Source organism: Prionailurus bengalensis, chromosome A2 (genome assembly GCF_016509475.1).
Source record: "Prionailurus bengalensis isolate Pbe53 chromosome A2, Fcat_Pben_1.1_paternal_pri, whole genome shotgun sequence".
Lineage (NCBI taxonomy): Eukaryota > Metazoa > Chordata > Mammalia > Carnivora > Felidae > Prionailurus > Prionailurus bengalensis.
Genome location: NC_057348.1, coordinates 109,638,831 through 109,710,919, shown reverse-complemented (window position 1 = coordinate 109,710,919; position 72,089 = coordinate 109,638,831).

Genomic DNA, 72,089 nt, shown 5'->3' with positions numbered 1-72,089 from the left:
TGTAAAAGACATCATAAATTCAGAATTCACCACTTTCACACCTCTTGTGCCTTCTACCAGTTGAAGGATATAGAACTGAGTGTGGATTAAAAGGATATGGATTTGGGGCAGAAAGTATCTTCAGAGAAAGCTGTGCTGTGAGCCATACTCCCTTAGAGGCAGAGCGTCTGCTCCCCTTCATCAAACCTGATAGTGAGGAGACTTCCCAGGGCAATTACAAAACTTGATATGTGACTCCTACATTGGGGATTGCTTCCTTCTCCTTCTCCTTCTCCTCCTCCTCCTCCTTCTCCTCTTCCTCCTCCTCCTCCTCCTCCTCCTCCTTCTTCTTGTAAATTTATTTATTTTGAAAGAGAGAGAGAGTGAGCAGGGAAGAAACAGAGAGAGAGGGAGAGAGAGAGGATCCCAGGTAGTGCAGAGCCTGGTGCTGGGCTAGAACACACAAACTGTGAGATCATGACCTGATCTGAAACTAAGAGTTGGATTCTTAACCAACTGAGCCACCCAGGCACTCCTACGTTGGGGCTTTCTGTGGTCTGGCTCCCACCAAGTATATTTAGAGGGCAAAACCGTGCCAGCTGCTTTGTTGGTAAAGGAGCAAGTAGAAGAAGCAATGTTGGGATTTTCCTGTACTTCTATAATTTTCTGGGGCAAGGGATTTAAGTGTTTAAGGGTTTTAAGTATTCTCCATAGACCCAGTATTGTGCCACAGAAGGGATTCTCCAAAAACAAAAACAAAAATAAAGGCCATGCTCCTGAGACTCCCAATTTGTAGCATTTGTTTATTGCTGTGGTATAAATATCACCATTATGACCAATTTCAAGCTATCCGCATGGCATCATTGAACATGGAGTTGGAAGGAAATGAATACAATCTGCTCTTGTAAACCTATAGGAGACAGTTTACATACCCACTAAAGAGAGAGAGAGGTGGCTGAGGAATCCCAACCTCAGTAAAATAGAGAATCCACAACCCTTTGGAATAAAGGTATACCCTTCCAGAGCAAAGAAACTATAGGTGAAGCAGCTAATCAGAGACTCTTTGGAAACTCCATCAGAATGCTCTTTGAGAGAGTCAGCTTTAAAAACTTACAGGTCCAGATGGTGTAAAGCTTGATAGCAACAGGGTCATATAATCTTACCTGTTCTCTTTCCTTACCACCAACCACCAGAAGGAGCAAAAACAGGCCAGTGAGCTGGGGAAAGTAGGCCCAAGGTGGACGGAGGATGGAGGATGGAAGACATATTGCTAAATCCAGTTCAAAATTTTGATTACTGTCTTGGACTAGACATTCTAATTACTAAGTTAAATTTTTGTTTGTGTTAAAGTGACCATAGGACTACTTATCATCTAAGAGTGAGCCCCTGAATTTTCCATCTTACTGAACAAAGTTTAAAGGGTTATTGTAGGAATAAAAGCATATTGATTTTTCCATTAATTCGTGAATTATGCTAGTTCAGCATACTAGCTACACACATGCCTTCTACTTCCACTTTCTAGATCAAGATTTAACCTTTAGGTCAAATTTCATGTCATACTGAATACTCCCTGATTTAACTATCAATATGTGTTTTGTAGCATGTTGTATAGTAAATCTTTTATATGCTCTTATGAGCTCTTGAGTTTAAAATTTCTGAATGAATGTTACCCTCTAATCTTAATATTATTTCTTCTTCTTTGTAACTTTCCCTTCTCTAGTAAAACCTTCTAACACTCAATTCCTGGTAAAAGAACGGAATTAAATTTATTTTCCATTATTATTATTTTTTGGTTACTAAAGCAAAAATTGTTGAAAATCCACATCGAAAAGAAACAGTATAAGTTGCTTTTTATTTCAAATTGGGCCCTTAACAGGAGGCATATTGCAGAGAAAAATAAGACTATTTAAAAATTCTCTTTTTGTGTTCTTGAAATTGGCATGTTTGCAATGGACATGGGTACTGAAAATATAATTTAGAAATTAATACTTTTTAGGTTTTTAAATTTCAATATTTCATTTGAATAATATCTTGCTTCATCCTGTCCTCCAAATGAACAAGGAAGTTTTAGGTCCATAATGCTGGGAAGTAAGGTCTGTCGTAAAAAGACATTTTGTGGTATATCCTAAACATATTTAGCAATATTTAGTATTAGAGATTTAACATTTTTTTTTTACTAAATTTGTATTTATTTTAAATATTATGATATGAAATGTTAGAATTTCTTAAAGATCTGACAGGTCGATTAGCCTTCACTATAGCACTAAGAGTAGTGCTCTGTGCCTTGCCTTCCATTCGTAGTCCGTGCTCTACAATGTTGAATATTCTCTTAGCTTTTCCATAAATATAATAGAATGAATGTATATGTTACATATAATTTATAATAGATATAATTTTATATATACATATATGTAATGGCTGTCCTCAGAATTCTTAGAGAACTAGAAATGTTACTTTGATAGCTCTTTGAGTAGGATGTTAGATCTCAAGAACTTTGTTCAGGGAAAATTGCACCAAGGTTCAGGGAAAAACGCAATCAATAACTTTACTGAAGAGACACCAAGAAAGAATTTGTGACTTCAGAGAAGGAAAGAGGAGATGAGAGAACATATACAATGAAGGATGGAGAGAAACAACATGATGAAGATAGAGATTACATCAAGTGAAAAGTCATCGCGATCCCTGGTGGAGATATGATCAAAGAGAATTTTAATGTAGATGACACTTACTATTTAATTTCCAGTTGATTATGTGGCTGAAATATAAATCCTTTCCTCCTTTCTATTTCAGAAATCATTTAGCAGCCTACTGTGCCTTCAAATTCTTATCGTGTTGGATTATTTACTTTTGTTTTGCAAAAATCGAAGAAGATGTACTTGAAGTTTGGGTTGGGGCCAAAGAGAAATAGCAAGGGTAAGAGCAGAATTCTGGATCTACAAAATGAAGACCTCCATCCTCTCTTCCCAGGGCTTATTAAAGTTTTTTGAGAAGATGAAGAGGATCATTTATTGCCAAAATACATGGACTTGTTTGGAGTGAAGTGGTAAGTCAACTTAAAGGGCATTGTGAAGCAGACATTTGGGTTACAGAAAAATCTTCTAGAATTGCCTGTTTATGTTTTGCTTTGTGTTTTGACATTTCTTTCCTTTGAAGAAGACATCTAACAGACTTGTAAATTCCATGAATACATCACAACAACCTTTTTTTAAAAAACCATTCTTGAAGTCAAAGCATTAGGAATTTTTCTTGGGAGAAGCTTGGCTCAGATATCTTGAGTCATCAATTCAAATGAGAAAATCTTTGAGTAGGAAATTAATGGCAATAAGTAATTACAAACCAGATTCCCATGTTAGCAACATGACACAGTGCCTACATCTGGATCTTTATTGTACAAAAACAATATCTTCACACACACAGATTAGGAATTGATGAACTGGAAAATTCTAGCACTATTATGCAAGTCTTAACAAAGTTAAGTTGTTCTGAAATATTAAAATAAATTAGGCACCATGAAGGAAAAAAGACAAGTTTTTTTCTTGTAAGATACACAGTATTTTAAGGCTAAAAAATGAACTTCCCTCAAAAGTTTTTTTTTTCCTTTTATATATATTTGTATTTTCACTTTGACATAGTCAATGTCATGCAGTAGAAATGGGAAGGAATAAGTTGGCTAGAAATAAGGTATGGGTAATTGCATCTCTCAGGTGTTTAGTGACCATATTTGTGAAGGAATAATAATTTGAATACTTATAGTATATAGTACAGTAAGGTATATATAGTAAAAGAAGTATAGTATAGTATAGCATAAGTAATTATAAAATAAGTATAGTATAGTAAAGAAAGAAATCTCAACTTAGAAAATTATAAACAATTTTCAAATCTACTGCACATGGAAAAAGATAATAATTGTCCTCCCAGAAAGAAACAGAGCAGTAAATTGGGGTTACCTTAAATCTGGGGTGGAGTTACCCTTGAACTATTTTAATTTGGTTTGTAAGAAATCAGACATAAGGAAACCACATGTGTTATATAAGGAAGTTTTAGGTAGGCCAAAGTTAACTACTGTTATATAATTCATTTATTTCTTATTCTGTTTTATTGTATTTTTATAATACTAAAACTGGAATCAACATTTTTCCTTTGAACAAGAGTTAGATTTTAATCATTAGTATAGTATTTAACTTAGGAATTTTTAAATAGAAAGATTAGGTATATTTCCTATCTCACCTTTAGAGTCCATTATTTTTAAGAAAATATTTTAAAATTCCTTTTTCAGTAATTGATACAATAAGTGAAATGAAAATTAGTAAGGATGTAGAAAAATTGACTGGCATTAACAGCCACCTAGACTTAATTAACATTTTTAAAGCATCCCACCAGACAACAGCAGAGTATGCATACTTTTCCACTGCCCATGTGTCACTTACCAAGATGTACTGTATTTTGGATTATAAAATATGTCCTAACATATATATAAAAAACATTGGAAAATATATGGAAGAGTTGAAATCATGCAGAATTTGTTCTCTGATTACAACAGTTAAATTAAAATAAAAAGCCAAAGGATAATCTGAAATATCTTCAAATACTTAGAAATTAAGCAATACTTTTCTTAAAAAACATAAGACCAATGGAAAAAAATCACTTGTATATTTAGACAATACTTGAAATAACATGAAACACAACACAACATATTGAAGTGTGAGATATAGCTAAAGCAGTGATTACAAGAAAATTTATAATTTTAAATGCTTATTAGAACTACAAGGAATTGTAAGTTAAAATCTCTATTCACCACCCACTTCTGCACTTTTAATAGTCTAAAAAGAGGAGACCTACCTAAAATTAGTAAAAGAAGGAAATAATAAAGAGAAAATCAGTTAATTTGAAGTCAGGAAAACAAGAGAAAGAGAAAAAGGGGAAAAATAATGAAACAAAGTATATTCTTTGAAGAGATCAAAAAGTAAAAATCTCTAGGATGTTGGATGAAGAAAAATGATAGTACATAAACTACTAAAATCAGAAACTTTAAACAAGACAATCACTATAGAGCCTACGTATATAAGAAAGAAAAGTGAGAGGAAGCCAGCACTATGTACTGTAACCAGACAAAGACATTCAAGAAGAAAAAAAAAAAGGCTAGTATTCTTTATGAACAGAGACACAAACACTCTTAAAACATCCAGCAATATATAAGTGGGATAACACTTCATGCCCATGTAGGATCTATGTCAGAAGTTCAAGATTGGTTTCACATTTGAAAAATCAATCAAAGCAGTTCACACAGTTAACAGAATAAAGATGAAAAGGCCCACAAGATCATCTCAATAGATGCAGAAAAGGCACCTGATAAAATTTAACACCTATTTGTTATAAAAACATACCTAAAACTAGTAACTAAAGGAAATTTTATCTACCTGATAAAGGTGCCTATGAAAAACTTATAGTTAACATCACTTTTAAAGATGAAAGACTAAATGCTTAACCTTCATGATCACAAAAAAGGCACACATGCCAACTCTGAACACTTCAAAATTTTCCTGAAGTTTTTATCCAATGTAATAAGGCAAAACAAAACAAAAAACCCTCAGATTGAAAAAAAGAAGTAAAATTTTTTATTTGCAAGTAATACCACCATCCATGTAGAAAACCCAATGCCATATACAAAAATGCTAAAACCAGTAAATAAGTTTAGCTACTTATCAACTGCAGTGAGAACTTACCAGAACTGTGATTTCAAAACAGAAATGTCAGAATTGAGTTTATTTGGATGTTGGTTATCTGAATGCTACTTTTCCTTCATTTGGGTATCTATTTTTGACTTCACCATATCCTATGCACACTCCACAATCGAATTAATTTTACCTCTATATAAAAGCTCAACAACCTGACTTATGCCCATGTATATACTGTTAGCTGACAAAACTATCTGGTAAATGAGTTGATGAATACATTTTGGATTTATAAAATGTATGCAATACTTCTAATCCTAGACCTGGTTGTTACTTCATATTTGTACATAGAGGGAGAATGAAAGGAGACATTATTCATTTAGGTAGAATTATTCTCTGATAGCGAACACTATTGTTTTCTTGTGTTTTGCAATGTAGAACAAGCATTGTTTTTAGTATAAGAATCACCATATTGGTATTATTTTTCACTAAGCACATTTGTACTTACTATTTTGGCCTGTGTCAGTGCTTGAAGTTAATAACACATTCAAAACACAAAACCTGGGAACATAGCATGATATTATCATAACCAAGAGAAAAATGTCTTAATTGCTTGGTTGCATCAATATTTGTTTATTTTTATCATAACTCAAATATAACATTTCAAAAAGACTAAACTCCAAACATCTGTGGACATTCCCAGCATCTATTTCTGAAAATAATCACTGTGCATCTATAGTTTATAACTATTGGCATAGAATCTGATTCTCCCAGTATTTATGTATTGTAATTCTGCCAAGCTGCCTCAGAGTACATGAATCCTCAGTATTTGAAGGGATAAAGAACTAAAGAAGAGAGTTAATGGTTAGGAATTGGTAGAAAGTTAAAAGCTTTCTTGTTGGAATGAGAGGAAGTATTTTAGAGCGTAGCAACAAAAAATGAGTTGGATTGGTGCTATGTCACTTATTTTCTTTTTTAAAGAACATTTATTTATTTTGAGAGAAAGAGAGAGAGAGAGAGAGAGACAGAGAGAGAGAGAGAGAGAGAAAGCATGCAAGTGCAAGCAGGAAAGGGAGAGAGAGAGACAGACAGACAGACAGACAGAGAGAGAGACAGAGAATCCCAAGCAGGCTCCCGACTTGGGGCTGGATCCCATGAACCATGGGATCATGACCTGAGCTGAAATCAAGAGTTGGATGCTTAACCAATTGAGCCACCCAGGCACCCTGGTGCTTTGTCATTTAATTGTTCCTATTCTATTGTAGAATATCCACATACTCATAAACATGAATCCAGCTTAAAGGTGAAGAATTGAGAGTATGGTAGCAGTTTATAAATATTCAGAGAGTATACATGTCATGAAAAGGCAGTCTTTAACATAAAACGTGAAAAAAATGTGGAACTGAAAGAAGAACCATAAATTTAAGGCAAATGAAAATGTAGTTCAAGTATTTAGAAGAGACGTTGTTCCGTGAATGATCATGTCTGTTAATTATTTTGATTTGACGTGCAAAATATATATGTTCCTAACATATTAAGGAATATGGTACTTCCCTTGTGTATATCCTAAGTCTCTTCTTACTCTTTAAATTGTAAAAAGCTCTGGCCCATTTAGAGGCATAACAGCAAAATGAAAGACATTTGAGCCTCACAAAGCTATGCTGAAGCAGATTAATTGGGTATCTAATTACAAAATATTCCGTATGAATAGAAAAAGCTTTTGGAAATACAGTTCTGGTGCTATTGCCAACAAAACACGGGGATGTTTATGGAAGAGGAGAGTAGCATTTTAAAATGCTTCATAACTAGATAAAACTCCCTATCATTTATCCTCTGAGATTGCTTATCTCAAAAAACAAAAAAAAAAAAAAAAAAAAAAAAAAAACCATGGAGCAAGCAAATGAGCCACCAAAATAAAAATTCTGCAAGGTCTTACATGTGTATACCTATATAAGCTCTTTTGTCCTTACCACAATTATGTCACACTAGAAATCACAGCAATAGCCAATGATGGTTACAAGCTCCATTAAAGATTCTACCCTGAGCAGTCAGATTAAAGAGGAAGCCCTCATCATTCAGTGTCAGTACAACCAGACCTGGATTTTGTAACTATATTTAACTATTTTTATTTTTCCCTGAACTTGAAGTTAAAATGAATTTAATATGCAAGAAACATTCCGTACATTACCTTAGAAAGAATGTGTATGTTCTTCAATTATTCAATATGAAGTGTTAGGTCTCTTTTTCCACATCATCTTATATCATTTCTTTCTTATGAAGTCATAAGTTTTGCAGTGTGTTTGAGATAGTATTAAATGTTGATCTTGCAAGTATAAGGAATCTAGAGAATTTTGAGTTAACATTTTAAATAATTTAATATTTTGGTGACAAATAATTACAAGTCACCTAATACTTCTAATGACAAATCTCTCTTATCATTAAAAACCTACAGATCAATCTTGTAACTGGAAGGTAAAAATCCAGTTTTTCTAAAGTAGGGGTACACAGACTACTGGTAGCAAATCCAATCTGGTCTTCCAGGTTGGTAATAAAATCCTACTGGAACATGGCCATGCCCATTAGTCTAGGTATTGTCTATGGCTGCTTGCGTGCAATGAGTAGCTGCAACAGAGAAAGTACTGTCTGTAAAGCTTAAAATGTCATGTCCCCTTTTACAGGAAAAAGAATTGCCAACTTCTGCTCGAAAATAACATTAGAGTGTTAGTTCTTTAAGTTATAAGCTAAGTGGGAAAGTGAACTTAAAGTAATCCTTAACATTTGATGTCTGGATTCCATTTATGCCGGACCCATTCTTCTGTTGGTTTTAAAATGCAAATTTTGCAGCTGCATTGACTTGGATCTTACTTACATTAAGCTCTCATAACTTATTACATCTTCAAATTCTGTTCTTGTAATCAAGGCTAAAGGTAGTTAAGTGAAAGCTGAAAGTAGTCTTATAAGGCTCTTGGCAGAGTTGTTATGGTTAAGAATAAAGTAACAGGGTTATCACACTTGAAACCTACTAGATCCTAATGTAAAGCATTGACGAGAGGGCAGAAACCTCTCAAGAAGTTATAACAGAATCCACTGAATATCTGAAGGTAGTTTGTTGAGAGCCCCTTGACCTATCACAGCAGTCCCAACCCTTAAAACCTAGGCTTTCTGGTTATGTTCCCAGACTTGGAAATGGCTTTAGCGAAGTTCAAATTGAGTGAGAAATAGTCACTTTAACTGTGGCCTAAGAAACATACCCAGGGTGACAGTAGGCAAAGACAAGTTCACTATTAAGCCTTCTGTGACCCATTTTTCTTGATTTAAGATATAAATGGGGTTTCTCTTAGTTACCATTCAAATTGTTATAATTCTAAGTCTCACTGATTAAATGTTTTGTTTTGTTTTGTTTTGTTTTGTTTTGTGTTTAGTTAATTCATAGTTACTCCTAGGAAAATGGCCCATAATAGAATAACCCTCTCAACCCCAATCATGTGTGTAGTTTGGGAAAATGCCATTAATAATTCTACTCAGATTTTTTGAAATCATGTTTATGTTGATGCCTAGCATGCACAAAATTTATCAGATTTTTGAGTTGATATCAAAATAATCTTCATACACTTTATAAGAGGAGTATGACTATTAGGACAGACAAAGAGCAAAGGAATAGGAATCAAAGTAGAAAATTCAGTTTTGAAATGAATGGAAGCTTGTTAATATCTTGCAGCACTTTCTGCAAGAAATTTTGTAGTGAAGTACATTGCCTAAGTACAGCAAGCTCTTGGGACTCTGTGATATGCAGGATTTTCATTTGCATAATTCATGATTTTATTTACCCTTTCAATGTCCCATTTGAATTAAAAAAAAAAAACTTCTATGTATACTTTTTACTATTGTATCTCGTGCACTTTTGAGAGTTCCTGTAATTTGGGGGGGGGGGGGAAGTGAGAAATAAATTTTTAAATGAAGTAAAAATCGTTTTGAAAACAGCTCTCCAGGGGTGACTGGGTGGTTTAGTTGGTTGAGCGTTTGACTCTTGATTTTGGCTCAGGTCATGGTCCCAGGATTGTGAGATCAAGCCCCACCTTGGGCTCCATGTTGATCCTGGAGCCTGCTTGGGATTCTCCTCTCTCTCTCTCTCTCTCTCTCTGTTCTCACTCTTGCCCCTGATTTCTTCTCCCCCAATTGTGCACTCTCTCCCTCTCTAAAATTAAAAATTAAAAATAAAGGCGCCAGGATGATTCAGTTGGTTAAGTGTCTGACTTCAACTCAGGTCATGATCTCGTGTTTAGGACCTGTGTAGGGTTCTGTGCAGACAGGTCAGAGCCTGGAGCCTGCTTCAGGTTTCGTGTCTGCCTCTGTCTCTGCCCCTCCCCTGCTCATGCTGTGTGTCTTTCTGTCTCTCAAAAAAACCAAAAAATAGCTATGCTACTTTGCCAGGTTTTTCACTCATAAAGCTGGAAAAGTAAAGAAACTCAAAACTAAGATATTGAAAGAATTAATTTTCTACTGGCAAATTGTTTTAGACAGGTTACTATGATAGGGTCTTTGCATTACAAATTCCTCTCTGTTATAGGAAATGGAAAATGCATTTGAGAATATTGGGCACTCATCATACACCAAAAACATAATAGATACCTTGCACTTATGTTCTCATTGAATTGTTCCAAGAACTCTACTATTATTTCAAATTTATAAGTGGAGAAATTGAAGCTTAAAGCAGTTAAGTAATATCATAAGAAGTTGAGGAATAGCATCCACTTTCCAAAGCTTTTAGATAGGTTGTAGCTGTTATTGGTAGCTATGGCTTAAATTACTTCACATTCACCCCAGCATTCAGAAGATTGAATTAAAAAAAATCATGATAAAGCCCACCCGAAAAATTCCTAGTGGGGGCATCCCTTGCTTCCTAAACCAACATCTTTTTATGGACATTATAATTATTTTACTTAAAAGTTTTGCATATAAATTTATGTCAGAACTACAGTTTTTATTACTAACAGGTTTTTAGTATAAAAATAATGTTTTTATCAAATGGTTTGGGAAGATTTCATTTTTTATGATCCACAGTGATCTAAATGACACTTGAATTGTGTATTTTTATATTTTTGAAGTATCAGTGGAACTAAATCATAAAACCAAGTGGTGCTGGTATCTTTTTAATAGAGGACTTTTACAAGTAGTGTAATATCTTTTTTATTTATTTTTCTTTTTTTAATGTTTATTTATTTTTGAGAGAGAGAGAGAGAGAGAGACAGAATGTGAGCAGGGGGAGGGGCAGAGAGAGAGGGACAGCATGTGAAGGAGGGTCCAGGCTCTGAGCTGTCAGCAAGGAGCCTGAGGCGGGGCTCGAACTCACGCGATCGTGACCTGAGCCACCCAGGCATCCCAGTAATATCTTCTTTAGTAATGATATATTCATACTTTCTACCTCATGGGTTCTATTTGGAAATTTATATTTTTAGGGAGATATATTGAAAATATTATAATATGACTAAGTAACTTTCATTCCAAGAATTTTCAGATCAGGAAACCTCTCTATATAGTTCATTGCAATAAACAACTTAAAGAATAAAAATCCAAAGTAAATAATTACGAGAGTAGCTGTCAGTTGTACCTTAGTACCTGTTCTACACATCTTCAATGATAACAAAAACGTCATTTCTAGCCAAGTATGTGGTTTCCTAGAATAAAGAATGCATTACTGATGTCCAACTTCTAGTTCCACCTGTAAGAAAGTTGCTATTCCACACTGACAGCAAGTAAAGACTGAAACACTAACAACTGTACTTGGATCCATAAGAGAGGGGAGGCCACAGGGCACACCATGGCCCCAGAAACTGGAGAGACAGGTGAGTTCAGGGTGCCGCCACTTACCTGAGCAGACTCACAAGCAGAAAGGGCTGCAGGAACCAGTGCTGAGCTGTAGTATAATTTCTAGAGGTTCAGTTTGGACAAATCTGAGAGTTAAAAATTCCAGGTGAACCCAGTAAAAAGCTCTCCCACCCCACCATGACCAATACTGTGAGATTAACTTTTAGGAGCTTCACCAGGTTCCCACCAAAATCCCCTTTTGCTTTTGTCAGGGTTGCGGGGAGAAAAGGAACCATTTTGAAATTGGTCAGAGCCCTCTGTTCTTAACAAGGACTGTACTCACAGGACACAAGTTAACCAGAGCCTAACTCATCTGGTGGAAGGGGAATATCCAACTCCAGCCCACTCTAGCCATCCTGAACCACTTAGGCAGGAGAAAAAAGCTAAGGCACACTTGTGAAGTTCATAGTCGGAAGGCTCAGGCTCACTGGGAGAGACCTAATCACAGGATTGTAGAACACTTCCCCTCCCCCACCATCTCATCACAGCATTTCTAAAAGCCTATTTACAGGAGTTCCTTTTACTCAGTACATCATGTCTGACTATCAAGAAAAAATTATCAGGCATTCCAAAAGGCAAACAAAAACAAAACACAAAACAACAGCAAAACAGTACACTATTAGAAGAGACAGAGCAAGCATCAGAACCAGGATGGAAGGTATGTTGAAATTATCAGGATATGAATTTAAAACAATTATGATGAATGTGCTAAGGGTTCTCCTGGATAGCTAGACAGCATGTGGGAACAGATGAACAATGTAAACAGAGATGGGAAGTGTAAGCAAAAAACAAAAAGAAATCCTAGAGCTAAAAACACACTAATCAAAGTGAAGAATGCATTTAATGAGTTTATTAGTAGACTGGACACAGCTGAGGAAAGAATCTCTGTATTTGGGGATATGTTAATAGAAAAGCAAAGAGAAGACTGAAAAACAGAACAGAATAGGTAAAAACCGTGGGACAATTACAAAAGGTGTAACGTATATGTAATGGGAATACCAGAGGAGAAAAAAGAGAGAAAGGATCAGAAGAAATATGTGAAATAATAATGACTAAGAATTTCCCTAAATCAATGCCAGGAACCAAGCCACAGGAAGCTCAGAGAACATCGGGCAGGATAAATGCCAAAAACTACACCTGGGCATATCATTGCAACCTACAGAAAATCAAAGAGAAAGAAAAATGCTGAAAGAAGCTAGAGAAAGAAAAAAAAACAGCTTATCTATGGAGGAACAAATATAAGAATAATAACCAACTTCTAAGAGATAAGAGAGAGCAAATAAGAAGAGAGTGAAGTATTTCAAGTGTTGAGAGAGGAAAAGAAAACAAAACAGAAATCCACCAAGGTAGAGAAAGAGTAATGGAAGTCCAAAACTCATATCTACATAAAGGGGATGAGCAACGGAGAAGAAATACATGGAGGTAAAATAAAAACTTTTGAGGTGCTTGGGTGGCTCAGTTGGTTAAGCATCCAACTCTTGGTTTTGGCTGAGGTCATGGTATCACAATTTTGTGAGTTCAATCCCGTGTTGGGATCTGTGCTCACAGCACAGAGCCTGGTTGGGATTCTCTCTCTCTCTCTCTCTCTCTCTCTCTCTCTCTCTCTCTCCCCCCCTCCCTCCCTCCTTCTCTCCCTCCCTCCCTCTCTCCCTCTTTCTCTCTCCCTCCCTCTCTGATTGCCCCTCCCCCACTTGCGCTGTTTCTCAGAATAAGTGAACTTAAAAAAATAAATAAATAGGGCACCTGGGTGGCTCAGTCAGTTAAGCGACCGACTTCGGCTCAGGTCGTGATCTCACAGTTCAGTTAGTGGGTTCCAGCCCTGCATGGGGCTCTGTGCTAATGTCTCGAAGCCTGGAACCTGCTTCAGATTCTGTGACTCCCTCTCTCTCTCTGCCCTTTCCCTGCTCATGCTCTGTCTCTCTTTCTCTCTCAAAAATAAATGAAAATTTAAAAAAATTAAAAATAAATAAGTAAATAAAAGCTTTTCTTTTTAATTGATCTAATAGATAAGTTTGTTCAAACTAATAATATCAGTATGCTTATGTATATATCTTTGGTGCATATGTATATTTATATGCTTATGTAGTCCTATATATAAGTGCAAGGAATGATAGCAATGACACAAAAAACAGACAGGAAGAATTAGGATTATTTTGTAATGATCAGGACTTATACTACCTGTGAAGTGGTAGGGTGCTATCTGAAAGTAGACTTGGGTTTGTTGTAAATATATATTACAAACTGCAGGGCCACCACTAAAAAAAAGTTAAAAAAGAAAAAATAATATGTTAACAAAAGAGAGAAAATGGAATCTTATAAAATACTTATTTAAAACCACAAAAGGCCTGGGCACCTGGGTGGCTCAGTCAGTTAAGCGTCCGACTTCAGCTCAGGCTTGCAGTTTGTGGGTTCCAGCCCCGCGGTGGGTTCTGTGCTGATAGCTCAAGAGCCTGGAGCCTGTTTTCAGATTCTGTGTCTCCCCCTCTGTCTGCCCCTCCCATGCTCATGCTCTTTGTCTCTCTGTCTCTCAATAAAAAACAAACATTAAAAAAATTAAAACCACAAATGGCAGGAAAAACAGAGTGGAAAGCTGTATTTCCCAGTCTCCCATGCATTTAGGCATGGCCATATGACATGACCAAGTTCTGACAAATGTAATGCAAGCAAAAGTAGTATATGCATCTTTTTACAAGGTTTATCGAAAGAAAACTTGCCCTTTCCTTTTTTTATCTTCGTCTTCGTGTTGGCTGGAATTAAAAATATGGTAGTCGACCTCGAGGCAGCCATGGCACCACATGTTGAGGTGGCAGAATAAATAATAGGAGAGCGAGTCCCAATGATTGTGGGTTTGTCATACCAGTTCTTGACTTACCACCTTTGTACAACACAGGAAAATAAACTTCTCTATGTTTTAAGCCACTGCTACTTTTGGTTATCTGCTCCTTGGAGCTGACCTTGACCCTATATAATACAAGGCAGAAAAAGAACTATAGTTCCCAGAATGAGACTATAGTTCAGCAACAGTTCTCAAAGTAGAGAAAGAATATAAATAATTTGAGTGAAATAAAGATCATTCATCAGAAACCAACAGCTAACATTTTTCTATATGGTAAAAATATATTTCAATTAAAGTCAGAGATTAGATAGTTTGACAGCTTTTGCCATTGTATTGATGGTCCTAACAAATGTAGTAAAACAAGGGAAAGTTAAGAATGTTTTCTTTATAGTAGCAATAAAAATATGGAGATGAAATGGTAAACATTTCACTCAAAATAGTAATGAAAACTATAAAAATATTTAGCACTAAATTTAACTAGAAAAATTCAGGGCCAGTTGTATAGAAATTTTTTAGGGGTGCCTGGGTGGCTCTGTTGTTTAAGCGTCTGACTTCGACTCAGGTCATGATATCATGGTCTGTGAGTTCAAGCCCCACATCGGGTTCTGTGCTGACAGCTCAGAGCCTGGAGCCTGCTTCGTATTCTGTGTCTCTTCCTCTCTCTGCCCCTCCCATGCTCATGCTCTGTCTCTCTCTGTCTCTCAATAATAAATGTTAAAAAAAAAGATTTTTTTAAAGGTCAGAAGAGTGTTAATCTTAGTTGAAGGCACAGTTATTCTTGGATGGGTTTGCTAATAACAAAAATATCAGTGTTATATTTATATGCTGTATAAATGTAATATAATTCCTAATAGAATCCAAACAGTTTTGTGTAATGGATTGCATAATGTGATTCTTAATAATTATGTGGAAAATTAATATCCAAGAATAGCATATAATATTTTGGAAAAATAAAATAATTATTAATGAGAGAGGAGTTGCCTTACCAGATATTAGGATACAGAATAGAACTACCTGTTGGCACCAAAACAGACACATAGACCAATGGAATAGAATAGAAACCCCAGAACTAGACCCACAAACGTATGGCCAACTCATCTTTGACAAAGCAGGAAAGAACATCCAATGGAAAAAAGACAGCCTCTTTAACAAATGGTGCTGGGAGAACTGGACAGCAACATGCAGAAGGTTGAAACTAGACCACTTTCTCACACCATTCACAAAAATAAACTCAAAATGGATAAAGGACCTAAATGTGAGACAGGAAACCATCAAAACCTTAGAGGAGAAAGCAGGAAAAGACCTCTCTGACCTCAGCCGTAGCAATCTCTTACTCGACACATCCCCAAAGGCAAGGGAATTAAAAGCAAAAGTGAATTCCTGGGACCTTATGAAGAGAAAAAGCTTCTGCACAGCAAAGGAAACAACCAACAAAACTAAAAGGCAACCAACGGAATGGGAAAAGATATTCGCAAATGACATATCGGACAAAGGGCTAGTATCCAAAATCTATAAAGAGCTCACCAAACTCCACACCCGAAAAACAAATAACCCAGTGAAGAAATGGGCAGAAAACATGAATAGACACTTCTCTAAAGAAGACATCCGGATGGCCAACAGGCACATGAAAAGATGTTCAGCGTCGCTCCTTATCAGGGAAATACAAATCAAAACCACACTCAGGTATCACCTCACGCCAGTCAGAGTGGCCAAAATGAACAAATCAGGAGACTATAGATGCTGGAGAGGATGTGGAGAAACGGGAACCCTCTTGCACTGTTGGTGGGAATGCAAACTGGTGCAGCCGCTCTGGAAAACAGTGTGGAGGTTCCTCAGAAAATTAAAAACAGACCTACCCTATGACCCAGCAATAGCATTGCTAGGAATTTATCCAAGGGATACAGGAGTACTGATGCATAGGGGCACTTGTACCCCAATGTTTATAGCAGCACTCTCAACAATAGCCAAATTATGGAAAGAGCCTAAATGTCCATCAACTGATGAATGGATAAAGAAATTGTGGTTTATATACACAATGGAATATTACGTGGCAATGAGAAAAAATGAAATATGGCCTTTTGTAGCAACATGGATGGAACTGGAGAGTGTGATGCTAAGTGAAATAAGCCATACAGAGAAGGACAGATACCATATGGTTTCACTCTTATGTGGATCCTGAGAAACTTAACAGGAACCCATGGGGGAGGGGAAGGAAAAAAAAAAAAAAAGAGGTTAGAATGGGAGAGAGCCAAAGCATAAGAGACTGTTAAAAACTGAGAACAAACTGAGGGTTGATGGGGGGTGGGAGGGAGGAGAGGGTGGGTGATGGGTATTGAGGAGGGCACCTTTTGTGATGAGCACTGGGTGTTGTATGGAAACCAATTTGTCAATAAATTTCATAAAAAGAAAAAAGAATAGAACTACCTGTGAAATTATTGTAGTTTTGACATACACGTAGAAGAGATTTTCTTCTTCCAGAGTCAAAAAGTGATCCCAATTATATGTAAAAAAATATATATATATTTTAATTCAGTGGGAAATATATGGTTTATTTATTAAGCTGTTCCCCACACTGACTATCCTCCTGAAATAATATAAAGTACCAGTCTTAATTTTCACCTATTTCATACCATGAGGGACTTGAGCTCATTTCTGTGAATATGCCAGCCCATATTTTCAAGCTTCATCCACATTCCCCACAAACAGCTAACCTTTGACTAACTCTCAGGCAAAGGGGTATATGCTCCTACAATTTTGTCTACCCTCAGAGGGATGAACTCAGGGAAGAGACCACCCACAGAGCGCATTTGGGCAGGAATTCTAGGATCCCAATACCTGCAGCACAGTCCAGAGCGGTGTGGCAGGGAGGCCTGAGACATGGACATAGAGAGGGCATTGCCCTTGGCCCTTTAGACTGCCTGTCCCATTAGGAGGCACATACTGGGGAGGGCCACCTCAGTGCTTTCCAAAGTGTGGACTAGGGCAGGGTACCTCTTGCCTAGATCTTAGCTCAGTGGCAACACCATATTTTTCCTTCTGCCACCATCACTGCAACAACCTCCCCATGAGCCAGGACCTAAGAGTAAAGATAACTAGGAGCAGAAATGCAGCTGACTTAAAATGGGAATATATCATAATCAAGAAATCACTGTTGTTTATATTTGGGGGTCATTTGTTATAGTGGCGTAACCCAGCCTTTCCTGAGGCATATGTATGTCTATGCATATGCACACGTGTATATATGTGTTTGTGAGCGTATATATAAACATAGAAGTTTTAAACTAGTTTGTTAACATGGGTTGCCGGTCAGGAATATATAGAGAGGTTGAGAGAATAGAATGAAATGGGAAAGGGTAAGATAAGCAAAATAAATAAATAAATAAATAAATAAATAAATAAATAAATAAAACAAATTATAAGAAAACATAAGACATGTTTAAAAAGCACACAAGATATAATGTCATTGATCTAAAATGACATATGTCCATGGGTATTTGTTCATAATGAGACAGATGAAAAGATGGGCATGAAATGTCAATGGTGATTATTTCAGGGTGGCAGCATATTGAGTGAGTTTTCACTTGCTTGCTTAGAACTTTGTCATTTGAATTCTCTATATGATCCTATCCTATTCTATTGAAGTATCAAGAGAAAAACAATGAAGCCATTCTCCTTATAGAAGAAAAAATACAGGTGCGTGGGTGGCTCATTTGGTTAAGTGTCCAGCCTTTGGTTTTGGCTCAGGTCATCATCTCACGGTTCGTGAATTCGAGCCCTGCATCAGGCTCCGTGCTAACAGTGCAGAGCCTGCTTGGGATCCTTGTCTCCCTCTCTCTCAGCCTCTCCCCCACTCCCTCTCTGTCTTTCTCAAAACAGATAAAATAAACTAAAAAAAAATTTTTTAAAGAAAAAAAAGTAATCTGGAAAATATGAGCCAATTTCTTTCCTTAACTTGAACTGCCTGACTTCCTTCTGGTTGCAACTCCTGTGGCCTTCTTTCTCCTGATAAACAGGGTTTTTTTTCCCCAGAATTTACCCAGAATCCAACAGTTTTATAGAGCAGAAATGATACAGTTTTCTCACAGTTTCTTTAAATGGATTGGCTAATTTGTGAGGGAAGACTACTGTAATTTGGTTTTCATGTGTACTGTCCACAGGGGTGTATCATCTTTATGCTGACGGGATATTTTTGGATTGTAGGCTGCTTGGGTTACTTCGCATAAAGGGTTCAGGATGGTAGTCAAACTCTCTTTTCGGACTTATTTCACAACCAAAAGATTTATCTTGGGTGGGAATTCAGGAATTAATTGTGGAGCTCTGGAAGAGACGTCATATAACCCTGAAGAGGGAAAAATATCTCTCAACATTCCTTGTTTAGGGCCTAGATTGACCTCCGAGATGCATCCTTTTAGCCAATATTTCTGTCTGCCATTTGTAAAAGCTGAGTAATATTTGAAAGAAAACAAGAATGATATCTTAGATGATAAAAATAACAAAGATAACATAATGAAATAAACCAGTAAGATAAAGTGGCATAAAATAAGCCCTATAAAATGGCAAGAATAAAAGTCAGGAATGAATAAAATATGACAAAAGTTAGATGGGACCATAAAAACTGGAAACTAAAAGATGAAAGAAAAGAAAACTTAGAGTTAAAAAGAAAATAATTTGTCACAGAAACAAATTAAACCCATAATATAGACTATATAAATTAGCTTGGAGAATATAATAACAATGGTTAGAATAGTACATGAGGACAGAACCTAGGGATTAATTGGGACACTTTGGGCGGAGGCTGCTTCAAACCGTTCCTGAGCTTCATGCTCCATTCTTCTTTTGAGGCTGGGATTGTGTTGGAGGGATTTCTGGGACTTGAGGCTCCCAGATGGATGATTTCAGGAGAGCAGAGCCCTGAGGTTTTGGCCGTGAAATTCCTTCTTGTATTCTCCCTATCATGACCCCACCTATCACATCCAATCAGGAGAAGGTAAGCCTGACAGCTCCCCAAACATGATTGACATAACCTTTGTTTTAATGCATACTCAAATATTTGCTTGTTTCTTTGAACTTAGTACTAGTTTCTTTGGGCAAGGGGAAAGAGTACAATGAATCCTCAATTCAACAAAAGCCCCTCAATTTTGCCACTAGCACTTGCTCCCATTTTCAACAGAGAATCACTCTACATATTAGATCCTCCCAATTTGTAAAGCAGGTTTAAATTACTTCTGTACCATTATCAACTCATATGACAAAGTTATGATGTTTATTTCACATATAGGAAGTTCTTTAAAATCTCATTTCTCTCCCAGTACCTGTATGATGCACGTGGCAAAGTCTGGTTTGGGTCCCATAAATCTATGAATAATTTTAAGGCTTGAAGTCAGCAGTTTGTTTTAGTTCTTGAAACAAATAAAAACAATCTTTTCTTAAGTGAAATTGATATTACTGAGAAAGGAACAATGGTCATGATTTTTCTTGCCTGGAATAGCTTGAGATCATTTTATTTGATCAGCCTGCAGTTATTATGTCATCAGCAAAATGATTTGAAATAAACACATGACCTTAAATAAAAGTTCACCTTGACTTAATTCCCACTTGATGAAATCTGTTATAGTAAACCTACATGTTGCATATAAGCAGTGCCGCGTGCATGTATTTCCTATAAACAGGCAACAGATGTTAAACATCAAATTGAAAGTGACATACAAGAACAAATAGTGGTTTAGAAAGATCTTGAAATTTGAAACTTGGGCAAATGTGATAAAGCCTGTTGTTCAGTAGGAGAAGGCCAGCAAGGAGGCCTTTTGTAGAGTAGGCATTCAACATGGTCTCTGATTCACTCATTTCTGAGTTAATAACCACCTTCCCTGAGGTAAGCGTTCAGCATTATAATCTATCATACCTCTTCAGGTGTACTTATTTATTCAAGAACAACAAACCAAACCTGGGATTGTCTTTAAGAACTAGCTCAAGTTAATATTTTAGTTCAACATTTTAAACCTTTGATGAGCTTATCTCAAAATAGTCCTTACTTATTTAAACAGGGTTGGAGGTCTTAGTTCTAAGGCAAGCCTATGTATTGGTGCGACATTTTGGAAGCTGAGGAAACAAAAGGCAAGGTGGTGCCACCATATAGACTCTGTGATAATGCTGCCTGGTAGAGCTCTGGAACTGCCCTGTAAGAGCTGCAGAACTCAGCGTGTAGTAAAGGGTCACTCATGCTGCCAGGGACATTGGCACCCTTCTGTGCCATGACTCACTTTGCTGAACCGGGTTAACATTGATTTCAGATGCTTCTGAATCAAGCATGCTTGAAAAACCACATGCATTCCTGATCCCTAAGCACTTTGGGGAATGGTATTGTTAAAATTTATTTTTGATACCCTTCCATTGAAAATTCTTGACACCATCATAGTTGTGCTGGCAGACTGACCATGAAGGTCCAGTTTACCGTTTTATAGGACATTATTGATCTCAGACAAAACAGTACACTTCCTACAGAAAGCATTCAGCTGTACAGCATACTCAAAACTGTTATTTGGATGCTGGGCACCTCATCATGCGTTCATTTCAGAGGCAGCACTTGGAAGAGTTTGGATAATTACTTGCAAAGTTTTACACAGCCTGAAGCAGAACAGACTCTGCCTCTGGGATTGGAAGTGTTACAGGTGTCACCTGTAACTTCCCTGTTTTTCTCAGTGAACCTGGGTTGTGTCCAGTGCTTAGAAAGATTTCATGCCGCCTCTGGTTTCCTGACTTGACTTTTGGCCCCCAAATTCTGATCATCTCTTGCATTTTACACAATATTTCTACAAAATTATAGTTAATATTGGCCTCCTCCCCCTTTGATCTCATCTCTATATTTTTGTGCCTGTGTACTGTTCTTGAAGAAAGTGCATTGTCTTATTTGACAGTCAGGCATTGGACAAGGCTAAGACCATGAGAAAATTGGTGAAAATGGTTCAATCCAATGTAAATTAATTCAAACCAGTTCTAACTTTAACAAGCCAGGTTCAAAAGGATTCAGATTAGGTTAGAGTAGTTAAAACATACCTTTTAAGCAACTATCATATTTGGAATTGGAGATCCAATCCCTGTTTATCTAGTTTCAGTTCTGGTCGGTAGCCTGTTTAATATGGAATAGGAATAAATTTGAAGAGGAATGTTTTCTTCTTTTGGCACCATAAGGTCTTGTAGTTGTGAAAGAATTATTTACTCCCATATTTATCATATTTATATCATCAATCTATTTTGAGCCTAAGATAGTAATTTTATTTCAAGAAATTCCAGGTGGAGAAGAAGACCAAAGCAGGAGGCATCACAATCCCAGACTTTAGCCTCTACTACAAAGCTGTCATCATCAAGACAGCATGGTATTGGCACCAAAACAGACACATAGACCAATGGAATAGAATAGAAACCCCAGAACTAGACCCACAAACGTATGGCCAACTCATCTTTGACAAAGCAGGAAAGAACATCCAATGGAAAAAAGACAGCCTCTTTAACAAATGGTGCTGGGAGAACTGGACAGCAACATGCAGAAGGTTGAAACTAGACCACTTTCTCACACCATTCACAAAAATAAACTCAAAATGGATAAAGGACCTAAATGTGAGACAGGAAACCATCAAAACCTTAGAGGAGAAAGCAGGAAAAGACCTCTCTGACCTCAGCCGTAGCAATCTCTTACTCGACACATCCCCAAAGGCAAGGGAATTAAAAGCAAAAGTGAATTCCTGGGACCTTATGAAGAGAAAAAGCTTCTGCACAGCAAAGGAAACAACCAACAAAACTAAAAGGCAACCAACGGAATGGGAAAAGATATTCGCAAATGACATATCGGACAAAGGGCTAGTATCCAAAATCTATAAAGAGCTCACCAAACTCCACACCCGAAAAACAAATAACCCAGTGAAGAAATGGGCAGAAAACATGAATAGACACTTCTCTAAAGAAGACATCCGGATGGCCAACAGGCACATGAAAAGATGTTCAGCGTCGCTCCTTATCAGGGAAATACAAATCAAAACCACACTCAGGTATCACCTCACGCCAGTCAGAGTGGCCAAAATGAACAAATCAGGAGACTATAGATGCTGGAGAGGATGTGGAGAAACGGGAACCCTCTTGCACTGTTGGTGGGAATGCAAACTGGTGCAGCCGCTCTGGAAAACAGTGTGGAGGTTCCTCAGAAAATTAAAAATAGACCTACCCTATGACCCAGCAATAGCACTGCTAGGAATTTATCCAAGGGATACAGGAGCACTGATGCATAGGGCCACTTGTACCCCAATGTTCATAGCACTCTCAACAATAGCCAAATTATGGAAAGAGCCTAAATGTCCATCAACTGATGAATGGATAAAGAAATTGTGGTTTATATACACAATGGAATATTACGTGGCAATGAGAAAAAATGAAATATGGCCTTTTGTAGCAACGTGGATGGAACTGGAGAGTGTGATGCTAAGTGAAATAAGCCATACAGAGAAAGACAGATACCATATGGTTTCACTCTTATGTGGATCCTGAGAAACTTAACAGGAACCCATGGGGGAGGGGAAGGAAAAAAAAAAAGAGGTTAGAATGGGAGAGAGCCAAAGCATAAGAGACTGTTAAAAACTGAGAACAAACTGAGGGTTGGGGGGGGGGTGGGAGGGAGGAGAGGGTGGGTGATGGGTATTGAGGAGGGCACCTTTTGGGATGAGCACTGGGTGTTGTATGGAAACCAATTTGTCAATAAATTTCAGAAAAAAAAAAAAAGAAATTCCAGGTGGAATAATTTTATCACTCAAATACGAAGAGGTTACCTGAAGTCTTAGCAAAATGTAGAGTAGAATATACATAACTCTTTCATCATCATTTCTTTGAATTTCTCAGTTTAAAGGCAAAATCATCCATGTCGGAGAATATGAAGACAGAATAACTTCAAAATCCAATATTATTAAGGGAAATGGGAAAAGAAAAGAGAATGTGGAAACTATGCGAAGTATTTCCATTTGAAATGAAGTTCTTAAACTTCCAAGCTTTTCCCTACACTTCTCAAAATATCAACAGCAAAAAAATATATATTTTTAGGCATCAAGTTATTCCAAAGTCTAAAGAAAGGAGTCTTTTTCTATTTAAAGTCTATAAAAGTATGGTGCAAAAGTTATTTTCCTTTCAAGCAGTGTTCATATCCAGGTTTTGTGTTTTTTTTAAACCTACCTAAACATCTTTTCATGCACCATGTTTTTTCAATCAGTTTTTGGCAACATATCTTAAATTTAGAATTGAAACTGTTCCATTGAAGGCTCCCAGAAAAGAGAAAATGAAAAATTAAGTGCTGATTTCAGGCTTATTGAAGTCTCTGCCTAAATCTGCTTTTGAGAATTAATAGTGCCAAAGTTATTTCATTTGTGACTTATTTACCATTTGGCCGAAATGCAAGAATAGAAATCATTATCTTATCACATCTTTGCCTCCAGGGCCAGTAATTTCCCTTCAGTGAGTGCCTCCTGAGACAATAATTTTTTATACAAAAGAGATGTTTATATTAGAAAGCAGATATTCTCTTTGTCTCTACTGGAGATGTCTCTTCACACTTAATGAATGGGTGACACTTAAACTTTGTGCTGTCCTTTGTGAAAAGCTTAGTACTTTTGGTACTTCTTATACACCACGCAAAACAATCAAGTTATTGTGTAACTCTTTGCCATTAATATGTGGCCTAAGTAGTGAAAATATATGGTATCACCATATGAATCTAAGTGATTTGAGGGCACTTGCCTTGGGAAGGGGGAGAAAACTATACATTATTGAATTGAAACATTAAGAGATGGAAAATGATCTTTAAGATCATTCAGTCCAAACTTATTTTAGTTAGAGTCAACAACATTAAAATCTAGATAGGTCTGGCTTGTGCTCCAAATCCCACAGATTGTTTAAGGCAAAATCAAGCCCAGCTTTCAGAGTCCTGTTCTGGAAATGAATAAAATAAATGTCCACAGTGTACTTTCAAGCAAAAAAGGAATCTCTGAAGTTGTTCAGTTGCCCACAAGCACTGCCAGTCAAGCTGTATATTGTGAACATTATGATTTAGTTAGAAAAAAAAGAAAACACTTCTGTTTTCATTTGAAGTTGGGCCACAAATACTCAAACACGCGGTTGGCAAAAAGCTAAATTTCCATCCAAGAATTGTGTTTTGTTTAGCTGATTTTTCCCATCTGATCCAATGGCCAACCCAGCAAATTCTGAACTTAATTTAAGGGCCATACTGGATAGCCCTAGATGACAGTGATGATAGTTACTGCAGGTGATTTAAGAAGTTTATTACAATTCTTTGTGTTGAGTTTCATTCTTGGGATATGGCTAAAGCAGTAGTTTTCAACCTTGAGTGAACACTTGAATCACCAAAGGGTGATTTGAAAATATGAATGTCTTGGTTCCAATCACAGAAATTTTTATTTGATTGGCTGTAGATACAAGATGAGCATCAGATTCTATTTTGAAAGCTCTCTGGGTGATTCTAATGTAGAACTAAGAACCACTGGGTAAGAAAATGGGGTGACTGACAATGTAACTGATTGGAGGCCCTTGGAAGTCTCAGCCATTTTTCCAGTCCTCTTAAGAATCTCTTGTGTCTCCAAACTGATGTGGTGGGCTACTGTGTTAGGGGTCTCAAAAGTATGGAGTGATCCCATTTCATCTTTTGACCTTTAATAACTCTGTTCCTGAGGAGTTCCTATTTGGATTCTAGTATTTTCCTGTCCTAACATAGCCACGGTGTGGGGGAAATGAAGTGCACTGCGATGTAGGGTCAGAATCCCTCATGTTCTGCTACCTGGCCATTAGCAGGGACACAATATTGATATTTTACAAGCATTCACCTTCAACAAAGCAGTGCTGTGACACCTCCTTTTTAAATTTCTTTTAGACCTTGAACACAGTTCAATATTGTTTTACATATTATTATTATTTTGCACGATTAAGGTACTTAATTACATGAGTGACAAAAAGAAAAATGGGTAATGTGACAACATGAAAGTACCTCCCACCTCCCAAAATTATTTAAGGGGATTGTTAAATTTTTCCCCACTCTGAAACTAACTGGAGAGTAATATTTCTGTTATATTTGTAAAATATACCCCTCTGGACTACTCTAATTTTATATGGAGCTAACCTCCATGTAGTGAGTAAATATATCCTTAACGTTAAAGCTCTCTGGATAAAGTGACCCATGTGAGATGGGGCCCAGTGTATGTCAAAAGCTATCTCTGGGACTTTCAAGTTGGGGTTGTACTGAAATCATGCTTTTGTTTTTTTGTTTTTGTTTTATTTTGGCTCATAACATTTTATATTAATGTCACTTCTTTACTGTTTGTCTGTCTCCAAATCTCTGTTGCTATCTCAGCTTTGATTTCCAAAATTATTATACATGTCACATGAACTGGTTTTCAATCAGCATCTCAAAAATATCTTCCAAATTGGGGGAAAAACTAACATTGTTGTGGTGTTGAACATAGAACATCTCAACAATGAAGTTGCTATGCACATAATTATATTTATATTGATGATAAGGTAATCACCTTAATCACCTTCGCAGGTTCTTACAAACCAATGACCTTTTTCTAAAACTATTTTGTATTATTTTACTTGTCTGATATGAAATTCATTTGACTATACAAATCTACTTATACATAGAATTTAAACTACTATGGATTACCATAATATAAAGGGTCGTGAAAAAGTGCCTTATAGCAAAACCATATGTATGCCAATATGTAATGCAGAGCCACTACTTCACTAAAAAATAGACACAGCCTCACACACTTTCCAAAGGCATCAGAGTGACTGGTCTCACCTCCTTGAGAGGTGCAGCCTACAACACATCCTTCCTACTCTAATGTCCAACCCTGACTCTCCAAAATTCTCCATCTTTTAGTTTTCAAACCATCTTACTTCCCACCACTATGTTCAGTTCTTTTCTTTGCACAGAAGCAATAGATTTCTTGCTCCAGCTGCTCCTTCCAGTGCTGATAGACAGCCAGAGTAGTTTCTTTCTCACGCTGGAGTTTGATACCCTAACAGTCTTTTAGAGAAAAAGCCATCAAAAAAAGTTTAAGTTCTTAGCTTTCCCTGGTCTGGCTTAGTGTGATGGAGCTGGGAATCTTGGTTTCTACGTGCAAGTTCCCATTTCCTTTGCTAGGTTTCTGATTTGACAGCTCTGGATGTAGCAGACCTAGGCAGCCAAGTTTCTTAAAATTTGAACAATCTGACTTCTCTCACAGAAAACAAGCTGACCTGCTATACATTGAAAGAGAATACATTTGAGACCCATGTGAATCACTGTTTTTCCAAACTATTTATTCATTATATATTTAAAGGTCACCAGTACACATCAGTGTTTCAACTTTCTGGGAATTTATTCACTGCTGGTAACTTAAATGAGGCTGCCCTGTTTTTCATTACTGGTTGGTATTTTTAAGTCCATGAGTTCTGAAATTCTAACTTAGAAGCAGAACAGAATAACTTGGTTTCAGCATTCTGAATCATGGCAAGGAGGTTGCATATTCCCAAGATGACCATAGGAACTGGATTTGATGTTATCCCCTTTAGTAACACACATTATCTTAAACAAGAGCTTCATATTTTTGCCACATTGGGCAAAATCTAATGGGTGTAAGATGCAGTTAAAACATCGCCAAGTTTCTGTTTGAGCAGGATAAAATGATCTCTCTCAGTAATTTATTTTTATTCTCTCTTTAGAAACACTGTTATTTGATGGAAGAATAAACAGTTATTAATAGTTTTTTCCATATGGTAGGATCATGTGTGGTTTCTATTTGTTTGATTAGTCTTTGCCAGATTTTAAAGCTTGTCACTATAAACAAGATTATTTTTAATAATTAAAAAGAAATCCGCCACATATTATCACAATTATAATCAATATTGTTAAATTTCTTTTCAAATGAATGTTTTATCATCAGTTGTTCTGGGCAAGGGTCGGAGGAGGAAATTTGCTGAGTCTTGTGCCTCTTACACTTGAATATGTATAGAAATCACCGAGGATGTTATTAAAATGTAGATTCAGATTCAGTAAGTCTGAAATCCTGCATTCACCTTAGAGAGTCCTCGGTGGGGGTGCCTTGGTGGCTCAGTCAGTTGAGCGTCCAACTTTGGTTCAGGTTATGATCTCCCCCTTTGTTCATGAGTTCTAGCCCTGCATCAGGCTCTCTGCTGTGTCAGCACGGAGCCCTCTTTGGGTCCCCTGTCCCCCTATTTCTCTGTCCATCCCTCGCTCGTGTGCTCTTTCTCTCTCAAAAATAAAACACACGCACACATTTAAAACAAACAAAAAACGTCCTTGGTGATGCTGATGTCGATGCTTCTGGTCTGGTAACCACACTTTGAATGAAAGTTCTGACCAGTGGTTTCAAACTTTAGCTCACATGAGAACTACCCAAAGCTGTTGTTAAAAGAGCAGATTTCTGGGCACCTGGGTGGCTCAGTTGGTTAAGCATCTGACTCTTGATCTCAGCTCAGGTCTTAATCTCAGGGTGGTGCTCCTAGCACTGGGCTCTGTGCTGGGCATGAAGCCTCTTAAAAGAGAGAGAGAGAGAGAGAGAGAGAGAGAGAGAGAGAGAGGCGGGGGGAGAGAGAGAAAAGGGAAAACAAGGGCAGATTGTTGTTCATCCCCACCCCACTGTTTCTGATTCAACAGGTCTGGTGTTGGTCTCGAGGACTCGTATTTCTAAGCAAGTTCCTCGGTGATGTGGATGCTGCTTCAGGAATTTAATGATCACTGCTCCAGGGTCCTGTTAATCCAAATCTGGTTCCCAGACCACATACGCCTCAGCATCCCTGGGGAGCTTGTTAGAAATCTTAGGCCCCAGAATCTTAGGCCCCACCTCAGACCTGGTGAGTGAAAACCCATATTTTTATAAGATCCACAGGTGATTCATACATTCAAATTTGAGAAGCACTACCTAGACCATCTCTTAATTCCTATAAATCAGTGACTCTCAATTTTAGCCACCGTTGTAACCAACTGTGGAGCTTTTAAAAATCCTGATGCCTAGGCTGAACCTCTAATTACATCAGAATTCGAATTCTAATTTCATCAGAATCTGTCAATGGTGCCAAGACATTGTTAGTTTCTAAAACTCCCCAGAGGATTCCAATGCGGAGTCAAATTTGAGAACCACACCGTAGATGGCACTGGAGAATAGAAAGGTAGAAATCAAACAAAAGAAGGCCTGGAAGCATTCCTTTTCCCTATTGCCACCCTGTTAGACAATGTGTCATCAGCCATTGAGCCAACAGGAAACACGCTGGTTCAGGGCATTAAGTTGCTTGCTCCACTGGATTTTAGGAACCTACATACACATTTGGGCTCTCTTGCCCCACTTTGCTCTAGCTTTGTCATATGCACACAGAAGCTAACTTATCTTGTACTTTGCCATCTCTGGGCTAAGACCTTAGAAATACAGTCCATTAGCATTTAGATTGTTGTCTCCCTGCTTTCATTCAACAGTGTTATATTCTGTTCTCTGTTTAGATTCTAGTGGGAACAGAAAAACTTCTGCATGGATAGAATGTACCAGGATGCAGATTAAGCGACTTTAGAGAGATAAACTGCACATAATTTAACAGACACAAGAGATAATTTATGTGATAGATTAAGGAGAATAAAATGGTGTCCTTGGCCATATACAGGTCATTTTCTCTAAAAGTATAGAGTGGTCTTGTGTAGGCATGTGAGCTGGAACACTTGCTATTCTAAGTCTGTTCTAATATTCTTAATCCTTTAAACCTTTTCTAGACTAGCCAAAGGTTTGTGGTTAATTGTTGATTTTGGAAAAGAATCATGCATTACTCACCTATGAAGAAGTGTTAGATTATTATTTCCAAGGGTAATAAAGATTGCTCTTAATTCTGGATAATATTTCTTAATTTGATGTTCCAGGAAAGGGTGAGCTCCATTTCTTTGTATATACCATAGGAATTTCTGTATGCATAAGGGCCATCATCTATTTTGTTCAGGAAAGAGAAGCATAATTGATGAAGAGGATGAAATTTATTCTAAATTCCTCCTCAGAAAGGAATATGGTTGAGAGTTTTCTTCCTTTGTATCCTTGTCAACTTTTAAATTTATTTAAATCTTTTTGATTCTGTTACCTTTCAGGTTAAAATTCCCATAAATTTGCCCCCTATTGTCTGAAATATTATTCCTTTCATTTGTCCTACATTTTCTTATCCTAGTAAGGCAGGAGCTGTTGATTTTCACTCCTCCCTGCCTTCCTGATTCCAGTCCGTATAGGAGGCCTCTCCCAATACCTCCCATATCTCCTTTACCATGTGGATTGTCCCTGTTGGGATGTTCCCCATCCTATGTCAGCTTTTCTGAGGGAAGCAGCGTAACTACATACAGAACTCCAGATGGGGTTTTGATTGAGGCTAGGGCACAGTTTTCTTATTGGTTCCTAACATCTTTCTGAATGTGCCCAGGATTGCGTTGACTTTTGCATAGAGTTTTATTTTCATGAGGGTTTATTCTGTTGTACATTTTACATATGTCAGGAACAATTGATTTATCCCAGGTCCCTGGTATAGCTGAGAGTCCAATATCATCACCCTGCAAAGACAAGAGGCATTATTCTTCCCTAACACTATTACCTAGCTCAGTCAGTTCAACCACATAATTACCAAATGGCTTTTCTCTGTGGCTGATGGTACACAATCATATTTCCCTAGGAGAGGAATAAAGTTGAGTGGTTGTGTAAGAGATGGATGAGTACACAACACCATTTCATCACTTATAGGTACTAGGCTGCACAGCAGATTTCTACAATATATTCGTCTAGCATAACAAACTTTATACCCATTGAACAAAAACTCCCCATTTCCCCCAAACCCTAGAAACCACTATTGTATTGTCTGCTTTTACGATTTTGACTATTAAAAAAAATTATTTATTTACTCTTTAAAAATGTATTTATTTATTCTTGAGAGAGCAGGTGTGGGGGGGGGGGGGCAGAGAGAGAGAGGGAGACAAGATCCAAAGCTGGATCTGCACTGACAGCAGAGATCCTGATGTGGGGCTCGACCTCATGAACCACAACATCATGACCTGAGCCAAAGTCAGATGCTTAAATGACAGCCACTCAGACACCCCAGAGTTTGACTGGGTGTGACTGAGGAGTTTAGATTCCTCATGTAAGTAGAATCATGCAAGTATGTGTCCTTCTGCAATGGGCTTATTTCACTTAGCATAAAGTCCTCCAGGTTCATCCATATCACACATGGTACAATTTCTTTCTTTTGTAAGGCTGAATAATATTCTATTGTGTGTATATACCATGTTTTAAAATCCATTCATCAGTTGGTGGGCACTTGAGTTTTCATATCTTGCTTGTTGTGAATAATGCTGCATGAACATGGGAGTGCAGATATCTCTTCAAGAGCCTAATTTCAATTCTTTTGGCTAGATATTCTGAAATGAGATTGCTGGGTCATACAATAGTTCTACCTTGAATCTTTGGAGGGAACTCACACTGTTTTCCAGAGTTACTTCAGGGTAATTCTCATATCAAGTCTCCTTGAGCACAAAAAACCTCAACAAACAAACGAAGGGACATAAGGAAATTTTGGAAGGTGTTCAATAGGTCTACCACCTTGGTGGTGATGGTATTCTAAGTGTTTGCATATGTTTAAATTATACACATTAAATATGTGCAGTTCTTCATATGTCAATTATATCTCAATAAGGCTGTTAGAGAGAGGTGGGGGAGGAGAACCGATTCTGATGCATGGTTTTGTGCATATGGATGAGAGAAGAGATAAAATGAATATCAAAGGGAAAGAGTCAAAAGTTCGAGGGAGATTTGGTGCATGAGTATTGCCATCACATTCCAATGAATATGGAACCCCTGCTGAGGAAACCCTGTCAGTATTAAGAGCTGAGAGCATGGTACCAGTTGGTAAGTACCTGGTTAAACACTCGTACCTCATAGTCCCTAAGACCTTTCTCTGCCAGGCATAAAAACATAGACCCAATCCTTAAACCACAAAACCTTGCAGGGACACCATTTTAATCAAGTTGAAAACAGTATCTCCACCACAAACCTTATATAGAAACCTACTGAATAAGACAGTAAACCATGGCACTCTTATTACCCAAAAGACTCAAAATAAAGGTCCTTAGGCAATACTCGTCTCCTCCGTAAATGTTAGTAAATGTCTAACAGTCATGTTTGGAAGCAGTGAAAGGATTGATTTGTAGCATTTGTTATTTCTGTGGGATAACGAATCCTATCATGACTGATTTCAAGCTACTGGGTAGAGATGTTCACAGCAGATTCTTGTAAATTGTCATGAGCCAGCCCAAGCCCATCATACCACTGCATACCGGCTACCAAAACATTTGTGATTTTTTTGGGCTTCCAGATCTCATTTTCCTTTCATTTTCAAATAACACAGAGACTTACTAGTCACAGGGTGTCTCATAGAAATGTTTTCCCCTGCAGATGTTATCTTCAAAATTTACTGCTGTACTGCTGTTTATTTCAGGAGGGCTTTAGAATCATCTCAGGAATCTCCAGCAAAGTGTATTTTCCCATCTGGCCAGGGTTCCTAGAATTCCTGCAAAACTCTGAGGGAGAAAGAAGAAAGAAAGAAAGAAAGAAAGAAAGAAAGAAAGAAAGAAAGAAAGAAAGAAAGAAGAGAGAGAAAGAAAGAAAGGAAGGAAGGAAGAAAAGAAAAGAGAAAAGAGAAAAAAAAGAAAGAAAAGAAAAGAAAAGAAAAGAAAAGAAAAGAAAAGAAAAGAAAAAAGAAAAGAAAAGAAAAGAAAAGAAAAGAAAAAAGAAAAGAAAAGAAAAGTAAGAAAAGGGAAAGCAAGCAGTCTAGTATGTTCCGGAGTCAAGGTACAAAGCCTGAACCGTAAGTCACAGTACTAAGAATGTTTAGGGCTGATTTAAAAATCATCTCAAGCCCTGCTTCTCAAAAAATATGTTTCTTCTTGTTAAATACATGTGTCCAATAGCTCTGAAAACTAAAGAAAAATGCGATGGCCTCTAGAAATGTTATGTCTTCTGCCTCCTAGTTGAAACCACAATTCTATCTGTGAATACTGACATGAGTCAAGATTTTGCTAGTTTTTACAGCTGTAATTTCATTGTAATGTCTTAAAAATCTATTATAATATTCAATATGCCTTCTTAAATATATATACCCTGCTCACTGTACCCTCAAGGTCTGAAATGTTTGGGAAGGGGAGCACCTGAGTGGCTCAGTCGGTTAAGCGTCCAACTCTTGATATTAGCTCAGGGCATGATCTTACGGTCATGAGACTGAGCCCTGCATCAGGCTCCACATGAAGCGTGGAGCCTGCCTGGGATTCTCTTACTCCTTCTTTCTCTCCTCTCACTGCCCCTCCCCAACTTGCACATGCGTACACACACTCTCTCTCTCAAAAGAAATAAGCTTAAAAATTTTTTTAAAAACCCAAGCCAAATGTTTGGTAAGGAATGAAGAGCATTTTGACAGATCTCTACTCATGTTTCTACTGCTCATTGAGAAACTGATCTAAAGACTGAGCACATTGCCAGCAGCCCTCTAATATAATAGCTAGTAGGGGCAGCCCTTTCCCAATTGTATAAACAAGTAGACCACCCTCTGATAAAGTAGACTTCATATTAAAAATTTAAGTGTACCTTTATTGATGAAAGAAATTGAAGATGACACCAAAAAATATGTAATAAAATGTCCATACTGCCTAAAGCAATATGCACATTTAATGTAGGCCCTCTTAAAATATCAACATTTTCTTCAGACCTAGAACAGACAATCCTAAAATTTGTATGGAATTACAAAAGATCCTGAATAGCCAAAGCAACACTGAAAAAGAAAAACAAAAATGGAAGCATAGTAATTCCAGACTTCAAATTATATTACAATGCCATAGTAATCTAAGCAGTATGGTACTGGCACAAAAATAGGCACATAGATCAATAGAACAGAATAGAAAACCCATAAATGAACTCACAATTAAATGGTCAATTAATCTTTGACAAAACAGGAAATAATATTCAATGGGAAGAAGAATGAATGTCTCCTTAACAAATGATGCTGAGAAAACTGAACTGTACATGCAAAGGAATGAAATAGGATCACTTTTTTACCCCATTCACAGAAATAAATTAACAATGTACTAAAGACCTAAATGTGAGGCTAGAAACCATAAAAATCCTAGAATAGAACACAGGCAATAACTTCTTTGACATCAGCCGTAGGAACTTTTCTCTAGATATGTCTCCTGAGGCAAGAGAAACAAAATACGTAATAAACTACTGCAACTACATCAAAGTAAAAAGTTTCAGCACAGTGAAGGAAACAATCAACACAACTAAAAGGCAACCTACAGAATGGGAGAAGACATTTGCAAATGACATATCTAATAAAGGGTTAGTATCCACACTATATAAAGAACTTAAAATATCCAACATCTAAAAACCAAACAATCCAAATAAAAAATGAATAGAAGGCATGAATAGACATTTTCCCAAATGTACAAATTTGTATAAATTTATAAATTTCCCATTTGTATAAATGACCAACAGACACATGAAAATATGCTCATCACTCCACATCACACATCAGAGAAAGCAAATCAAAATTACAGTAAGAGGGATGCATGGATGGTGCCATTGGTTAAGTGTCCAACTCTTGGTTTCAGCTCAGGTAATGATCTCATGGTTATGAGATAGAGTCCCATGTCGGTCTTCATGCTGGGTGTGAAGCCTGCTTAAGATTCTCTCTCCCTCTGTCTGTCTGTCTGTCTGTCTTTCTGTCTCTCTCTCTCTCTCATAAAAACAAACAAACAAACAAACAAACAGACAAATAAATAAATCTACAATAAGATAACACCTCGCACCTGTTAGAATGTCAAGTCAACAACAAAAAAAAACAGGAAATGTTGATGAGGATGTGGAGAAAAAGGAACTCTCTTGAACTGTTGGTGGGAATGCAAACTGGTGTGGAAAACAGTATGGAGTTTCCTTATAAAGTTAAAAACAGAATTACCCTATGATCCAGCAATCACACTACTAGGTATTTACCCAAAGAACACAAAAATACTAATTCAAAGGATATATGCACTCTGATGTTCATAGCAGCACTAACTACCATAGCCAAATCATAGTATGGTTTGGGAGAGAGGGAGAAAGAGAAAGAGAGACAGGAGAGAGGGGCGAGAGGGAATATATATAAAATATTAACCATAAAAAAGAATGAAATCTTGCCATTTGTAACAACATGGTTGCTAGAGAGTATTAGGTTAGCCAAAATAGGGAAAGAAAAATTCCATAGGATTTCACTCATATGTGGAATTTAAAAAAACAAAAGAGCAAAGGAGAGAAAACAAGAGAGAGGCAAACCAAGAAACAGACTCTTAACTATAGAGAACAAACTGAGAGTTACCAGAGGGGACGTGGGTGGGGAAATGGGTTAAATCGGTGATGGGAATTAAGGAGTGCACTTGTGATGAGTACTGGATGATATATGAATGTGTTTAATCACTAAATTGTACACCTGAAGCTAATATTACACGTTATGTTAATTAACTTGAATTTAAATAAAAACTAAAAAATTAAAATATTTATATTTCATGAAAACATTGATGTGTACCTTTATAATATTTTGTCCTTCTGAATGGTAAAATCCTCTGAAAACTAGTTCAATAATTTGGAAAGTAAAGCACTGAACCTAAAAAGTCCTTATGTTCTAATGCAATGTCTTTGGCTAGGTAAATCTCTGTCAATAACTCATACAAATATAGTTGCATAGAAAATTAAACACATTGGATATTCTGTGGAATATATTATATGTGGATTAGACTAACACTAACATGGCATTGAATTCTCTGGCCGCACAATAAATAGCCATACTTACCTGAGCAGGGTAGCATGGAAGTCCTAGGTTGTCAATAAAATATTCTATACCAAATCCAAATCTGCTCATTGTTTATTTGATGGCATTGTTTGGTATTTCTAGATTCTTGGGGGATACCAACTAAATTATGTGAAAAAGACACAATAATGTGAAGTAATCCACTAATTGTAAATATATATGTGTGTGTATATTTAATAAATATATATATTTCAGAATAACAAATAATGTATGCATGCTGCTTCACATAAGTCCTAGGTTTTGCTGTTGTTGCATGTACTGGCATTTTAACTTGTGAAATGTGAATCGCTATCATTTTCACTAAAGGAAGTATAGGTGAGTGAACTCTCATAAGAAGGTTGTGGTTAATACTTGTCTAGATGTGAGTTTCCCATTATACCACAGTTGTCTTGTTAGTCAAAACATTCTTGCTACTAAGGAGGAAAATTATTATTTGGTGAGCCATATATTGTATGTTGTTTTCTAATTAACATATTCTAATTCTGGTTAATCTTGCCTTAACATAGAGGCCTTCTCTATCAGCATAAGGATGGTAGAGTTGCAATGCAATATTTTGAAGGCAAATTTATGCCTCCAGAGTTGGCATGTTTTCTGACTGAAACAAACATTCCTGCAATCATCTTTTGACAACTCAGTTTCCAACGATCTATGAGTCACATTATGTCTCTCTCTCTCTCTCTCTCTCTCTATGTATGCATGTAAATTGGTGTTGTTCCTTTAGGGTTGTATAAACTGGAATTTGAATTCTAGTTCTGTCACTTTCTCACTAGTGACCTTTGGGCAAGTTATGCTCTATTTCTAAACACTATTTTCTTTTTAATCTGGAAAATGGACCAAACAATATTTGCCTTGTAGGTTTGTTGTAAGGATTACCTGTGAAAATGTACATAGAACACGTAACTAAGCCCTGGCACTTAGCATATAATAGATTACATATACATATGAACGTAAAGACATAGAAACATACATATAGACATGCATGTTCATAGAGAAACAGATGTAAGCATAACCCATGTACATACAGGATTTAAGCCTTTTGCTCAGTCCCTGCACAAGTGGGCATATTTCCCTGGGAATCTTTTGATAGCTTTTAGAGCCTAACTGTCATCAGAGATGATGTGAACTGGTGGGGACAAGGAAGAGAGTGCATTAATTTTTTCATGATCAGGAAAGAATGCCTATTGTCTATAGGCATGACAACATGTTATAGCACAGTGACTTTTTTTTTTAATCTGTTTCCAGCAAACTTGTTTTGTAGATTCTTAGATGTCCAGTGAGCGCATAGGCTGTATATGAAAAGTGATCATCTCGTCCAACTTCATTTATGGAGGAGGAAACTGAAACTCAGAGAACTAGAAAATTTACATTTGAAGTTTCACACACTGAAATTGAATACAGAATCACTTGCCTTTTATGGTGGCAACCCTGAAGAACTCATTTCTTGTTAGGGCTTGCATGATCATAACCCAAAAATATTTTGAAGACAATGCGAACCATCCAGTCTGGAGACAAATGGAACAAGTTTCTAAGGATGAAATATCTTCCAACCTACTTAATATTTAATTAGAAGCATAGCAGCATAGCAGAAGCAATAAAAGATTTAACCACTTCATTTCAAAGGTCGTATGTGGTGGTAGATTAATTAACATGAACTTTGTGAAGGTAGGAATGGTGTCTAAATGTTTTGAATCCTGGCCAATAGGAAGCAGCTCAGAAATTTGTATTGTGAAGCACCTAGAATACTATAGGTTCCCAATGAATGTGTGAAGCACTTAGCATATACTGAATAAATGTGAAATGAAATTCGGAGGTTGTAGTCATGCCAGGTCACTTAGCACAATGGTAATGATTTTTGCAACAACTGTGCTATAAATTCTTTGTGGAAGCACAGAAAGGAAACAGGATAAGTAAAAATTTTTCTCACCTCTGCCTTATTAGATAAAGTACAATTTATATACAAATGCAAAACATAGAAATAACACAAAGGAATCACATTTGTGACATCATTAAAGAAAAGTCCATTTGTAATGGGTGATCGAGTTTTATTCTTTGCAAAGCAGAACTTCTTATTTGAAGGATAAAAGTCTTATTTTTCAAATGGCTTCAAATGCAGTGAATCTCTTTGAGACTCTTTAGTGATCAGAACAATTTAATAGATTAATATAAGTGAATGTGAAATATATGAACCTGACTCTCCTGGATTCCCATTTGATTCAAAATGAATGGAAAAGATACTTTCATAAGTATTTTTCTATTTTTTAATGGATTCAAACAGTTCTGTAAGTAGCCTGCTATGTGGTGGATCAAAAATGCATCTCAACTTGCATATCCTTGGTTAAACAATCGTTCATTGCTTCTACACACATTCATCGAAAGCCCACAGTGCCCCAAGGCAGCAAGCAATTATTATTTAGGAATTGGACAACACTTCCTTTGAAAGGGCTTGAAGGTTTGAAATCCATATTAAGAATATGTTCTCTTAATTCTTTGTATCTTCCTGTTCCTATCCTTTGTGTGAACATAATTGACTATTGTATTCCAAGATGCAAGAGTGATAAGCTAGTTCAATTAGGCATCACTGTGCAAACAAGGCACTGATGTAGTCTACCTTCCATCAGCTATTTGGATAACTCTTTGATATATTTGCTGCATTTGCAATTACAGATACCTTGTTTTCCCTCCTTGTTTTGGTTGTAGTCTAAGGCCTTTCCATTAAGTAATTGTATTTTGTTTGTTTGTTTTTTGCATTATATGGATATCTGTTAAATCTGTGTTAACTTTCTGAAATGTTTAATTTCTCAGGTGGAAGAGATCACATAAACTCTAATGAACATTTGCAAATGATTGAGTGCCCTTAGAAACTTTAGCAGAACTAGAGGTCGCTGTTGCTATGAGTCATTCTAAGAATCAGAGATGCTTTTTATGTGTTCTGAGTGTGCTGAAAAATCTCGGGTGCTGGAAGAGTTGAGGCGTGGCTCTTTTAGAAATAGGAAAAACACATTGATGTTCCCCAGCTCCTAATATAAGAATATAGGCTGGCCCTAATCTATGATCACAAAACCCAAGATCACATTCTCATCGAAGAAAGTTATCAGAGCTAGAAAGGTAAATGAGACTAGGGAAAAAAAAATCAAAGAAAGGAAAATGGAGCATATATTTTAGGGCAAACAGTAGATAAGAAGATTCATCCAACAGGCTACAACTTGGAATAGAATATCCCAGGGGGTAGATTTGTGTTGGGTCCAAACAAAGAATGGAGCTACAAAAGCATGGAAGTTTAACCTGGAGAGTCTGGATATTTTTAGTGTCAACGATCTTCTGGTTGGGATCAAGCACTTCTGCTTTGGGTAAGAATTAAGGATATTGCTTAAAACTCTTATGACAGTGGTTTAACACATAGGGTTATTTTCATCCTATAGTACAAACTCAAGGTGGGGGGGGGGGATAGCATCAAGCACAGGTGGAGCTGTTTTAAGGACCCCATCAAAGACCCAGCTTTCCTATTGCATCATCCTTAGCCCAGACCTTCATCTTTATGAATACAAGTGGTCCATCTCTATGCACAAAGCTCCACCTCCATCCAGGCTTACAAACACATTCCAGTTAGTAGGAAAAGTATTCAAAGGAGGAGGACAAAAAGGGAGGGGGGGCATGCAGAGAAGGGAAAAGGAAGAAAGGGAAGCATTACTTCCCTAGAAATCCTCAACTGAATTCATCTTGGGTCTTACTGACCAGAACTGTGTCATACAGCTACTACTCCTAAATGCAAGAGTGAGGGATGCTGCTTTTTACCTGGATACATTGCTGCTCCCTTGCCATATAATGGGATTCTGTTAGCAAGCAAGGAGGGAAGAATGGATAGGTATTGTCTGACGCATGCAACAGGGGCTAATCCCAGAGTGACCAACCCATGCAAAATAGGTCATTGAGAGCACCTGCTCACAGAACAAGTACGTGTTTTCATTCCTTTTTTACAGCTGAGGATACTGAGGCCCGGAGGGTGAGCAAAGAGCAGGACTAAGAGTGACACTCCAGTCTTCTTGACTCTAAAGTCAGATTTTCCCCCATGACTTCATGATGTTCTCCAAGGGTAAGTCAGCATATGTCACTTTTCCTCTTCAAGTTTTTATTTACAGCTCCATCTGGCCAAATGTTTTCTTTCTTTTACAGAATAAGAGTTGTAAACATCAGTGAGTTGATGGCTTTCAGATAAATGGGCATGAGGTTGAGGAAAGTGAAACTCTTCAGGTCCCAGAATTTAAATTCTAGAGAAAAGGCAAGAGGGAATATCATAGTTTTGGCTTCTCTCTGAAGGTTAAAAAAGATAAGAGGATCTAGATCAGAATATGCCACCACTGGGCATTTCTCAACACAAGGGCCACAGGCCATGTAGATAAGAATCACCTCTTGTTTTCTAAAAATTTCATATTCTAGATAAAGCTCCTGTCATAGGAGATCAGAACCTCTGGGGATGGGGCCTAGGAATGTGAATTTAACAACTGCCCAGGTTAATGATGATGCACAGTATAGTTTGGGATCCATTGCTATTAATTGTAAATAATAACATTTATTGAGCACCCACTTCAGCAAACTCTGGATCAGACACAGATATATATTGTTTAATCCAAACACTTTCACAAGATCCATCCTCTTATTCTCATTTTACTGCTGAAGATTCCAGGTTCAGGGAGATTAAATATCTTTTCAAATTTAATTGGACCTTAACTAGTACACCTGGGACTCTTTCCTGGTATTCGGTTCCAGCCATCTTTCTCCTGGGCACCAGACTCAGTAAGGATAGTGGGATCATTCCATGTTGTTTACCCCATCCTACTAGATAGCCCACTTAAATATTTTTCTGGATCCATAAGCAAATTTAATGTGTAGTTGAGGAAAAAGACACATAGACAAATGCTATTGAGGTGTGAATAAAGAGAATCACAGGTGGAAACAGTCTTCTTAAACTTCTATATTCTCACTCTGGAGTTACACTACTGTTTCTCAACCTTGTCATGAGACATTGATAATTTGTTGTGGAGGCTCTCCTGTGTCTCATAGGATATTTAGCAGCATCCCTGGGCTCTACCCAGTAGATGCCAATAGGCCCCAATCCCTCAGTTCCTCACCAGTTGTGACAACTAAAAATGTTTTCAGATTTTGCCAGATAACCCTGGGGGCAAAATTGGCCCTGATGGAGGACCACTGGATTGAAATATAAACCATGGTAGAAGCCTGTTCTGGGAGCTTTGCTGATACAGAATTCTACTTACACTCGGAAATAGGAAACGAGACCACGTGAGAGCCAGAGCAGACCCTCCAGGGTGTTGAGACCTGCTTGACTCCAGCCTTGAGAGTGCATGTTGAAGCAGTCTCCTTTTTTTAACTGGGGGGGGGGGGTGCTAATATTAGGGAAGGGAGAAGAGCAGGAAAATAGCAGGTATGCCAGAATCTGCCCTTGAATCAGGGCCGACACAGAGCAACGAAAGAGTAGCAGAGGCACCAGAGGAGAGCTCTCATTTGGCTTTGAGATTGTCTTCTCTGGGAGTCCCCACTTTTTTAAAACATTATCATTTCATCTGAGTTGTGAAAACAGTAGATAATTAAGCTAATTTATTTGTGAATGTGGTTCAAAGAAGCCTGCAGAAACTGTGGTGCCATAATTCTAAAGTGCAAAGCTAGGCACAAAGGCGAAGCCTCATCAGTGTAATGTGCTGGATGAGGGGCTGGGGAAGGACTGACATGAATTATTCATCCTCGACATCTGGAAGGTCCATTTGGCTTTTACAATTTGATTATATTTTGGATTAGTGCACACTTTGTTGTCAAATGTTTCTAAAGCCACGATTAACTATTTAAGCACTCTGCAATTTACTTATATCCTCAGCTAACAAGTACATCGATTTAGGCTGTGGACAGTGACTACAAATGGACCCGTATTTCTTGCATATTCTCTCTGCCCAAACCAAGTTACCCTTTTTTGTCTTTTTCCATTTATTTCTTTTCTTTTAGTTATTTTTAAACTCCTTTGACATTCCACCTCCTGCTCTCTTTGTTCTTGGTTGTTTTTGTTTGTTTGTGTTTTCCTGTTTAGGTTCACTGTTCCTTATTTACGATTCTGTACTGCCCTAGGGGTTCCTAACAATTGGTCTGTGAAGCCCTGGGCAGGCCATAGAAGGTCTTCCCTGGGGTCATTGAAACCCTTGAAATCATGTGCCACATTTGTGAGGATGGACCTGCTTTTGTCTGCACAGTGTGTCCTTAAACTACCTCAGATTCCCAAAGGGTCTTGACCAAAAATGCTAAGGGTCACTGAAAAGTCTGTGCTTTAAGATTTCAGCATAGAAGGGGAAGGGCACATGTATGGGGGGCCTGCCATTGGGTAGGCTCTGTGCCCTGTTTCCTCATTTAACCCATATACCCTCTAGAGAATGCAGGTGGTGTCATGTTTGTAAATAGTTGAAGATGTGAAGACTTGGAGAGATTGGATAATTGCCAAGGTGATCCAGCTTTCAAACTGGAAAGCCTCATTTCAGGGCTTGAGTAAGATTGGGCAATTGATAATGAAGCTGAAGGTGAGAAGAGGGAAGAAATGGAGACAGGACACATATCCTTATGCCACCCCAAAGGACATGATAAGCAGGATACAAGTGGGCTGTGGTCAATTTCCTAGAAAAATTACATTAATGTTTTAATAGTCTGCACTATAAATATCTTTATACTTCTGAATGCTGTGCTAACAAAAAGTTCTGTGCCTAACACAAAAGGCTGATTTCACTAGATACTAAAAAAGGGATTCATAATTCAGTTTTACTAATTTGTAGAAACTTCAGGTTTTTTTAACTCAGTTTTTAACATTTTTAAATTTATTACAAAATGTATTTAGCAAACCCTTAAAAAAATTAATACCAACTAACTGTGCAGTATAAGGTAAAGGCAGGTTTTTAAATAGTGAGACTTAAAATTGTAATTTCAGTGAATCTCACAATTTGCAAGTGAGGCAGATGGACACTAATTCCATCAATGGGGAGGAAGAAAGAGGAGGGGGAGAGCGACAAGAGAATGTAGGCGTCTCTGGTCTCCTGCCATGTCTATCTCTCCTTCTTAGTCCAGAGCACTTTGGCCTGCAGCAAGGGGTGAGCAATTCATGAAGTTGTAAAGGGTTGGGATGGACCCCTTAGACCTCACAGATAGAGGACAGGAGCCTAGTTAAATGCTGAAGGCTCTTGAGCTCTTACGTGAGACAGTAGTAACCTTAGGCAAGTTATACAACCTCTTCCAGGCCCCTTTCCTGAGTGAGAAACTGTGTTAATAATAGCTCCCACTTTTGAAATTGTTATAATTAATCTATAATTCATTTAAGGCACATAATACAATGCTCAGTTAAATTAAGCTATGATGATTAGTAGCTCTACTGGTGATGCTGTGCCGGAGATCTGAAAGTTTTCTTTTTCCTGACACCAACATGTGTTAATGTTGACTTTGTTGTAACTCACTGCTGATTACATTTCTGTTAAAGGCAGAACCAGTGCAAAAAGACCTGATTGGGGAAATGCATTTACTATACATATACATATGCATACACATATACATATACGTATATATAAAATGTATTATAAATAGTATAATTATATAAAATAATTGTATACACTAATATAAAAAATATAAACATTAAATATATAATATAAAATTAAACCGATGAAACTACAGACACTAGATTCCTCATGAAAGTTTTAAGTTTCACCCATGGTGAGTGAAATAAAATCTAGTATAGTTGAACAGTTGACAGATAATTTAGTACAGTCCAGTCATTGTTTCTCAATGATACAAATATCTGGATGTACTAAAAAACTTGTAAAATAGAGGTAATTCCATTAAGAAGAGCTGCTATTTCTGGAACTGGACGTGAGGGTAGGAGTTCTGTAAAACATAAACATTTGGAATTTTAGTGCCATGTGCCAGCACAGTGAGATAGAAGCTACTCTCATCGGAACGAGTAAACTGACTTCTCTGTTGAAAAAAAATAAGTGGTCTGACTAAATTATTCCCTCTTTATCTGTAAAAGGAGTAAATTACAAAAAATCTGTAAGCATTACCAATTCCAGAATTCTGTGGTTTTGATATTCTAATTTGGATACTTACTTTAGTGATGAGGATAAAATTGTCTAAGAGAAGTATCGAATACATGAAAATTGGCCTGCAGGCAGAAAGTTAGAGCTCTCCTGTTCCATGACACCATCAATACTATTGATACATAGCTGGCACAGTTGTCCCCTGTCACTCTTTTTTTTTTTTTCCTCCTATCACTCTTGCTGGGACCAATAATCTGTAAATACTGACACCAATTTTTGTGAGACCCAAAGGAGCTGACAAGTCCAAAGACCATACTCCCACCATAAACTACCAGTAGAAACTTCCAACATATCTGTCACCTGTGCTCTTAAAGTAAACACTGTAAGCTGTCAAAGCATTCAATTTAGAGAAGTAGTCAGATAACGACAGCTTGATTTTGATAAGGATAATGACTTTTTATTGCCTGTAATCGTTCATCTGAAATAACTTAAAAGAATTCTTTCATAAGAGAAAAAAAATCTATCCAGAAATTTAGTCAAATCCATGAGGCGTTTTACCTAACAACTTTAAAGATTGCACTATAATTCATATACCACAAAGTCACCCTTTTAAATGTACAATTTGATGGTGTACAGAATATTTTTAAATGAGGTAATTTAAATTGGGTCTGGTACACAATAGCCATTTCATAAATATTTGTTCCCTTTACCTGTTCCTATATCATTACATTTTTAACTTGAAACAAATGAAATGAAGGCACAGAAGACATTGGGGGTGGTTCTGTTCTGTCTTGTTCCCCTGCCTTGTCATGCTGGTGCTCACGAGAGCTGATTGTGTCCACCCCTTGCCAGTTCTGTGTTTACTGAAATCACTTTGGTGGATTGAAATGGCTGTAGAAACATTTATACCATGGAAACTGGCCAGTTCTACAGATCAGGGCTGTTCTGTTGTTGTTTGACAATCACCAAACATTCCCCAGCACACACTGCGGATGTCTATCAAGGTCTCCAACACTAAATATTGCCAGTATTTAGGAATACGTGAAGTGCATCATCTCTTAGTCATGGTCTAGAAATTTAAGTTTTCATCAATTGGAAATGGAGAATCTTAACTGGGTAAATACTACATTCTTAACTAGCAAGTTAATTTCTGTGTGACTCTGCCGTGGGTACAAAAACAAAAAACAAAAAAACATGTAACAAAATTTACCAGTTTACACATTCATATGTGTATAGTTCAGTCGTGTTAACTGTGACTTGCTTTTTTTTTTTCTTTAGTCTTCTAACCATGGTGTGGTAGAGGATGGGTATGATTATAAAATGTCTAAATGGTTCATTACTTCATCTGGAAGGAGGTGGTTAAATTCTATTTTGATCAGGTTCATGTTTTCACAATTAGCTTTTGATTGATTTATATCTGGCTGGTCTTTCAGAATCCCTTACAACTATTTTCACATAGTGGTCACTGGGGATCCTGGACCTCCTTCCTGGAGCATTGCAGCTATGCAATTCATCTTTAATAGTCCCTGCAGTCTCTTTGAGTATCAAATCCAAATCCCAGATTTCCAGAATAGGACTGGGATTCACCAAGTTCGGGTCCACAAAACAGTTGCATGTATGCAATCCTGACTCCACTGCAAGCATTTTGAATGATGTGCTGGTGGAGGCAGAGTTCAGGAACTATTCCTTCATGCAGAGAGATTATGGGCAGTTAAAGAATCCAGTCTTGTGCATAGTGCTTTATATATCCGATTATGATAAATGGGGCTTTCAATAAAATATTTAATCAAGATAAGGTATTTTAGCTAAGGATGTCTAGAATATTGAAGTACAGTGTAGATAAAATTAGCATAAATTTTCTAAATCTTTAGAAGCAAGAAAGAAGAGAGTTAGTTAACATAAATCATTTAAGACTACATCTGGCTAAAATTTTAGTTATATAATTATAAAACTAATTCTTTGGAATTAAGCAGGCACTGTTCTTTTTGACATTTGCTTGTGTGATTTAAGCATTAACACATGTATTCTCATATTGTTCAAATGAGAAGAGAGTTTCAGATTTTGTTTAAGTCTTCCTCACTCAAGTTTTTTATTTTTATTTTTTATTTTTTAAGTAATCTCTACACCCAGCACAGGGCTCGAACTCATGACCGCAAGATCAAGAGTCACATGCTCTAACTAACTGAGTCATCCAGATGTCCCTTTCAAATATTTTTTAACCCCACTAAAAGGGGACAAATTATGATGGAAACAGTTGAATGGAATAGTTTCCCGGCATACAACAATGCACAATGAAGTCTATAGTCTTCTAAAGACCTATGCCAGCATTTCCCATAAAGGAAATTATGGCATAGGAGAAAAAGAATATAATTTGGCAATAGTATTTGGACTATGAATCACTCATACCATTTTTATACCACTCACTATCTATGTGATCTTGGGCATGTCATTTTAAAATTTTCTGAGCCTTAATTTCCTGTCCATAAAACAGGGAGAATAATATCTATTTGATAGAGTTGTATTGAAAATTAAGTTAAATAGCATATATGAATGTCCTTGTAAACTATAATACTTTCCACAAAGTGAAGCATTAAACGTTTCCATCAGTTTTTACTTAAAGTATATCTTTTTTATGTATAACCAAACATTTATACATACCTAATATCACTTATTAGTTATTAGTTATACATACCTAATATCACTTATTAGTTCATCAACTATTTTTGGGACCTACCATCTGGCAGATAACTGTACCAGACATTGGGATACCAAGATCCATCTAAAATGATCCCTGCCCTTAAGCACCCAAACCCAAAGCTATTTGTTATTTAATCTTAGTAGTTACCACAATGCTCACATTATAAAACCATGCCTAGAAAGCACTAACCCCAAATCCAGAAACATTAGGTATTTGCACATGATCTTCAAATTCATATGTCAGTCCTTATGGTGAAACATATAACAAACAGCTACCTTCGGGGATGGCCTTTCCTGGAAGGGTATTCCTGGAGGTGTGTTCTTTGCAGCACTGAGTTTGGGTAAGCAGAACTTCACTCCCGACTAGATATTTTCTGTACAATACATACGAATTTTAACTCATCAGAAACCATGTTCTTTTGAAATATAGATTTATTTGTAGGACTACAAATATAATGTGTTGGAGTGGACCCTATGGTACACTGTGATATCCCACCAGAATTCCCTACTGGATTGAAAGACTTCTATCTCCAACTGCTTAGAGTGCCATAAAGTGTCACAAACTGGGTGGCTTAAAACAATGGAAATTTTTTCTCTCATAGTTCTAGAGGTTGGAAGTCCAAAATCAGGGTATTGGGAGGGCCATGGTCCATCCAAAGCCTCTAGAGATGGATCCTTTCTTGCCTCTTGCAGTTCTGGGAGCCTTGGGCGAATCTTTGGCTTGTGGCAGTGTCATTACAATCTCTGTTTTCATCTTCACATGGTAATCTCCCCTCTTTGTCTCTGTTTCTATATTTGTGTCCAATTTTCCTCTTCTTACAAGTCACCAGGCATATTGGAGCCCGCCCAAATTCAGTATGCTCTCATCTGAACTTAATTACATTTGCCAAGACTCTATTTCCAAATAAGATCTCATTCACAGGTACCAAGGGTTAGGACTTGAATATATCTTTGGGGGGATACAGCAATCTATAATACCTGATTATTCATATTATTCTTATTAATAAGATGTTATATTTTTAATAACCACTGGCACATGGTTCACGAAAATTCAGTGTTGTGTAATCATATTCTCCTTAGTGAATACATGGTCAGGGAAGAAGGCAGTAGGCTTATTCCTAGCTTACAAAACATCTGAGAAAATAATAAACTTAATTAAACTCACTAAACTGTATAGCACAAGCAGAGTTGTTTGGTCTTCTAAGGACTAAGAACATATCTTGAGGCCTCTGCAACATTGCATCTTGTTTTAAGAGTATGAGTCCACTGATTGCTTCAGAATATTTGGAGGCAACAAAAGCAAAAATAATCAAGTGGATCCACAACAAACTAAAAAGCTTCTTCACAGCACAGAGAACCATGAACTCAGTGAAAAGGCAGCCTATGAAATGGGAAAAAAATATTTGCAAACACATATCTGATAAGGGGCAAACATCCAAAAATCTACAAGGAACTCCTATAACTCAATTACAAAACAAACAAAAACCCACCCCCACAATAAAAAAAAAAAAAACATCAGAGAAATTCAAATGACACCACAATGTGATATCACGTCGATATCACGTCCCACCTGTTAGGATGGCTATCATCAAAAAGACAAGAGATAACAAACACTAGGGGAAGATATAAAGAAAAGGAATCCTTGTGCACTGTTTTTGGGAACGTAAGCCCCTATGGAAAAAAGGATGGAGATTCCTCAGCAAATTAAAAATACAACTACCACATGATATAAAAATTCCATTTTGGGGTATAGATCCATAGGAAATGGAACCATTATCCTGAAGATACATCTGTATTCTCATGTTCATAGAAACATTATGCCTAATACTCAACATATGGTAACAACCTAAATGTCTGCTAATAAATGAACAGATCAAGAAAATGTGTTACATCCTTACAATGGAATATCATTCAGCCTTAAAAAAGAAGGAAATCCTGTCATTTGCAATAACATGAGTGAAACTGGAGGGCATTATACTAAGTGAAATAAGTCAGACAGAGAAAACAAATACTCGTGGTGCCACTTGTGGAATCCTAAAAGAGAAAAAAAAAAAAGAAAAGTTGACCTCATAGAAAAAGAGTAGAAAAGTGGTTGCCCCCCCCTCAAAAATAAATAAACATTAAAAGAAATTTTAAAAAGGGAGGGGACACCTGGGTGGCTCAGTGGGTTAAGTATCCCACTTCGGCTCAGGTTATGATCTTCTGGTTTGTGAGTTCGAGCCCCGTGTTGGGCTCTGTGCTGATAGCTCAGAGCATGGAGCCTGCTTCAGAGTCTGTGTATCTCCCTCTCCTACCCCTCCCCTGATTGTGATTCATCTCTCTTTCTCAAAAATAAATAAACATTAAAAAATCAAAAAGAAAAAAGAAAAGAAAAGTGGTTGCCAGGACTGGGAGTCTGGAGAAATAGACAGTAATTAGTAAAAGGGTATAGACATTTAGTTATAAGATGAATAAGGTCTGAAGATCTAATGTATAACATGGTGTCTATAGTTAATAACACTATATTGTAAAATTGAAGTTTGCTAAGAAAGTAGAACTTAAATGTTCTCACCAAAAAACAAAAACAAAAACAAAATTTGAGAGGGTCCTAAGTGTCCTTATTTTTACTAAATGTTACAAGGCACATTCTAAAGCTATTTCGTAGTGTGGTCTTTTGAACTATGGCATATAAAAACAAATGTCAACACCAGTAGGCTACCGCCAGAAGTGGCATTTGGTATGGTGGAAGATGAATTACAAAGCTACCACAGAACCACCCACAGCAGAAGCTTCCCCTCTTAGGGTTACAGGAGCCTCTTGCCTCTCTGCTCTCCTCTTAAACAATGTGCTACTGTGTCTCTGGGCGCTCTGGTGAGAGCAAAGGCTGCGACATCTAGCTTCCAATGCTTCGATGTGATCTTTCTTCTCCTCTTGTCTCTTGGCTTTTTCCTTACAAAAAGCAGCACTGAAGATGTCCACTGAGGGGGAAAATGACATCAATCATCCCAAGTGGAAATAAGTCAGCTAATGGACAGGAGAACCTGATCTGGAAACTAAGGGCTAATATTGTATGTAAAGTGAAATCTTTCATGAAAAGTAAAACTTTTTGCTTTGTTTTACATTGTTTTGTTATGCATTTTTGTTTGAGTTTAGGCCCTATGATAATGCTCCCTGCATTTGATGAAAATAAAAAGTAGTGTACAAAACCTTAATGAGATATAGGAGAACTTCTAAATCTGGAGTCTCCTGAGGTAGATGTAATGAAATGTACTGAACCTGGAAATAGGGAACCAAGTAGAAATTATTGTCATTATATGATTATTTTATCATGGCATTTAGTGGTCGTTAATAGTGACAGAAAAAGCAAGAACTTGACCTTTAATTGTGTCAGATGGTTGTAAACCTTAGAACATCTTCCTATATGTCAAAAGAATATTTGTATTCTAGACTAGGAGATGATGATATGAATTGACAACTTTGGACACTAAGCACGAATTTTTTTTTAATCAAGAAAAGATGCATTTTTAACAGAAATTACTGGCTCGTGGCACATGAATACATAATATGAGCCCCATTTTAATACAAGTGTAAATGAATGAAAAACATATGGATTACATCTTTCCCCAAATATCCAACCCCCCAAAAAACTAAGCAGAATATGTGCTTGACAAAATGATTGAGTGTATTTCAAGTTACTAATACACATACCCACGCATTCTGGTTGGTTTAGCCAATCCAAATGAATTTCATGCTTCTATTTGGGGAGTTTGTTTTCTGTATTTTATATACCATAAAACTTGTCTTAATTTTAGAAGCCCTACAAACATCATTTCATAATATTTAAATGAATTCAAATGTCTCCTTGCATTTCATTTTTTCAATGCTTTGCTAAACCTAAAAGGAATGGAAATAGCCTATTCAAAATACAAGGAGTTTTGGAGTGTTTTAACCAACACAACATCTTACTCCTGTTAGTAAGTCTACCACTTTTTCATCTCCTTCAAATTCCTGTTGTCTTAGGTAAAATATATTTATGTTTTTTTTTTGCCTGATAATTCCATCTCCAGCTTCAGGTACCAGGTACTTTTCTCAAATGACTTCTTTGCTGAGAACATTTTTTTTTTTTTTCTTTCTTCAGGTCTTTCTTTGGTCTTGCAGTTTGAAAGGCATTCTTTATTCTATTACTTAAACACTTCCTAAAATACTACTTCCTCCATTAGAGCTTTTTAAAGCTATTTAGGAAAGCAGATTTATTGTTGCATGTGTATTTTCTCAGGGAGATTACCTAACTAATGCTGGTCAGGAAATTCCTGATTAATTTAAGACTCCATTTCTGGGAGAGCTAAAAGTGAAATTAAGTTAAGCCTCAGTTTGGTAAAATGGGGCTTAGCGTAAGTGACTCCATTTTAGGACTGTTGTCTGGTTTTTAACAATTTTTTAGTTACTACTAAGAAAATAAAATAGGTTAATAATTATTTCAATGTGATTAACATGTTTTGGTTTCCTCTATCATTGCCCCCGTGATATTTGAACTATATTAGATCATTTAATAAATACTTCGCATATTAAAATTTAGTAAGAGCTTTTTGAATATAACTTCTAACAAAAATAGTCATTGTTATTTATCTCATATAAAAATAATCATTAGTGATCAGATAAATATTTTTCTTTTCATTCATTATCACATAACTTGTAAATTCAAACCATAAGGAGTCCAAGTTTTGACTGAAAGTCAGATATGTTTTCACCTTGGACAGCAACTAGGAATTTGCTCCAGAACAAACAGAAAATGGAGTTAGTTGCTCAGAGAGCACTGACTGGAAGGAGTGAGAGAGCGAGTCAGGGCACAGGTGAGAGAGAAAGGTGAGTCATAGGAGGAGAGGAGTCCTCCCTCCTGCAGGATGTATCAAATGCTCCTAACTAGTAAGACAATTTTAGAGGAATGCCCAATATCTCAATGTCTGAGTCATTTCCCTTGATTAGGATATTCCCTTGATTAGGAGGAAGTCCAGGCTTTCTTCTGGACTTTTCTCCCCAGGGGTCTGGCCTGTGGGCATGGGAGGGATAGAGGAGAAAGAGGTTGGCTCTAGGTCTTTAGCACTGATCTGTGCTGCCCAAAGTATGCCTCTGACTGTGGTCCTCATTACTCTCAGCACTAGAGCTAGCCTCCTCTCTCTTTGGGTCGGTCTCACCTTTCCCTGCACCCTCCCCGGTCTGCTGCTGTTGATCCCTTAGTTTCATCGACTCTCCAGGGCTTCTCTCTATCCATAGAGAATGAAGAGAAACTCTCTACCCTTCGCATGGCCAGCTTTCTCAAAGAGGGAATTTCACAGTAGGACTGGAGACCCTCAACTGCATAGTCTTCTCCTTGCCAAGGTAAACAAGAATGCTGGTCAAGGAAGGAAGAAAAAGTTATTATGGGGTGGTGGTGGTGGTGGTGGTAGTAGGTGATTTCCACTGTACCTAAAACTACTGCTTTATGTGATTTACAAGTCTATTCGGAAAGACTTTATCTTTCCATCTTTATGGACAGATATTTTTTTATTTTGTCCTGATTTTCATTTTTTTTCTTTTCCTGAGGCTCTTTGTTGTTTGTCTTCTGTGTACCCTGTCAATTAGACAGCCCCAAAGATAACACACTTGTTGTCAATGACCATACAATCACAAAGGGAGTTGAATGTCACTCAAGAATTGGGGCATCTGTAAATTATCTCCCCTGAAGCAATTGCGTTTAAAATAAGACAGTTATTTAAATTTTTTTTTTACATTTATTTATTTTTGAGAAACAGAGTGAGACAAAGCCTGAGCGGGGGAGGGGCAGAGAGCGAAGACAGAATCCAAAGCAGGCTCCAGGCTCTGAGCAAGCAGTCAGCACAGAGCCTGATGCGGGACTCGAACCCACAAACTGTGAGATCATGACCTGAGCCGAAGTCAGAGGCTCAACCGACTGAGCCACCCAGGTTAAAATAAGGCAATTATTTTAATAAATGGTTACAATATTAATGAATCATTAATTAAAATAATTGATTACATTAATGTTTAGTGATAGTTAACTAAACTTGTGGTAGTCATTTCTCATTATACACATAAATCATTATGTTTTACAGTTTAAAGTAATACAATGTTATATGTCAATTATATCTCAACAAAACTGGAAAAAATATTCATTCTACCTTCATAGGCATTTATTATTTAAACTATTCAAAATGAGGGGTGCCTGGGTGGCTCAGTCAGTTAAGCATCTAACTCAATTTCATCTCAGGTCATGTTCTCACAGTTTGTGAGTTCAAGCCCTGCATCTGGCCCTGTGCTGACAGTATGGAATTTGCTTCATATTCTCTCTCTCCCTGTCTCTCTGCCCTCCCCCCTCCACTAGCACTATCTCTCTCTCTCTCAAAGTAAATAAATAATCTTAAAAAAACAAAAAGTCAAAATGCAATTGACATCTGTGAACATATTAGGTATGGCTTCTATCAGCTACTCCTAAATGTTTTGTCATTGGAGAGGGACAAAATATACATTTAGAGTTAAGAAAAAGCTGTAGCAGTTATTTCAAAAATGTTCTTTGGTAATACTTTCCAAATAGTCATGCCCTCAAAAAAGACATAAAAAGAGCTTTTGACTCTATTTCTCATAACCATAGTTTTTTCCTCTTATTGCTTGTTATAGGTCTATAGAGGTAATCAGGTTAAAAGAGAGAAATCTTAACGCTTATTTGGTAATCATGGGCATGTTTCTGATATGTTTGTAAAGGTATTTGTTTAAAAGATTGTGTTGGAACTATTTAATCATTTTGAAGAGGATAGTTTTGAGAAAAGAATTGTGACTATGCTTTCTCCAAAGGTGGTGAATTACTGATACTGAATGTAAAACTTCCAATCAGTAGGCACTCTATTATTATGATTCTTTTTTCCATACAAGTAAGTTACATCTGAAAGTAATAAATTATTTTAATCCTCATTTTAATAAGCCACTTGATGACAAAATCTCATCCATCTATTTTTTTTTTCATTTATTTAAGACTACTTCTTAAGCACCAACTCTGTGTAATGGCCAAGGATATAATGGAGAACTTGTCCTTGACTGCAAGGAGACAGCCTGGTTAAAAGAGAAATTTCCTCATGTGGGGTGTGTGCTCTGTGGGAGTAAACACAAAGCATTATGAAACCACACAGAGGGGCCTAACACCATGTGGATAGGAGATGGACAAGGGCAGGGAAGGCCTGCTTGGAGGGGGTGCTCTCCAACAGATGAGTGGGAGTTAATCAGGGTAACTAAGGTTGTGGATAAGAGGTCAGGGTGTTTCTGCCAGAGAAAACCATGCAGAGGGGGAAGTGATAGAGTTCACTGGGAGATTTGTGTTTTATTGTCTTGAGGTGAGTGTGTGTTTGTTGGGGGGTTGGACAAAAAAGAGAGAGTTCAGAAGGGGGGTGAGGGAATGGTAAGGGGTGAGACTGAGTTGTAATTAGGGGCTTAATTCTGAAAAGCCTTAGATTACATTATTATATTCCTTAGATTACATTGTTCAATATTTAGACTATAGAGCAGTTATTCTTAAATAAAAAATCAATTTTTTACACAACCAAAATAATTTGGATTGTCCTTTAAAAAAAAAAAAACAACACTGAAGTTCATCTCTCACTCCTTCCCTCTGCCTAGGAAAATGGATCAATTTGGTACAGTTAAACTCTAGGATAGACAGTTAAACATTTAAGCACTTTTTTGCTTTGTTTGTTTTTCTCCTTTTGGCTATGGGTAATTTAGTTATTATAAATTAACTGTCAATGTGTCTTCCTTTAAAATTAACATGTTAACAAGCATTTGGTGGGATATTATGAAAAAGGCCCTTTAATTTCTAGGAAATACAGTGTTTGACATCATCTCACCCCACAGGTCTCTCACTTCGTAATTGGAGAGGTAAGACATACACAGAGGAAAAAAATCCATAATAATACAGAGTAATTTGTGATAGATACCAAATAAGTGGAACTGATATGAAGGGTGATTAGGAAAAACAGGGAACACTTCAGTCATGATGTAAAAAGAAAAAAAAAAGTTATGTTTCATTCAGTGACTATTTTTTGAGAACCTTTTCTAATAATGGCATCAGCTAGACAAGGTGCCTGTTTTCATGGAGTTTACTTTCTTTGAGGGAGGTAGACATAGCAAAAGTAAATATAGTGTCTGGTAATAACAGGTTTGATTTAAAAATATGAGATAGCACAAGATAGACGGAGGGATTTAGATGCTATATAATCAAGGAGGTCTGTCTGAGGAGGAGACAGTTAAGCTGAGACTGAATGTCAAGAAGGAGCCATCCATAATCTGTGGAGAGAGAATTCCTGGCCAGTCTAAGATAAGTTCAGAGTATTCAAAGTTCAGAACGGGAGTAGTGTGACTGGAGAGAATGCAATGAGTGAGGAGAGTAGGGCAGAAAGTAAGGCTGGATGTATCTAGATCATGAAGGATGATGGAACTCGAGAGAATTTTTAGTTTGTTATAAATGACATGGAAAGCCATTTTGGGATTTTATGCAGGGGAGTCAAAGAATATGTCTATATATTAAAAAGATACTTTTACTGGTGAAGGGAGAAAGGGGAAAACTCAGCTGTGAGTCTGAGGTCAAAGAAGCGACCACTGGTCTTAGCAATGTGAAAGTCATTGTGATCTTGACAAGAGTCATTTCCTTGGAGAAGCAACAAATGAACTTCCACAGTATTTGGTCAAAGAGAAAAATCAAGATGAAAAAGTGGAATCTGTGAAACACATCTTTGTGAAAAGTCATTAAGTGCCTTAAAATATGGTCTGCTAAAATAGTATCACCTTTATCTTAAAAACTTGGTAGAATATAGCGTACCTCCAAAACAACGTGTTTTAAAGCAGTATGGCTTTAAAATTGGAACTTTAGAGATGATCCAGCCCAACCTTCCATTTTATAGAAGGCTGAAATGAGGTCTGAGGAATTTAACTAGTTGTAGAAACAGAACCAGATGCCTAACTAGCAGTTTGTTGGGGTGTTTGTTTTATTCTCCCACACTGCTACTAATAAAGAACTAGTATTTATTGAGTGCTTACTAGGTGCCAGGTACTATTCCAAGAACTTTACATGTATTCATTAGTTTAATCCTCATGCTATGTCTATGAAGAAAGTTGTATTAAAATGTCCATTTTACAGCTGAGAAAACTAAGGCACAGAATACTGAAGTATCTTGTCCAAAGTCATACCATCTATAATTTCTGTGGATCCAGGGTTCAAAACTGAGGTATTCAGATTCAGGAGGCCACGTTCTTAACTATGCTATTCTATTTTTTATTCTATTTAGTTCCATGCTTTAAGATTCTATGTAAAATGATTTTCTTCATAATTAGCTGTTAAATTTTTGAGGTCTCATTATGTGTCTAATTTCATTTAACCTCAGTACATCCTACCATTACTCTTTATAGAAATGCAATTTATGTTTAAAGTTCTGCTTGAGTTTTCTTAATTTTTATTTTTTTTACACAAATGGTCCTCAACTTACGATTTTTCAACTTTATTATGGTGCTAAATAGGGTGTATTCAGCAGAAACTATACATTCGATTTTGAATTTCCTATGCTAATGATATGCTGTCACTGATCTTGTGTCATGATGTGGGGCAGGCACAGCTCTGTCACATGATCACTAGGTTGAGCATACGCTCACACCCATTCTGTTTTTCACTTTCAGTACAGTATTCAATAAATTATATGAGGTACTCAACACTGTTGTAACAGGCTTTATGTGGGATGATTTTGCCTTATTGTAGGCTAAGTGTTCTAAGTACATTTAAGGTATGCTAGGCTAAACTATGATGTTTGACAGGTTGTATATATTAAATGTGTTTTTGACTTAGGATATTTTTTATGTATTCTGGGATGTGACCTCATCTTAAGTCAAGGAGGATCTGTAAATAACAACCATAATTGGCATAAAATCATTGCTCATTGAAACAAGCTTTCTATGAAATTGGTTTGCCATTAACTGACCACTGTAAGAAACCTATTTGTGAAGCTAATGTCATTACTCGTGTGTGCTTGCCTCTGAACTTGACCTCCATCAGATTACTCATTAAATTTCCTCTTTCCAACGTTTAAATTATGAATGAAATAAGATCTTTCTGAGGACAACTTTAGAGCATCTACCGCATGGTTCTAGGCAATAAGGATTCAATGTTTTTCCTAAAAATAAAAATAAATAAATGGGATTTTCTCCTTTTTTAACCTCTAAAATAAAAACAGTGAAATTTCAGGAAGCAATATTACTTCTCTTATGTCCCTTTCTTTTTTAGAATCTGAACTTAAAAGATTCAACTGGATTTTTATTGAAATTCACCATGCTCCCCTCACAGCTGTGGTCTCAAAATACCATTTTTGCATTTATTTTAGCCCATGGAATAACTGCTCAGAGAAACCACAGAGTCAATCAGACTCAAAATGCCCCAAATCCTTCCTGCTTTGGAGTTTTCCATCTTCAGATCAAAGCATTTCATGCCCGTCAGCAACTTTTTAATGCATTTGCTCCTCGTATGCACAACTTCCATTTAAAGACTCTCCTTGGCTGACTTCTCTGATGAAGTTGTCTGCTTGCCAGGAGATCAACATTAATACAGAAGTTACAGAGGGCCCTTCAGGTCCTCTTTGACGGTGACCTGATGTTTCACATCACCTGAAGATGATGTCCAACTTCAGGTGTAGAGAAACCACTGGTGTTTGTGCCAGTGGCAAAGGAATTGGTTTTCAATGTGTGCAAACTATGAAGATAACAGAGACAGATATAAACTGCTTAAATGAGAACATCATTTAAGAAGACAAATACACACTAGAAGCAATTACCGGAATCTATCAAAATAATGTCCTGTCATTAATACTGGATTTAAGAGTAGTTTTGTTTTAGTTGAAGCTTGTATACGTGCCGTGGGGTTGATAAGGTTTTGGAAATGATTTTCTTTCTTACCATCTTTTCTTTTTTTTTAACTCTGAGTTTATTAGAATTAGTCTGAATTGCCTTTCGTTAATGAGGGGCTTATACATGTAACAATAGATTTGGAAGAGAAGAACTGAAATTCCCAAGGGTGGTGATATTTTGGAAACAGTTAATATTCATAAGCTATGGGAAAGTAATGAGAGCCAACACATCACTTTTCTTTCTTCCAAGTGTTCAACTCTGCCTACAGTCAAACCAGACCTTATAATAAAATCATTATTACTTTTAAAAGAGGGGAGGGAAGCAAACACATGTTATTGAGCCTGTACAACCTCAACAATAATAAACCTAGGATATATATTTGTGTACCTTAAGCTCATATTAAGTCTTCATGTAAAACTTCCATTTTTTTTAAAGCAGCTTTTTTCTTTTGTCAAATCATAGTATTGCTGTACTAAAAAATGGACTTGACTGAAATTTGGCCCAAGTATCCTTCTTTCATTTCTGTATTTGTCCTAAATCAATATGCCAAGGTTCAGATTCAATTATTTGGTTGATAATGAGTAAACTTGCTAATTTATTTATTGAATGTTCACTCTGTACCATATTGTATTTTTAACTATGCAAAATATAGAAATAATTTCTTGCTTTTCTCAGAAATTTCTAAGAGTGCTAGGTTAAGCAGATCTAGGTCAGCTTTTTGTCTGTCTTCATGTTTCTTTCCTAAGGAGGAGAGTGTATGTAGTTTATGAAATGATGGACAGTTTTTGGGAGGAGAATCTTATGAAGGAGGAGAGAATGAAGAAGTGATTAGAAGGGAGATCAGGGCTTGGCTTGGCTTGGCAGTGTGGCAATTCAGTGAACAGTGAGAGAGAATCTCTCTCAATTTTATATACAGTTCTTCCAGGAATAAACACGTAGCATTGGGATGTTTCTATCTTGTTCTGACACAGCAAAGAAGAAAATAGTATATTTACACGACCCCTTTTACAACATTTAATGTTCTCTTAGATGTATTTCTTTTATTTGTTTAATGGAATTAGAAGTCTAAAAAGTATGAGAAACTTGGGTCTACAAATAAAAGCTTAACTCACAAGAGTGAATCTCATTCACAGGTGAGAAAGAGATGTAGTATGTAAGATGTCAGATGAAAGTGACCCCAAACTAACTGCTGATTAGCCAAAAAACATACATATATTTTCAGCAATTAGTGAAGAGAACAATAGAAAACCTATATATTTAACTATTTATGTGGTTTGCTTTACTAGAACTGAACTGGGTATCTCTTCCACTGTGTCAGGCTTTTAGGGCTCCACAAGTTTTATCTATAGGCATATATATATTTCCTTCGTTTTGATTATTCAGAAAAATGAGAAGAATTAGGATAACACACAAATAATTTCAGCTATGTTGCTAGAAAAACAATTAAAGTATAACAGGTATTTTCATTCCTTAAGTAATAGGAATTCTGGAAACTCTATTGGTTTCAAGTGTGTAAAGTTCACTGTTTTAATTCCTTTACATACTACAGATAATACGTTAGAAAGAGCTGATTTCAGGAATAGTGGCAAGTTCAGACTCAGTACTTAACATTCTGTAGGGTTGAATTTCAATTTAATCAAAACTCTAAGGAATCTTGGGCAAAATGCATATCTTTTTTCCATGCCCCACAGAGGAAGCCGTGGCCACAGCAACTATTTAATGCAAGTTACCTCTTGAAGCCTGGTAATAAGGGGTTGCTTTTTCTATTCATGAATTATTAGTCCTCTCTACTTCAAAAGGCTACTTAGAAATGTAAGGAAGAGAAGTTGCACTTCTTTCTAAACCCAACTATCCACCCCTTCTCTGATAAAACGCCGGCCAGGTACCCCTTCTCTCTGCCAGGGCTCTTTAGGTGTCTGGCAGGCAAATCCATCATAGATAGCTTTGTCTTGATTACCGAAGCAGAGATGCTCTATTGGTATGGTTAAGTGGTCCTTGCTATCAATTATTTTGTGCCTGTTCTTGATATTCTCTCCTGTAGAGAAATTTCTAATCACAATATATAGTCCTTACTTTTTTAGGAGGTTACTATGAAATGATGTTTCTCAGGCAAGAAAACCTAAATATCACAACTCAGATGTTATTAGTCATGTTTATGTAGCAAAATAATTGATACCTTCTCTATCAAATCAATAATATTCAGTCAGGCATTTTTCTCAGGATGAAGGTGAAATCTGTTTCAAGAAGAAGGAGGAGTCCTGATTCAAAATAACAATGAGGCTCATGAGCATTTCATCAAGAACTCACTGTTGACAATAGGACAGTTTATTTGAATTGCTCTGTCTTTAATCAACCTAAGAACTCATGGTGCCTTTTTTTTTTTAGCTTCTTCAATAACCATAATTAATCACAGAATTCTGGCATTAATCTTTCCACCAAGGCCATGAATACTCTTTGAATGAATGACGATTATTTCTTTGTGTTAAGTCTCTCTGCCCCAAGGCTATCAAAATTTTATAGTCAGTTTCTCCATATTCTTCAAAGCTTTCTCTTTCAACTTTTGGCTAAAAACAACATGACAGAACAAGATTCATTATCTGGGTCTATGAGTTAATCTGCATTCAAATGCCTGGTGATTATAGCACTTAAACCTGTGAATCAAAGCACATGGCTTTTGGAGAGAGTATCTTTAAAAGTTGTGCTTATAAGAAGAGTTGAAAAGACTGACTTTATCTAAGCATTTAGATCAGGCAGCCATCCAAGCACATATACTGTTGGGCTAGGGTTAGCCACCGACAGAGCAGCTGAGTTTATGAAATGAGCAAAAAGAGCCAAAAGATCAAAAATTGTATTTGTTGTTTATTGTTCTGGGATTGTGTTTCTAGATTACTGTGGGATCAAAGGGGCTTTCATCTCTTTCTGTATTGATATCTAGAACTTAATTCCCAGCAAGTGTGGCAGGATTTTTCTGGCAGAGATTCAGCATTTTATGTTAGGCTCCTACTTAAACTTCTTTGTGCAAACTGGGTCTCTATCTTCCCATTCCATCCTCTTGAAATGGAAACCAGCCAAAACTCCTCTCTCTTGATCTTAATCTCTTTGTCTTTTTCTGGCAACTAATCATCACAATTATTGCTCTTTCTACTCTTCTGTTCTCCAACTTCCCTTAATCACTCCTCAGTTCCTTTCTTCCTTTCATTTCTCCCTCCTTCCTCATCTCTCCTGTCTACCTTCCCTGCTCTTGTAGTTCTAAATTCTCTTTGAAAAGTCTCAATCACTTTCCATGCCTCTCCTAGTCTTTGTCAGTTGGCACAGAGACTCCCTGCTTCCCCAAAGACTTCTGAACATAGAGAAGTGTATGATAGAAGAGAAAGGAAAATGTAGTCAAGCAACTTAGGGAATGGAGAAAGTGCAAAAGAAGGTTGCAAAAACTCCGGGAAAACTTTAGAGGAAATAAGGTAACTTTATTGAGACAGAGCCAATGGGAGCTAAAGACTGTTGTGCAGTACATCGTTGAATTACAATGCCATGTGAGCAAAAATAACAAACTAGTCCCTAAAATGATATGTGGGAAAATACAGTCTAATTGTCATTAAAACATGTTTTGGTGACTAGGAAGACAAGAGGTAAAACCAGATCCAAATTTAAAATGACTCAATCATACATGAAGATAAATGCATGGAAGCCCAAGCAGAATAAATCCTCCATAGGAATTGGTGTTCATTGCATTTTAATATCATGAATTTGGACAATTGCCTCAATGCCTAATTAGTATGGTTTTGCAAGGGTTTCTAGATCCATGTTGCTCACCTGTCCATGAGGATTATTCACTTTCATTAGTATTGTTGTTCATTCTGTTATGTGTCAGGTGCTGGACACCTAAGGATGGTCCTGAAATTAACTGATACCTCCCTATACCAGGCTCCACATCAGATGTTTTATATCTGTTATTGTAATTAATCCCCACAACTACCCTGAGAAGTGAGCTGTGTTACCTTCATTTTACAAAGGATAAAACTGAGGTTCCTGGTGGTTAAACAAAAAGGTCACATACTAATAAATACTAAAGCCTGATGTCAATTCAGGCATGTCTGACTCCATTGATCAGGCATTTCACCAACTGTATATATTTACCGTTCTAAGTCCATTATCAAAAACCGTGTCTTGCCAGGAGATTTGTTTTTTTTTTCAATGTTTGTTTGTTTTTGAGAGATGGAGAGAGACAGAGTGTGAGTAGGGGAGGGGCAAAGAGAGAGGGAGACACAGAATACAAAGCAGGCTCCAGGCTCCAAGCTGTCAGCACAGAGCCCAATGCAGGGCTCGAATTCATGAACCATGAGATCATTACCTGAGCCGATGTCGGATGCTTAACCAACTGAGCCAGCCAGGAGCCCTGAGATTTGGGGCTTTCAACATCAATTCCAGGAAGGCTCAGGAATATATAATATGAAAAGAAAGTTGTAATTTTTTAAGTGCTGTCACAGGATCAACAGATTAGAGAATCTTTATTCACTTACCTTTGCCCTTGATCTCAGCCAAAAAACTGAGAAGCAATTTTTTTTCACTTACCTTAAACTGACCCTTTTGTGATGACATGGCTAATCAGGGTCATCCTTCCTGGAATGAGGTAAAGAACAGCGAAGCTTACTTTACTTATTAGCTATTTAAGGATCAGTCCTCTTTATTTATGTACTAGTACAGTTATGGGCAACCTACTATATGCAGGGCAATGTGATGGTCAATGGGGATATAGAATAAATAAGAAATGATCTCAGACCTCAGGGTCTTTTTAGTCTCAGAGAAGGAGTAAACATACAAATAAGTGCAAATAAATTTCATCAAATTTAAGAAAGCATTGTTTTTTAATTTTTAAAATGTTTTAAAAATGTTTATTTTTGAGAGAGAGACAGAGACAGAGACAGAGACAGAGACAGAGCGTGAGTGGGGGAGAGCCAGAGAGAGGGAGACACAGAATCTGAAGCAGGCTCCAGGCTCTGAGCTGTCAGCACAGAGCCTGACGCGGGGCTCGAACCACGAACTGTGAGAACATGACCTGGACCAAAGTCGGATTCCCAACTGACTGAGCCACCCAGGCACCCCAAGCATTGTTTTTTTAGATGTATTATTGTTTTATCTACCACCAAGGGAAAAAAGATGTCAGATAAACTCTATCATTCCACTGTAAAATTTGAATATGCATAGAGATCTCCCTTTACTTACGATGGGGCTATATCCCAATGAGCTCATTGTAAATTGCAAATATCCTAAATTGAAAATGCGTTAAATACATCTAACGTACCAAACAGCTTAGCTTAGCCTAGCTTGCCTTATATATGCTCACAGCACTTACATTAGCCTACAGTTTAGCAAAATCATCTCACACAAAGCCTATGTTATGATAAAGTATTAATACCTTATGCATTTTATTGTATACTGCTCAAAAGTGGAAAACAGAATGGTTGTATGGGCATGGAATGGTTTTAAGTGTATTGATTGTTTACCCCTATGATCACGTGGCTGACTAGAAGCTGAGGCTCACAGTGGCTGCCCAGCCATGAAAGGGGATAGGACCACATACTGCTAGCCTGGAAAACAAAATCAAAACTCAAAATTTTAAATACATTTTCTACTGAATACATATCACTTTTGCAACACTGTAATATTAAAAAAACAGAAACTGAACTCTTATAAGTCAAGGACCATCTGTATTAGAATCAATTAAATTGAGTAAGTGCTATGCTATATGGAGAAATGTGTACAGTGATGATATTGGTGGGGATGAGGATTCACAAAGAGGAAAATCAGAAAACTCTTTCCAAAGTGAACTTTGAATGGAATTTGTAAAGGTGAGTTGGAGGTAGTGCAGACAAAAGATATGAAGGATATTCCATGCAAGAAATTGAAAGATGAAAAAGCATGCCTGTGTAGCTGGGACATAGTCAGTTGCACCCTGAGATGATGAGTAGACAAGGTGGCTGGAGCCTTGCTGGTGGGCTGGAAAATGAGAAACCGAGGCAGTGTGGTGGTTAGCAATGCAGCTCCCAAGGTGCAGGCCACACTAAGGGTCTTGAAAACTAGGCTAAGGAGTCTGCCTGTTGCCCAAAGAGGAAGCCACTGAAGAAATTCAAGCAGGAAATCAAGTCTATCTTGACATTTTTTTTTTCTGTTTTCCAGCCCTTCTAGCAAGGGGTTTGACAGCTGCTTTTATATTAAATCGTTGCTGCCTCAAACTTCTGTTCTCCCCCAGGTATACAGTAGCTCACCATCATTATTTACTTTTACTTTTTGAGCTGTCATATTATTGACTTTCTCTTGATTTATGTTACATGGCATATTTTCTCTATGGAACAGAGTGTTTTGAGTGTAGTGATGGAATCTGGTTTTGGTAGTGGTGGAATCTTAATGTCTTACTAATTCTCTATCATATCTCTTTTGAGCTCAGTCTCATAGAGATGGCATAACAAATAATGTGACAAGATTCTGCTTTATGTATACCCTAACCTACCCTGAGGAGCAATGGGGAGAACTGACATGCCCCTATGTTTGTATCCTTGTCAGTGTGACAGCCAGCCTCCAAGGCGGCCCCCCAGTGCTCCCTCAGTCCTGGTATTCACACCCTTGTATGCTCTCCCCTCAATGTTGTACCAGGACTAGTTTGTGTGAACAACACAATATAGAAAAAATGATACGTCATTTTGCGATGAGGTTGTAAAAGACTGCAATTACCACCTTGAGCTCTCTCTCTTTTTGGATCACTTGCTCTGGGGAGGCAGGCCGCCATGTCATGAGAACACTTGTGCAACACATGGAGAGGTACATGCAGCAAGGAGCAAAGATAGCCAGACAAGGGTCAGGGACAGGAGTAATCCCAGAAATGGATCTGCCAGCCTCAGGTGGCTGCAGACCTGGTCAACAGCCTAACTGTAACCTCAAAAGAAACTTTGAGTCAGAACCACCCAGCTAAACGTCTCCTGGATCCTTAACTCACAGTAAGATAGTGATTGATCTCCTGTGAGATATGGATTATTATCTTAAGCTTTTAAATTTGGGGGTAATTTGTTATGCAGCGATACATAATTAATACACACAGTAAATATTCAAATTTTATTTCGAATGTAGGTCTTACACCTTTATTTGAGTGAGGATTTGAGTACCAGGTTTAGAAAACCAAGGAAATTACAATCCGATTTCTAATAATAAATGTGTATATTGTAATTCTGCCTTAGCTCAATTTTAAGATAGATCTGTTTCACAGTTCACATTTTGCCATTCACTGGTTTGTTTCCTGAAATGTGCGATGATGTATCTAGTCCCCTAGGAACCCAAAGACAAGACCGGGCTGGTGAAAAGAGAGCTAAGATTCTCCCTCTAGGAAGTAGGTTTGTGTACCAGCTGGTCCCTTACTATTTGGTTACAAATGGGGAAATTTATTTAATCTCCTTTAAACTGTGGTTCCACGCCAGTAGAAGAAATATAATAATTCATACTTGGTATATCTTGAAGAGTAAATGAATTAGTGTGTGTAAAAGAACTTTGTAAACTGTGAGACATCATCTGAACAGAAGGTGTTGTACAAACTGTTGCTGATTGGTTACTGGCTCAGGGGACCCAGCTTACTAAATCAGCAGAAGCATAGCCATTTGACAATGCAGATTCTCTCCTGTGGAGGCATTTGGTCTGCTGGCCATGTGGGTGCCAGGCAACTAACTACCTGCCAATCACAGACTTCCTGGCTTACCCTGGCTTCTTCCAAGCTTCCCAGTCTCTAGCTCTCTGTATCAAACTTGACTTGGAGAGGAAGCCACCACAAGAGTTCAGAACAGCATATGCTCTGCTTGGGGTGAACTTGATGCCATGACTTACAAAGCTAGGAAAATTTGGGGCTTTACACTTGAGGCAAGAAAACTGTATATACATATATCACAAAGAGAATTCCAAATGTATTACAGTGACTGGTTTCTGAGACTGAATTATAAAAAACAATGGAAAAATAAATTCGCATTTATATTAAGCTTCTAAATAAATACATTAAATTATCCATGGAATAGACCCCAGCTTGTTCTATCATAACAGGTTAAAAATGAACATTTTCTACCAGAAATTTTGAGTGCACATTTCTTGTAAATATTCATAATTTACAATTTACACTATTTAATAATTTACACTTTGTTCCAGCTGTAGTGAGATATAATTGACATATAACATACAATATGATTTGATATATGTATATGTTTTGAAATTATTACAATTAGGTGAGTTAACATCCATCACCTCACATAGTTATGGTTTCTTACTTATGATAGAATTTTTAAGAACTACTCTCTTAGCAACTTTGAATATATGATGTAGTATCATTAACTATAGTCCACATGCTGTATATATATCCCCACAACTTATTTGTCTTATAACTGGAAGTTCATACCTTTTGACCACCGTCGTTCGTTTTCCCTGCTCTACAACCCCTTCATCTGACAACCACCAGTTTGTTCTCCATTTCTATGAGTTTGGTTTTTTTAGATTCCCCATATAAGTGGGATTGTATAGTATTTGTCTTTCTCTGACTTATTTCACTTAGCATAATGTTCTCAAGTTTCATCCATATTGTCACACATGACAGGATTTACTTCTTTTTTATGTTTGAATAATATTCTTGTGTGTGTGTGTGTGTGTGTGTGTGTGTGTAACATTTTCTTTATGCATTCATTCATTGATGAACACTTTGTTTGTATGTCTTGGTTATTATAAATATGCTCCCATGAACATGGGGGTACTTGAGATAATGATTTCATTTCCTTCAAATATATACCCAGAAGTGGAACTGCTGGATCATCTGGTAGTTTTATTTTCAACTTTGTGAAGAACCTCCATACTGTTTTCCAAAGTGGCTGCACTAGTTTACATTCCCATCAACAGTGTATAAGGTATCCTTTTTTCCCCCTCACATCCTCACTAACATTTGTTATCTCTTGTCTTTTTGATAATAGCCATTTTAACATGTGTGAAGTTGTATTTCATTACAGTTTTGATTTGCATTTACGTGATGATGTTGTGCACCTTTTCATGCACCTGTTGTCTATTTGAATATATTCTTTGGGAAAATGTCTATTCAGGTCCTTTGCCCATTTTTATTTTTATTTATTTTTATTTATTTTTAAATTTACTTTTTTAATGTTTATTTATTTTTGAGACCAAGAGAGACAGAGCATGAATGGGGGAGGGTCAGAGAGAGAGGGAGACACAGACTCTGAAGCAGGCTCCAGGCTCTGAGCTGTCAGCACAGAGCCCGATGCAGGGCTCAAACCCATAGACCGTGAGATCATGACCTGAGCCGAGGTCGGAAGCTCAACTGACTGAGCCACCCAGGCGCTCCAAGACCATTTTTAAATTAGATTATTTGTTCTTTTCTATTGAGTTACATGGGTTCTTTATATAATTTAGAAGCTAACTCTTAATCAGATGTGTGGTTTGCAAATACTTTCTCCAGTTCTTTAGGTTGCCTTTTTAACAGTCATTTATTTTTGCTGAGAGGAAGCTTTTTAGTTTGATGTAGTCCTACTTGTTTAATTTTGCTTTTGTTGCTTGTGCTTAAGATGTCCTATCTAAAAAATCATTGCCAAGACCAGTGTCAAGATGCCTTTTTTCTATGTTTCCTTCTAGAAGTTTGATGGTTTTAGGACTTACATTCAGGTCTTTAATACATTTTGATTTATTTTTTGTGAGTAGTATTAAATAGGGGTCTGGTTTCATTGTTTTACATCTGAATATCAAATTTTCCCAGCACCATTTATTGGAACTTTTTTTCTCCAATGAATATTCTTGGCTCCCTTGTCAAATATTGGTATACACATGGGTTTATTTCTGGGCTCTTGATTCTGTTCCTTTGGTCTGCGCTTGTTTTTATGCCAGTAGCATGCTATTTTGATTACTAAAGCATTTAGTATAGTTTGAAATCAGGAAGTGGGTGCTCCAGCTTTGTTCTTCTTTCTCAGGATTGCTTTACCTATTCACGGTCTTTTTGTAGTTCCAAGTGAATTTCAGAAATGTTTTCTTCTATTTGTATAAAAAATGCCATTTGAATTTTGATGGGGATTGCACTGGATCTATAGTTGGCTTTGGGTAGTTCAGCTATGTTAACAATATTAATTCTTTATAGTACACTTTTCATAAATATTCAATGCTAGATGTAACTTTTTAAAAATATTTATTTATTTTGAGAGAGTGAGAGTGGAGGAGGGAAAGAGAGAGAGGGAGGGAGAGAGAGAATCCCAAGCAGGCTCCATGCTGAGCACAGAGTCCAATACGTGGCTCAGTCCCACAACCATGAGATCATGACCTGAGCTGAAATCAAGAGTTGGGTGCTTAAGCAAGTGAGCTACCCAGGCACCCCAATATAACTTCTTGATAAAATTATTTCTTTGTAATCAAATAATGACTTGCTTTTATTTATCAATGGTTTTTATTTATCAATAAATTTATCAAATTTATCTATAAAATTTATTAGAATTTTTGTAGAGGCCTGGAATCTTAAAACTATGATAAATATGACAATCACCTGTCCATTTCCCAAAAATAATGGATGTTCATTAAGTATTCTTGTCTGAGGCCTATTTCTATCCAAAAGCTTTAGGACATGGTATTGCATAATTTCTTTAGCAGATGCTGTTAGTGCCCCACCTTTAATTCCTCAGTGTCCAAATAGTTAGCTTCTTAATGCAGACTTCTGCAACTCTCTGCTATGAGCTTCCTCTGTCGGGAAGAGGGCAAGCTCAGCTCATACATGTGTGGGGACGTCTGGAAGATCTGGGTAGTGAATATCCCTACAAGCAGGTCTTGACCAGTGATAGGAGTTGGATAAACACTCCAGCTTCCTCGTGCCTCCGGTGGGACAACTCTGAGATGTGTTTACCCAGAAGGATTGAGCTCTCATTGTCTAAAGTGGTAACGTATTAACATATCCTCTACCTTCTCCTACAAGAGCTTCTTAAGTTCATTTCTCAGATAAACTGTGGACTCAAATCACTGTCTCAGGGTCTGCTTTTTGGGGGGCTGGGGGGATACAACCTGAAAACTCCCTCAATTAAGTTTTCAAAAAATATTTCTAACCAGCTCCAAATTACACATTAGAATGTTCCTTCACCAGTGATACTTACATAATGCCTGGATGCCATTTCAGAAAACTTCACAGTTATCTAAGCCAGAACAGTTGATCAGAATCACATTTTTCACAGATATCTGTTGGCTGTATAATAAAACAGACAACTTATTCTAAAAATAAGTTTTTCAAATTAAATGAAATAGGCTTCTTAAAAGAATTTCTGCATCTTATTACATAATAAAAGGAATAACGTTTTTCAGGTAACTTTCATGACTTAGTGTGTAATGTTATGCCTTTCAACTTCTTCTGGCTCTGATGAATTATTAATTGCTTCAGGACACAGGAGGGGAAATAGTGGAAGAGAAGAAGGAGATATGGTGGTGTTTCATGTATTTGTTAGTTTCTGATGCCAGTTAGTCTAATGGTAACTTGACTGCATTTCCCCCTGGTTGAGAGCTAGTGGTGGAAAGCAGTAGATTTGTTTGCTGGCAAAGAAATTTATTTCTTTGCTACCATCCTAATTTAGACCAAGTAATTTCTAACAATAACAGAATTGAGGTGAGGATGGAGATGACCTTGCATTTTACAAACTTGTATCATACTGATTTTTGATAACCAACAGTATGTATCTTTCATTGATCTCTAATTTGTTGCTATTTCCTGTTGATTCGTCTTAGGTCAAATTCCCTGAAAGCAGACTCAGAGACAGAGGTTTGCATGGGGTGTATTCTGGGAACAAGACCACGGGGTATGCAGGGAGCCAGAGAGGCTGAACTGCAGTGCAGAGACTTAGCAAAGACCTCCGTATCATGGGGGGCTCTGGAGCTGATGGCCCTTCAGAGGTATCTTGAATTGAGGCCAAAGGGGGCTGTTCTTCCACCCTGTATCAACCAGTTGCTAGATGCTCATGCACCTGTGAGGGGGCATAACTTTAGTGGCTCCCTCCAACCCAGGGAAATTCCCAAAGAGGACTGGCTCTGAACCAAACTGCAAGTAGCTTGGAAAATGCAAGCCTCTGGCTCGAGTGGGGGGACTGGATGACACATCACAGCATCCACTTCAATGACCAGCGAATGTGCATGTTTGTCAGAACGTGCAAACTGCTGTAAAAGAAAACAGAGTATTTTGTTACTCTATATGCTGAGTAGTAGTAAACAAAGTGGCTTGATTTTCAAGTTTCAAATCATTAGAACACAACTAATACACTTCAGGCCAAAGCTCTGTGAATTATAATTTAACTTTTTTTTCTGGCTGATTCAGATGGAGGAAGAAATAATTCAAAATTTATACAGCCCTTTATTTATTTATTAGCTATTTATTAGCAAGGAGAAACATAAAAATTCATATTTATAGCTTCCTGACACATTATAGATAACTGCTTTATCTTACAGGAACACTTAAACATTCTATTCATAATATCACTGCACTGACCTTTGTGTCATTTTTTGTCTTTTGGTTGCTATTGTTTCCCTGGCTAATCCAAGGCTGGTTATTTGTGCTTCTGGGAGGCAGGCATTTGGATGGTGGCTCTCTCATGGGGCCCCTGAGAGAGAAAGTCCTCCTGGATGAGTTCTTGGGTACATAGGTGAATCTACAAAGGGAAACCTGCCCAGTGAATAATTTTCTGAGCCTGGTTCTCCATTCTGCTTCCTTTTTGGCCCAAAGCTCTCTCAGCTCCTGTGATACATCCCACAGGATCTTGCTGCTGGTTCCTCCTACCCACTTTGGGGTGGGATTTCAAGAAAAGCACTCCCACCTAGATGCATTCTACCTCTGGTGTTCTCAGGATACCCATGCCTTCTCATGCAGCAGGAAAGGGAATGCAGAACATTCCACTGCTACCTTTCCCCCCTGGATGTCCATCTTTCTCATTCTCTAGTGCACATAAATCACCAAGTGTACTGCAAGGACAATTCTGGCATGAAGGGAAATTCCCACTTCAGTATGTCTATAGAAATAGACATGTCTGCTTGTGAATTATCTGTCAGTTAAGCCTCAGCATTTAATACAGGGTCTAAGAGGAGGAATGGAATAAATAGTGGTTGAATGAACAAAGATTTATCTGTCTAACAACTCTTTCGAAGAAAATTTTTTTAACTCTTTAAAAAGATTTTTATCAAGTTAGAGCCAAAGTGCTCCCATTCCATCTTGTACCATTTTCATTGGGGAACAACATCTGCTCCCCAACCTTTATAAGGCATATTATATACAATAAGACTGCAGTTAAGTCACCCACAGCCTTCTCTTCTTTTTGGCCAACCAACATCATTTCCGTGATCCTTTCCCCTTGGGTTTCCAACCCTTTAATCATCTCTGCTCTCTTCTAGATCCAAATGTCCCACTTATTTTTAAACTTGTGGAGACCCAAATGGAAATCTATCATAATGATGCTGTAAAAGTCTGGCAAATTTCAGGGAAAACCAACATCTGTTTGGTCCTTCCTCATTATCTTCTTGCTGCCTTCTCATTAAGGGATTCTTAGGAAAATCTGTAAAATTTATTTTTAAAATGAATTCAACAATGTCCCTTCTATTTGTATGCACATAATTTGTATGCAAAACTGGATTCACAACTAGAGGATGTTTAAGCTCACAAACATAAGCATTTGTGCAATATATTCAAATGTTTCTTGCACATACATTCAAAATCTAAATGCAGAATACCAGTCTTTTTTAACTCTCCTTAAAATTTTTCATTTTTATGTATTAACAGTGGCATTGTTTTGGATGAATTATTTTTCAACTTAAAGTTTTCTCTGTTTTTACTTGAACCTTTACTATGATCTTGGAATACACCAACTGAATAAAAATAAGAATAACTAGTATTACATAGCCCTTGCTGTGTGTCAGTCAAGTGTTTTAAATGTATGAACATATTTAATCTTCATGCCAATCCAATGAGCCAGGTACTATCATCACCCCCATTTTTCAGATGAAGAATTTGAGGACAGAGGGGCTCAAGACTTGGCCAAAATAGCACAGTAATTGAGGTTCAGACCTGGGGTTTAAACACAAGAAACCTAACCCTAGAATTTATGCTTTTAAGACATGCTGCCATATATTTATGAATATAGGGGTGGGCTGGCCCTTTTGTATAAGGTTTCTTTTTACCAGTGGTCTCTAATAAGCACTAGCAGAAGTTTTCTACGTGTTTAAAGATGATTTTTCCTATGCAGTCATTATACTTGAGTACTGATACTGGTTTGACTAAGGAAATGACTCATGGTAATGTCTTCACTAGTATACTCTTGTTGCTCCCTCACATTAAGGAAGGTTTCATTTACTTTTTGCTTCGAGAATATGAATCCTGCAGTTGCTAAATATAGGCAAATCTCACTTCCTTTAGGTAGGATATCGAGCTTATCTTGCCATCACAAAGTACAAATGTAACCTCTAGGATCCCTATAAATGTGCCCCCAACAGCTGTGATGTACCTCTTGGGTTACTCACAAATATAGAAGAGGGCTTGATCTTCTTACCCCAAGTATAATTCATTTCAGAGTCTGTTTTCCAGAACAGATGGTTCTATTGTTACCATTAAGGTCTTCCTGTGGAGCTTTGGAAACTGCTGCCTTTTCAGAGAACACTTGAGATCTTTCCAAGAGAACTGTCTGAACTATTAAATTGGGGGTGGTGTGTTGGGACCCCACTAAACTTGTTCCAGCTCTGGCTGTTTGGGTTGTTCTTTATATGTTACATTTAAACCTTGAGGAAAATAATTACTTGCTGGAGAAAAATAATCACATCCCAACTTATTTTATTTGGGCTGATAAACTGAGTATAATATTCAAACCTGCTTAAACAAATCCCAGTCCCACAGGTTAACTATACCTATTTAAGAGGGGAATTTATCAGAGAATACGCATGGGCCTGTTTCCAAACATGTCTTTGTCCTTATTCTGTACACAGGACAGGAAAACACTGTTTACAATCCTACTAATGCATTTTAAAGAAATTTCAATGTGCTTTAATCACTCCCTAATGTTATGAAATGTACCCTAAACCAGTGATTTCTCCTCAGGG